The 67,399-nt window shown below is 41.5% G+C and overlaps 2 protein-coding genes, 4 long non-coding RNA genes and 1 pseudogene across 8 annotated transcripts; 5 read left to right on the top strand and 2 right to left on the bottom strand.

Annotated features, from left to right (window-relative positions):
* Positions 1 to 914: 914 nt before the first annotated feature.
* On the top strand, positions 915 to 4,322 carry LOC133962541 (uncharacterized). Its single transcript, XR_009922136.1, has 4 exons — positions 915 to 1,084; positions 1,496 to 1,620; positions 1,735 to 1,830; positions 3,587 to 4,322. It is a non-coding gene; the product is annotated as an uncharacterized LOC133962541 (long non-coding RNA).
* Positions 4,323 to 12,462: 8,140 nt separating this feature from the next.
* On the top strand, positions 12,463 to 13,760 carry LOC133962484 (uncharacterized). The gene is made up of 3 exons (XR_009922126.1): positions 12,463 to 12,648; positions 12,838 to 12,961; positions 13,051 to 13,760. It is a non-coding gene; the product is annotated as an uncharacterized LOC133962484 (long non-coding RNA).
* A 5,726-nt stretch (positions 13,761 to 19,486) lies between these two features.
* LOC133962425 (uncharacterized) lies at positions 19,487 to 27,436 on the bottom strand. The gene is made up of 2 exons (XR_009922120.1): positions 26,712 to 27,436; positions 19,487 to 20,594 (listed from the first exon to the last, which is right to left on the bottom strand). It is a non-coding gene; the product is annotated as an uncharacterized LOC133962425 (long non-coding RNA).
* Positions 27,437 to 34,264: 6,828 nt separating this feature from the next.
* LOC133961518 (GTPase IMAP family member 2-like) lies at positions 34,265 to 45,398 on the top strand (annotated as a pseudogene).
* On the bottom strand, positions 42,067 to 43,858 carry LOC133962225 (uncharacterized). Its single transcript, XR_009922092.1, has 3 exons — positions 43,178 to 43,858; positions 42,386 to 42,533; positions 42,067 to 42,150 (listed from the first exon to the last, which is right to left on the bottom strand). It is a non-coding gene; the product is annotated as an uncharacterized LOC133962225 (long non-coding RNA).
* Positions 45,399 to 47,192: 1,794 nt separating the features above from the next.
* LOC133961517 (GTPase IMAP family member 9-like) lies at positions 47,193 to 48,360 on the top strand. Its single transcript, XM_062396644.1, is given in 2 exon segments — positions 47,193 to 47,211; positions 47,834 to 48,360. Coding segments are annotated over 2 exon segments (546 nt in total).
* Positions 48,361 to 49,967: 1,607 nt separating this feature from the next.
* Positions 49,968 to 66,990, top strand: galcb (galactosylceramidase b). Of its 3 annotated transcripts, none has more exons than XM_062397071.1 (17): positions 49,971 to 50,155; positions 50,254 to 50,322; positions 50,400 to 50,463; positions 53,959 to 54,072; positions 54,793 to 54,932; positions 55,838 to 55,876; positions 57,907 to 58,037; positions 61,011 to 61,166; positions 61,435 to 61,559; positions 61,776 to 61,903; positions 62,863 to 62,952; positions 63,041 to 63,130; positions 63,241 to 63,385; positions 63,621 to 63,801; positions 64,663 to 64,823; positions 64,993 to 65,069; positions 66,765 to 66,990. In XM_062397071.1, the coding sequence occupies exons 1-17, from the start codon at positions 50,015 to 50,017 to the stop codon at positions 66,906 to 66,908; spliced, it is 1,995 nt and encodes a 664-aa protein (XP_062253055.1). In that variant the 5' UTR covers positions 49,971 to 50,014; the 3' UTR covers positions 66,909 to 66,990. The 3 variants fall into 3 exon arrangements, with proteins under 3 accessions (XP_062253057.1, XP_062253055.1, XP_062253056.1); XM_062397072.1 differs by lacking the exon at positions 57,907 to 58,037 and adding an exon at positions 56,019 to 56,146; XM_062397073.1 differs by lacking the exons at positions 64,663 to 64,823; positions 64,993 to 65,069 and having other exon boundaries at positions 49,968 to 50,155.
* The last annotated feature ends 409 nt before the right edge of the window (positions 66,991 to 67,399 follow it).

The following is a 67,399-nucleotide window of genomic DNA, read 5'->3' as shown; positions in this document are numbered from 1 at the left end:
AAGCATGATCAGTTTGAACCAGATATAAGGCCTTTATTCAAATGATTTATAAATAACCCTTGCTGCATATTGTTAATAATGAATCTTATAATTGTTCTGAATTCTAACTTTTGGTATTAAACCATTATTCCCTTAGACTCATCCAAATATATTTCAAGCAGCTGTCTGATAAAGTTCTGGAGGTCGGACAGTGTGACTTTGTTGACATTGTTTTGTCTCGTTGTTTTGGTTTCGAGGATCCTAATGTTTACCTCAACAGGACATTGTTTGAATATAGCAGGAACATCATATTCCTTTCTCCAATGGCCCACATGGCATCAGCTGTGTCAAGGCCTTTCATGAAGAGAACATTTTGCTTAGCAACTATCAGAGTAGTAGACGCGTCATAGAGAGCGGCTTCTTGTCACTTCCTGGATTTCTGTGCCAAGAGGCGTGGACATGCCTGTGCACCAACAAGGGAGAACCAAATTGATTTGCGGTGACTCCCCTTCAATCTTTCATAACCAATCATATTATATCTACTGTTATAACTATATCAAACCCCTTTTGTTCGGGGCCATTATTAACTACCTATTGCTAACTTAATTAGCCTAGGGTGTGATGATTGTCCATAGCTATGTTGTTCAACTTTCATTGCATCTCAATAAATATTTAAATTGGAGCAGTCCAGCTCTTCTCATATTTAGGATAAACCAACACGTCTGACACTACCGTCCCAAAAACTCTGGAAAAAAACAACTCCCGTGATTTGTTGTGGTTCCTCTATTTCAGAAACTATGTGCTAGAGTGCGTCCAATGGAATTACGACCAAAATAGTTGTCATAGTCGCAACATGCCCATTTAGTACATTCCCCCATAGCCAATGACATTTTGGGTGGAGGCTAGTGCCGTTAGCATGTTGTGCCGTGTGTGTGAGGGGGTGGGGGGCTAGTATGTAGTGGTGGGGGATAGGGAGAGACTTTACAGGAGTTTTCATGTTCGACTATTAATAACGTTATTGAACAATTATTCAAGGACGGCTGGCGAGTCTTAGCGAGAAGACGGCGTCCGAGTCAATGGTGAACGGTGTTCGCACGGCAGGCTCGTGAGTGTTGTGCTCTTCCCCCTCCGCTCGCGCTGCAGCTGAAAGTTAGGTACAGCACCCATTGCAGCTACAGCTAACTTCCAGCTACAGCGCTCGTAGCTCCCTTCCAGCTACAGCGCCCGTAGCTACCTTCCAGCTACAGTGCCCGTAGCTACCTTCCAGCTACGGCGCCCATAGCTACCTTCCAGCTACAGTGCTCGTAGCTACCTTTCAGCTACAGCTGCTGCTTCGGGGATTTAGCCCCCAGTTACAGTCATCTATTCTAGGAAGTCATGCGGAAGATGTTGTTAGTATAGCATAATGTGCAGGACTAGAACGATTATTCATTACCAGCCCTAGTTGGGGTAAATGTTTCCTTGTATGCATGACAGTAGTACAAACATGAATAACATTTCTGCTTTTGGTGTTCAGGCAAGCACATCTGTTCACGGTGCTAGGCTACATCACGTAGCATGCCAGACGGACCCATCACAGATGCGCACACATGGCACGCAGCTTTCTATGAAAACACTGCGACCTCACTACAAAAAGTACAGGTTTGTTTACCCTCAGTTACTTCGTCATGTCATTGATTGTGTCTCCGTGTTAAAGTTGTAACAGCATCTCATTTGTTGTGACTCCATGGATACTGAATGTCTGTTTTATCATAGGCACACAGAAAACTGTGCTGCACTGATGTCGGTGTTGGGACCTCAGCTGTAAGAGGCCTCGCTTGGAGGAGGGAGAGGACAACCCAAGTTGTTCAAGTATGGACTTCGGAGAGCCACAGAATTCAAGATTCAAGATTTTTATTTGTCAAACGCACAACAATAACATTAAGCAGTCGCTGGCAGTGAAATGCTTGAGTCTCAGGCTCTCTTCTAACAATGCTCAAGTAATTACACACTATACAACAAAATAAGATAGAAATAGTATAAAATAGAATATCAAAATAGGCTGGTGGTGCGAGCCCGGATTCTGAAGTACCGTCGGCCAGATGGCAGCAGGCAAAAATGTTTATGGCTGGGGTGAAAGGGGTCTTTAATAATCCGGCTGCTCTTCTTTCTGCACCGCTGGGTGTAGAGGTCATCTATGGATGGTAGCGCTGTCCTGGTGATGTGCTGGGCAGACTTCACCACCCTCTGTAAAGCCTTACGGTTCAGGGCGGTGCAGCTGCCATTACAGGCGGTGACGCAGCCAGTCAGGATGCTCTCTATTGTGCACCTGTAGAAGTTGCAGAGAATCCTGGAGTCCATGTGGAGCTTCCGCAGCCTGCGGAGGAAGAAGAGCCGCTGTCTGGCCGTCTTCCTGATGGAGTCTGTGTGATGGGTCCAGGTCAGGTCATCAGTGATGAGGACCCCGAGGAACTTGAAGCTCCTGACTCGCTCCACCGTGGTCTTGTTGATGTAGAGGGGGGCATGTTCTTCTCCTTGTCTCTTCCTGTAGTCCACGATCAGCTCCTTTGTTTTGCTGACGTTGAGATGGAGGTTGTTGTCCTGGCACCAAGATGTCAGGGCTCTGACCTCCGCCTTCTCATCGTCGCCGGTGATCAGGCCTATGACAGTCGTGTCATCAGCAAACTTAACAATGGTGTTGGAGCTGTGGTTGGCCACGCAGTCATGCGTGAACAGGGAGTACAGGAGAGGACTAAGAACGCAGCCCTGGGGGGCACCGGTGTTGAGAGTCAGGGTGGAGGATGTGGTGCTGCTGATCCGCACCGCCTGTGGTCTGCCCGTCAGGAAGTTCAGGATCCACTCACGGAGGGCGATGTTGAGCCCAAGGTCTCTGAGCTTGGTGACAAGCTTCAGGGGCTCGATGGTGTTGAATGCTGAACTGTAGTCGATGAACAGCATTCTCACATAGGTGTCCCTCTGGTCCAGGTGGGAGAGGGTCGTGTGGAGGGGGAGGGAGATGACATCTGCAGTCTATTTGACCTGTAGGCAAACTGAAGAGGGTCCTAGGATGCTACCTATGATCCTGATGACTCGATCACAGTCTTGACTGAGTCAGCAGATGTGACGTGAGAGACTCAATATTTAATCTAAACATTTCAATAATCAGATGGATTGCCATCCTACACTTTTTTAACTGTTGCAGCCTTTTGGTGAAATCTTTGGCGTTCTAATACAATGGAATCTTCCAACCCTGTTCATAAGACACCCACATATATTGTCTATGAAAACTGCCCCCTGGAGCTGTTTGAGGTGTGTCCTGTGTGTCGGCGGGGGACAGATGTAATATATAAGAAGGGCGAGTGCACAGCAAAGCCGGTGAAAGCAGATGCAACCTTCCGTGATTCTCAAAGGCTCTATTTAAAAGCCAAACAATGTACAAACAGTATGTGAAACATAAATATCATATCAATTAACTGCAATCTCTAAATGGTCTTCACGATTTAAAGACCATTTATTTATCGTCTTCACGATAAAATAGAATAAAATAATTAAAAACTAATTATAAAAAGAAAATAATAAATACAAAAAGTGCAAAATGTCCAACTTTTTTCCCCAATTTGTATTACAGATTACGTGGATAACCTGTTGGACCTCATCTTTCACGAGGTTACTCAGGACCCGGCCCCATATGTGAATGAGGTGCTGAAGATCTCAAAACCTGAGGATCTCTCTGCCAAGTATGAGAAACCTGACTAGCAGGAAGTTATAGCCAGCTATGTGAGCATCAGGGAACACTCTGCGTACCTGGAGCACCACGCAGGAGGGCATGACCACCCTGATTCTCTGGCCCAGATGGCCTCAACACCAGCTAACAAAGCTTCTGTACGCCAAATAACTGTAACGGCTGAGCAAAGTTTACATTGTATTGTAGCATATTCAGCTCTAACATGGTTATATATGTTCTATATTCAGCTCTAACATGATTATATACAATGATGGCATGTTACTGTTGTAAATTCAGCTAATGGAACTTTCTAACATGTGTATATACAATGATGACATGCTACCCTCCTAAGTTTTGAGTTTGAGTTTTTCGTCCCGCTCTTTGGAATGATCTATGACCTATCGTACAGTATCTGACCTGCTTAGGGAGGAGCAAAGATTTAGCGGTTGACTTCAACTTGAAGTTCCTAAAAACATGTCCAAATTTAGGCATAGACCCTATGTGCTACGTCATTTTATCTATAGTTCTTTGTTCTTTCTTTGTTTACCTCTGTCCCAGCCAGTACATTTAATAACTGTTTAAAGAGGTCTGTGGCATTCTTTCTAGCAATCTTTCTGGCAATAAAAGTTTATAGAAACAGTTGTGTGCTTTTAGTGTTTGATATGTACATGTCAACATTGGAAACTTGTAAGATAAGCAGATAGCAAAGTAATACAGAAGGAAGAGTAATTTATGTATTTTACTCCTCAGTCATATTTGTATTGCAGAAATGACTGATATCTGCCCTATAGATGTTGAATGCATTCTGTAGTGAGAACACATTCAAACACACAGGCTAATCTGTTAAGGTGGAAGTCAGGTTCGGGCCCCGAAGCAGACACAGACGGGTAAATAGTTGAATGAAGAACAAAGTTTATTCATGTGAACGCAGGAGCAGGTTGGAGCGGCCGGTGGCTGGCTGGCTGGATGATCCGGGATGAAACCAAGAGGTGTTTGTAGAGTGGAGAGTCACCAGGAGATTCTGAGTAGGAGTGAAACACAGGTTAGAGGATATCCAGAGGCAGTGAAGGTTAGAGTCTCTGCAGCGCACACGATACCGTTGAGTAGTGAATAATCCGGCACTGAAGTGGTGGAAAGACCAGGCCTTTATGGGGTGGATGATGAGTAGGGATTGATTGCAGGTGTGTCTCGTCTGTAGCACCCAGAGCCAGCCACGCCCCCTGCCACAACCAACCTGCACAGGGAGGAGACGGGAAAGAGGAGACAACAACAAAACTACTACAATACACACAGTCCTCACAGTACCCCCCCCTCAAGGGACGCCACCTGGCGGCCGGCCCGGTCTATCCGGAAACAGGGTATAAAAGTCATGGAGAAGAGAGGGATCCAGGATGAGTGAACGGGACACCCATTGACGTTCCTCAGGCCCATATCCCTACCAATCCACTAAGTATTGAAAACCCCGACCTCGCCGACGAACGTCCAAAACCCTGTTAATCGTGTATGCAGGGTGGTCGTCAATGTTCAGGGTGGGTGGAGGAGGCTCGGCAGGAGGACTTAGGGGACTGGAGGCCACTGGCTTGAGGAGAGAAACGTGGAACGTCGGATGGATCCTGAGAGACACGGGAAGTTTAAGCCTTACTGACACAGGGTTTATGATCCGCTCGACCCTCTGTCTCGGCTGGTAGTTCGGGGCCGGCATGCGGTGGCGGTCAGCCACTCGCTGGTTGCGAGCAGCAGTCCGGACGAGAGCTGCCCGAGCCTCGCGCCAAACCCGACGAACCCGAAGAAGGTGCTCTCGAACGGATGGCACTGCCACGTCAGTCTCCTGGGAAGGGAAAAGCGGAGGTTGGAACCCATTAGAAGCCAAGAAGGGGGACATACCTGTGGCGGAGCAGACCAGGGAGTTGTGAGCGTATTCAATCCAGGGAAGGTGTGTGTCCCAGGAAGCCGGATGTTGTGCAGAAACACATCGCAGAGCCGCCCCTAAATCCTGATTTGCCCGTTATGTCTGGCTGTTGGTCTGAGGATGGTAGCCGGAGGATAGGCTGGCCGTTGCCCCCAACGCCTGGCAGAACGCTTTCCACGTTCTAGCGGAGAACTGCGGGCCCCTGTCCGAAACGATGTCCACAGGAATGCCGTGAAGGCGGAAAACGTGTGTGACCAACAGGTTGGCGGTCTGCAGGGCGGTAGGCAGCTTGGGAAGTGGGATGAAGTGAGCTGACTTGGAGAAACGGTCAACCACGGTAAGTACGACAGTGCAGCCTTCAGAAGGTGGGAGACCAGTGATGAAGTCCACCGCCACATGCGACCAAGGGCGGTGAGGGATGGGTAAGGGCCGCAGTAGACCAACAGGAGCTTGATGAGATGCCTTGCTTCGGGCGCAGACAGAACAGGCAGCGACGAACTCTCTGGTATCGATGGCCATTGAAGGCCACCAGAACCGTTGCTGAATGAGGGCCAGGGTCCGCCGGGAACCAGGATGGCAAGCAACCCGGGAGGAGTGTCCCCACTGCAGAACTGGAGACCTAACTGCAGAGGGAACAAACAGCTTGCCTGCAGGACAGCCTTGCGGAGACGGTTGGTCCCTAAGGGCCCCCTGGACCACACCCTCGATCTCCCAGCCCGCTGCTCCGACCACACAGGAGGATGGCAAAATGGTGCCCGCCGCCGTGTCCTCCGCAGGGGGGGAAAACTGACGTGACAGCGCGTCCGGCTTGACGTTCTTAGATCCCGGTCTGTAGGTCAGAGTAAACTGAAAACGCCCCAGGAACAATGCCCACCGAGCCTGGCGAGAATTGAGCCGACGGGCAGAACGGAGGTAGGAAAGGTTTTTATGGTCCGACCAGACAATGAACGGATGATTAGCCCCCTCGAGCCAGTGCCTCCACTCCTGTAGTGCCAGAATGACCGCCAACAGCTCCCGGTTCCCCACGTCATAGTTTCTCTCCGCCGGAGAGAGCTGGCGGGAGAAAAAGGCACAGGGATGCTGTTTCTGGTCCAAAGAGGAGCGTTGTGAGAGCACGGCCCCCACCCCAGAGTCCGAGGCATCCACCTCCACAATGAACTGTAATGAGGGGTCAGGATGAATCAAAACAGGAGCAGATGAAAACAAACATTTCAGTTTTGCAAAAGCACACTCCGCTGCCGGCGACCACACAAAAGGCACTTTAACTGAAGTCAATTTGGTAAGATATGTAGCAACCCGACTATAGTCCTGGATAAACCTGCGGTAAAAATTTGCAAACCCGAGAAACCGCTGGAGTTGCTTCCTTGATGTAGGAGTAGGCCATTCGGCCACTGCCTTAATCTTGGCAGGGTCGGGCTTGAGCTGGCCCTTCTCCACGACAAAACCCAAAAAGCTAACAGAGGAAACATGAAACTCGCATTTTTTAGCTTTAACATAGAGTATATTCTCCAGGAGTCGTTTTAAAACAAACTTAACATGCTGAATGTGCTCCTGGAGATTTCGGGAGAAAATCTAAATGTCGTCAAGGTAGACAAACACAAAACAATTTAACATGTCCCTTAAAACATCATTGATCAGAGTTTGGAACACCGCAGGGGCGTTCGTGAGCCCAAACGGCATAACCAAATATTCAAAATGTCCAAGGGGAGTGTTAAACCCCGTCTTCCACTCATCCCCCTCCCTAATTCTCACCAAATGGTAAGCGTTCCGGAGATCCAATTTTGTAAAAATAGTAGCCTCGTGCAAGGGTCCGAACGCGGAGTCGATGAGAGGGAGGGGGTACTTGTTCCTCACAGTAATGTTATTTAGACCCCTGAAGTCAATACACGGGCGAAGGGACTTGTCCTTCTCTACAAAAAAAAATCCTGCCTCCAGTGGCGAAGACGAAGGACGACTAAGTCCTGTGGCTAAAGAGTCTGTGATATATGACTCCATGGCCTCTCGCTCAGGTTTAGATAAGTTATAAAGTTTGCTCGAAGGGTAAGGAGCGTCAGGGAGCAGATCAATCCCGCAGTCGTATGGTCTGTGGGGTGGGAGAGACAGCGCCCGGTCTTTACTGAAAACCTCCTTGAGGTGATGATATACTGAGGGCACAGAGCTAACGTCCACAGGTTTGGGAAGAGAAGGTGAGGAAGACAATGTGGACGGAACGGCGGAATGTAAACAATGTGAGTGACAAAATAAACTCCAATTAAGAATCGAAACAGATGACCAGTCAATCTGAGGATTATGAAGTTTTAACCAAGGCAACCCTAAAACTACAGGGGAAGCCGGAGAAGGAATCAAAAAAAAGGAAATAGCTTCGTGATGATTACCCGATAATTTTAAACTAACGGGGACAGTGCGGTGGGTAACCTGAGCGAGAAGCCTGCCATCTAAAGCAAAAACCCTCTTCGGATGAGGAAGGGACTGACAGGGAATGTGCACCTGAGCAGCAAAACTAGAGTCCATAAGTTATCATCCGCCCCCGAATCCACCAGGACGGACAGGGGACGGGAGGTCTGCTCCCACGAAACAGTACCTTTCAACATCAGCCGAGGAGGAGACGAACAGAGAGAGGACTGGCTCACCAACGCTCCTCCGGTGAATGGTGAGCCCCCCCTTTTGGCAGCGACGGGTAGTGCACCAGAAGATGTCCCTCCTGCCCGCAGTAACCACACAGTCCTTGAAGCCGGCGACGTTGACGCTCCCGAGGAGTAAGTTTCATCCTCCCCAGCTGCATGGGCTCCTCGGCGCCGTGAGGAGAAGCTGCCGCCCGAAGAGGAACAAGGTTGGGACATGACGGAGGTAGTGAAGAGGGTGTAAGCCCCCGCTGAAGGGAACTCCGTGTCAGAGTCCCGGAAGAGGTGTGACTGGCCTGCCAGGATCTCTCCCTGCGCCGCTCGTATAAACGAGAATCTAACCGGATTGATAGAGAGATTAGTTCATCTAAAGAGGACGTCTCATCCCTAGAGGCTAACCCGTCTCTAAGCTCATCTCGGAGACTCCGGAGAAACACCCCCTGAAGCGATCGCTCGTCCCACCCGCTCTCGAGTGCCAGGACGCGGAAATTGACGGAGTGTTTAGCAACGGAATTATCTCCCTGCCGGAGCGACATGAGCCGGCTACGGAAAATGAGGAGCAAACCGGTGAGTTGCTAAACGACAAAGCTACAGCCCAAGCCGCGGCTTTCTCCGAGAGGAGACTCATGGCAAACGCAATCCGCGACTTGTCTGTAGCGTACGTGAAAGGTTGCTGATTGAAAACAAGACTAAACTGAAAAATAAACTCCCTACTAGATCCTGACAGACCAGAAAACCTGGCGGGCGTGGGGATGAAGGGTTCCCGAGGCTGACTGGGAAGAACGCCTGGCGAAACCGCAGGAGGTGGTGGAGGAGTTGGATCCGGAGCTGGAGCAGGAGACGGAGCCATCAACTTGGTAAGGTGAGTAGCCAGCTGCTCCATCCTGCTGCTTGTTTGCGCAAGGCTTGTGGTCAGTGTGTTGAGAGTCGCCATCACCTCGTGTAGAGCCTGTTCGTGTCCCACACGACTCTCCTGGGACGACAAAGCCAACCGGAATTTCTCCGTGTCTGCGGGGTCCATGTTTTGGCCGGATTATTCTGTTAAGGTGGAAGTCAGGTTCGGACCCCGAAGCAGACACAGACGGGTAAATAGTTGAATGAAGAACAAAGTTTATTCATGTGAACGCAGGAGCAGGATGGAGCGGCCGGTGGCTGGCTGGCTGGATGATCCGGGATGAAACCAAGAAGTGTTTGTAGAGTGGAGAGTCACCATGAGATTCTGAGTAGGAGTGAAACACAGGTTAGAGGATATCCAGAGGCAGTGAAGGTTAGAGTCTCTGCAGCGCACACGATACCGTTGAGTAGTGAATAATCCGGCACTGAAGTGGTGGAAAGACCAGGCCTTTATGGGGTGGATGATGAGTAGGGATTGATTGCAGGTGTGTCTCGTCTGTAGCACCCAGAGCCAGCCAAGCCCCCTGCCACAACCAACCTGCACAGGGAGGAGACGGGAAAGAGGAGACAACAACAAAACTACTACAATACACACAGTCCTCACATAATCAATGGAGGTAAAAACGTTATGTCCTACACCTCCATGAGAGGGGGGAGGGGGGAGGGGGGAGAAGGGGAAGGGATGAGAGGGGTGAAAGGGGGTTGGGTAAGATGGGGCGGGCTGAGAGGGGGGTGGGGCCCTCAAAACAGGTCGATCTGAGGAGGTCTGTTTTAGACAGAGTAAAAAGGGTGCTGTTTTAAATTATCCTTGTGGTAAAAAATGTTACAGATATTTCATTAAGACCCCAAGGAACCATATCAACTGTGGTGAAATGGGCATAATATGTCCCCTTTAAGAAACGGGTGAAATTCGCCTAAAACGCCTGTTTGAGGACATCCAAATTAAATGAAAGCTGTTCTTGAACCATTTGGAGTACATGCATGATCTTGGTCTCTTTTGAAAGGTAACATTCTGAACTCCCCCCCCCCCCCCCCTTTACTAGCCCAAGTTCAAATTTGACCACAATACCTGCAGAAAATGAATACCTGGATCATTGCCGGGTTGTGCTGCCGCTGTTGGCAGAGGGTTGCGTTTGTCTTCACTCTGTGAGGATTCCCAGTCTTATGTTCAGACCGAACTAAACAGATTCTGTGAAAATGGCTTTTGAAATATTTAACCTTTATTAGCATTGTCAAACTTGTTAATTTGCACTCGGACGTCCCTGATGCATCTTAAGCGTTATAAACTATTTGTTAAACGCTTTTTTTTTTAATCTTGCCATTGAAATAGACCGTCACATCTCATAAATCCATTGCACTAAGGAGTGGTTTTGGTGAAAAACTAATGCTTGCAATCAACTCAGAATCATGAAAAAACCCTAGTTTGACCCCTCACAAGTTACTTAAAGCCAAATTTAACAAATATCGGTTACAGGTACCCCAACTTTGATCAATTTTTTAGGAGGTTTCCCACGGGAGTTGAATTTCAACTTTTTAAGACATGATATTACACACCTTCCTAAACACAATTGTGAAGACATTTCTTGGTAAGGATTTAGTTCCCAGATTGGTCAATAGCTGCTAAAATGCCCTTACTATTTGTCCTGTATTGTTAAATGTTAGAATTTTTTTCAGGGTCCTGAAAGGGTTCCGTTTCACCACCTTCCACACTAGAGGTCTAGATTCTTAGATGCATCACGATCTGGACTCTGCATCGATGAAGATACTGGACTCAGTGAAGATACATTGACACTTAAATCCCGCTCTGTAAGCCAGATCAGCGGCGGCTTTGCGCATGCACGATTCATTTGCCGTCTGGAGGACGCGGAGCGTGGGTCTCCTCCCTGCTCTGACTGCAGCTGGGACTGCTGCGCAAGGCTACTGGGAGACTGACCGCCTGTGAGTGCGCTTGGACGGCGAAGGGTTTCAGGGCAGCACCTGCTGCACGTTGAGGATTAAGATTAAGATACATTTATTTGTCCCAAACACATGCACAGACATGCACAGGCACACTCATGCAATGTAGGGAAATGTAACTTCTGCTTTTAACCCATATGGTGCAGGACACACAGAGCAGTGAGCAGCCATGTACGGCGCACAGGGAGAAGATGTTGGGGGAGTAAGGTGCCTTGCTCAGAGGCACTAGACAGTGTAGGGAGAATCCTCTTGGATTTTTGGACAGATCAATCCAGGTTCATCTTTTTTTGTACCAGAGACGAACCAGAGACCTTTTCTGGCCATAGTCCAAGTTTCTGCCACTAGTCCACCGGCTCTCCCCATTGTCAGTCACTGCAGAACGATACGTGCTTTCACGTCAGTCTCCAAAACACCAGAAAGTCTCCAATATCACCAGAAAATGTAGCTTTTGACAGATCAGAAATTTGATAAATATATGTAATGATTTTAAATGGTTCAGAGATGACAGTTAATGTCAATTTGGTTCAACACGCATCCAGAATAAGACAGGAAGGGAGGCTGAGATATCCGAAAAAAATACAATTTATTTAATAGATGGAAATGATTTAGAACAGACTGCTCAAACAGTAAAGTGACATGTGCAAAGGTTGGAAAGGCTGGCCTGGCCTGAACCCATATAAATGACAGCTTAAAAAAGAGAGAAATTAGAGGCTCCAGACCCAATTGTAGAACGCTAAAATATCATCACAATAGTGTTCATGGTTTCAATTTTTCTTCATTTTAACGGCATTAATTGAGGCAACATGGATGCCACGCTAACTGCTCAGGACAACCAGGTGGTTCCAGGAAGCCTGCTAACCTCCAGCTCCTCTTACTATGAGATGCAGTCTTTTCTCGGACAGGGCACATTCGGAAAAGTTGTTACAACAAGACTGTGGCCATCAAAATGATTAAACTGCGGGCCTGTAATGTAAAAGTTGCAAATCATGAGGTAAGAAACAAATCAGTACGCTGATCCCAGTGTGAATTATACCATCTAAAATCCATATGTTCACATACTTCCTTGTTTAAGTTAACATTAAGCTGATATACAATGTCCCTGTGGCCTGCCATGTATCTCCAGGTGGCTGCTCTGAAGAAATTTAGATCGTTGGAGTCGTTCTACCTTGTCCAGTGGTACCAGTCATTCTTTGACCGAGGACACCTTTGCCTGGAGTTTGAACACCTGGACAAAAGTCTCCTTGATTTCATGAGGCAACGATATTTCAGACCTCTCTCCTTGATAGAGATTAGACCAATTGTCCAGCAGGTCTGTCCTCCTGTGTTCCTTTGTGCACTAACAAACAGTATGGAAATATATGCGGGTGGAACATTGTTGACATTTTTATGAAATTAAATTTTCAGATTGCCCATGCGCTCAACCACCTGAAGGCTGCAGGGATTCTCCACGCAGACCTCAAGTTGGACAACGTCATGTTGGTCGATCAGCTACGGGAGGCCTTCATGGTCAAGGTGATCGACTTCGGACTGGCGTTTGACGTGTCAGCTGCCAAGTTGGGTTCCCATATTCAGACCCTTCCATACCGGTGAGCATCTGGAACCATGACGGATCTTAGTGGCGTATTATTAACAAAAAAACATTTTAACTGAGTATAAAAACATCAAGTCTTTATCCATTCACACAAATATAGCAGTAAGAGTTATTAAGGAGTCCTTCAAAACAACTCACATATTTTGCATGGTTTATGTGATCGTGGTTGTTACTCCTCTGTCAGATCCCCAGAGATCATGCTGGGGCATCCCTTCACAGAGGCCATAGACATGTGGTCGCTAGGCTGCATTGCTGCTGCGATGTAACTCGGGTCCATGCTCTACCCTGGATTGGGTGAATATGAAATGGTACATATACATATGTGCATAATATTAAGATAAATAAATAGTACTTCACCTGGACTGTGGTAGAATTTTAAGCTGTGTTGTATTTTCAGATCAGATACATCATGGAGACTCAGGGTCAGCTACCCGACACCATGCTCAACCATGGATGTAAAACTCCACAATTCTTCAAGAGAAACGTAGACTCAACCACCTCTGTCTGGAAACTCAAGGTGCCGACATGAAACCGCTTGTTATATTCAAATGTCTCTATCTCCATCTCGTGTCTGCCTTGCTGTAACATATTTGGTTCCCTCTACACGCTTGTGCGAGTCTGATGCACTCTGCTAACCCCACAACTTTCTGAACAGACACCAGAGGAGTACCACAAAGAGACAGGGTAGCAACCAATGGAGAACAGATTTTGGAAGTTCACCTCCCTGGACGGCCTCTTGCATGTTTGTCTTCTTTAAGAACATTCAACATGAGCTTGTTCCTTTAGGAAGAAAAACACTCGGAATGTCCTAGAGAGGTTTTTATTCAGTACCGGAGCTAACCGAGGACAAGTTTGTGTTTTAGACCCGACCCATCAGCAATGGCAACTCTGCAGATAAAGTTGCAGAGATGGCTGACGCCCACATGTTTGTGGACTTGCTGAAGGCGATTGTAGTATATTCAGCTCCAACATGGTTATATATGTTGTTTATTCAGCTCTAACATGGTTATATACAATGATGGCATGTTACTGTTGTAAATTCAGCTAATGATTTTAGCTGAAGATTTTCACTATCTGGCCTTTGTGATTTCTCTGGGCATACCATGGAGCCCGTCTGACCTGTGAAACTTCTGTGTAATAAATTCTGTTATGCTGCAAGTTCTGGGTCCGCGTCTCCTCTCTTCAAACACCGACTTCGACAAGACACTGCTGCTTGAAATACGACAAATTGGCGTCACGAACGGAGACGATTTGTGACTGCTGCATCTTCAGACGACTTTAACCAGGGTGAGCATTTCTCACTTAGCTGTTCTGTGTCTGCTACGGGGTCACGCCGTTAAAGAACCTGTTTTTGGGGATGTGTCTTGTTGTGTTGATGTGTGGGGAGAGGCTCCGTGCTAAATTTGACTTTATTTGCGAAGTACACGTCGCAAATAAAGGGGGGGAAAAGGTAACATTAATTAACGAATGAAATAGGGTAAAGATAGTGGTAAATAAATAATGAAATAAGGAATGAAATAAGGTAAAAATAGGACATAGTGTAGAATAGCTTAGATTGTAAAGATGAGGTGGTAAATCTGTGCAGGATTAAGAAAAATGGTACCTCAATTTCTTAACTGTAAGTCATGGTAAAACCATTGTGTTACAATCTGCTAAGGAATAGACAGGAATTGAGTTATAGAGAAAAATTGGGACAACCTGGGCCCAGGTCAATTTGAATAAATTACTAAATGTAAAGTGATGAGAGAAAGAGTAAAAGAGAAAAATAAGGTTAAGGAAATGATCAATGAGCCGCTGAATTTGAATAGTGAAATCCCTCAGTGAAGGAGCGTTAGTATGGGCCGTAAAAACCTCACCAGGTCAGTTTTTAATAACTGGAGATGGTAAAAATAAAAATTCAATTGACTGTTACCACTCTGACATTTGTTGACGAACATTGTCTGATGCAGCTCATTGGATGATTTACATCTCAAAAGGTAGCAAAAATTAAGATAATGGAAATAAGGAAAAGCGGCAAAAAGCATGCTCGTGGTTTGGATGAGCTCTTGAGCTGTTGGATGAGAATGTGTGTGCGTCTGTTTGCAGGGAGCTACCTCCCAGATGTGTGTGTATAACAGGAATGTCCCCATCTCAAACAGTGGTCTGTGTGTGTGTGTATGTGTATGAAGAATGGTATCATTACAGTGTTTGAGCTGTGTGAGAAAGGAAAGAAAAAATTGTGAAGGGAATATGCAGTGTTTTTTGGATGTGTGTGTTTATTTTGTTGTCTCCTGGTCGGGATTTAGATCAATATGAATGAATAAACATATGAACATGAATCTTGTAGTTACACAATGAGCTCCTATTACAGTAAGGTGACTTTTGAACTAGTGGTTTAATGACACCATGAGCTGCCCTTATAAGCAGACGTAATAAAATAATGAGCCTCATTAGGAGGACTTAAATTAATAAAACACACCTTTCATATCTCGGTTGGTCTGCAGTTTTTTTCCATGTGCTGTGTGCGTTGGTATGGGGGAGTAGGACCTCAGTGTTGAGGTGTGTGATATATGTGGACATTGCTCTGTTCTAGCTGTGTTTGAAAAATGCAGCAGGCGATAGTTTTTGTGATCTAAAGCTAATAACAAATGGTTCTATGATTGACTAAATATATATATGTTACGGTTACAAATGGGAAATCTGATAACAAATGGCGTCACTTTGACAAATAATCAGAACTACATTTATGCACTTTGCAAACGACATCTAAATAGACTCTCAAAACAGAGGAGAGAGAGCTGTTTAAAGTGATTAGGCAACTTTAAAATTTGTTTAAGTATCAAAGGAACTTTGACTATTGAACAAGTCAGGGTTTAAATTAGGAGGTTAATGATTTTTGCTTAAATTAAACAACAACCACTGAAAGGGAACAAAAATGAAATTAAGTTTTTCTTCAGACCTCTTCTTGGCCACTCTAAGAGAAAACATCTGTTCAGAGAAGGGGTGCAAGGGGAACATAAATCCTCTAAAAGCTTTAGCATAGCGACATGAGGGGTATTTTTAAGGTATTATCTTTGTAATTTACAACCCCCCCTGTGAGAGACATGGGCCGGGTGACTGAGAGTTTAAAACAAAAAGTCTTTATGGTGTTTGGTTTAAGAATTAAAATTGCTTGTTGGATTCTACATACATATACAAACTGTCCAAATAGTTTATGACTTGGACTGTTTTAATGATCTCAGCTGTGTATGACCTGAAAGCTGTCAGACTATTTTGAATTGCTTATTTCCTAGATAACGGGTGCAAATGTTTGCAAATCATACTGAATCGCTTGTGTTGTTGTTAAAAGGACGTAAAGATACTAAATCATTGTCTGTTTCTTTTCCCTTACGATGAGTGGGATTTGAGGTGGAGAGACGAGAATGCAACTGCCCGGTGCATCACGGACTGAGGCTTGCTGACATCTGCATGTACAGCCCCTGTCTTCAGTCTGATCAAGGCCGGTACAGTTTTATCCACAAACTCTTTAGCAAAAATCTGCATTTTACATATTTGTATGTGTTCTCATCTATAGTTATTATTGCTGATAACCATTTCAACCTGCTTTCATTTGTGAGCTATTATAGGAGATTGATAGAGCACATTTATCTGCTTACATATACATGAAAAACTATATGCTGTAGTCAGTTAAAACAAGATATGAGGATTGGCAAAAGGTAGCCGCTAGTAAGGGGAAGAAGGACACCAAAAGTCCAAAAGTAATTACTCCTGTTGATGTAGTACAGAAAAATAATCCATTAGTTAAAGGCATTGCAAAAATATCGGAAAAATGGAATAAACGCTGGTCTCAAATTGACAGACCATGGCCGGTAGAGGGGACTATGAACCCAGATGTAAGTAGAATAATGTGAGTACTTGTGTCCACATACAAGGCAGCGCAAAAGAGAGGTAAGAAGGGACAGGCCCGTAAAGCAAAGCGACAAATAGAACTTGACATTCTCCAGTTGTTTGAAAATGAGGGACAGCAACTGATTAAAGCTGCAAACGATAAGAGAGAGGAGGACATAGAAAAAACAAGACAAACAGAAAGACAAATAACACTGGAAAACCAGGTAGAGGAGTTGCAGACACAGAGGGAAGTGCTGCAGAAAAAACGCTTCCAATTATTGTGCATGGAAAATACTTTGCGCTCAAGAAAACAGTCTGCACCCAAGAAGATGCTTCCAGTTGTCGTCCGAGGGCAGAATTTGGAGTATAAGCCTTGGCAGACTACAGATATGTCAAGCATAGTTGAGAAGTTACCGATTCTTCAAGATGGAGCCCATTCTTGGATTTCAAAGTTGGAAGAGATCATGGTGGGAGAGCAACTTGCCATGGGAGATATTAAGAGACTATTGGCTAATCTCCTTGGAGTTCATGCTATGGGAGATATTCTAGAGAAAGCTGGACTTGATCAATATGTGGGAACTGCTGTGAATGATTCAGAGCTGTTTTGTGCAAATAGAGGTCGAGTGTGTAGAGCGCTGAAAGAGACCTTTCCGACAAATTTACATCCTGACAACATTCTTATGGAACCACTGGGACAGGAAGAAAACCCAAGAGCCTATGTTTCAAGAGCTCATCAAGTGTGGAGAAATGTCACAGGAAATGACCCGGATTTGAATCAAATGGAGCAGTCAATTTTGAGAGCCAAAATACAGAAGGGGTTGCCCCTAACAGTGAGGAGCAAACTTGCAGAGGTTGTTGGTCTGGGAAGCATGGAAAAAGGTGTTTATACAGATCATATAGCCCATCAGGTGGTGCTGTACAGGACAAAGGAACATGACCAGAGACAACAAGACCAAGAGGTCGTCAGAAAACTCCATCAAATACAACTGGTGGATAATAAGAAAATTAAGAAGCAAGCTCTGGTTATACAGAATCAGGCTCCACTAGATCAATCACTACTACATTTCACAGCTGAACCAGGGTCAGCTCCAATCGTTCCAGCCATCATCAGTGGTTCCAGTCATCTCCTACCAAGAGTCAGCTTTTGATCAAGCGCAGAACTGGAGAGGAAGGTTTGATCCAAATTTTGAACAGCATTCAGAAGAATGTTATAATTGTGGACAGTTTGCCTGTGAATGCAACAGCTGGATAGAATATGGAGGAGGAGAATATTGAAGATTTTCTGAGAGTTCAATATGTATTTGCTTAAAGTAATTACCTTGCACAATTTGCTAGAATTCTTCATTTCAGTGGTGTAGGAGTACTATGTATGGTTGCCGGGGCAGAGGGACCGTGAGAGAATTTTCCTGTCTAAATTGTTTGATGGATATTTCAGGAAAGATGGCTGCCTGACAGGTTTTTCACTCTCACTCCTACACACAGTTGCTTTATTATTGGAATTATACACCTGTATGGTTACGAGACTTTGTTAAGCCTCGTAGGGGGGAAATATGTAGTATATTCAGCTCCAACATGGTTATATATGTTGTTTATTCAGCTCTAACATGGTTATATACAATGATGGCATGTTACTGTTGTAAATTCAGCTAATGGAACTTTCTAACATGTGTATATACAATGATGGCATGCTACCCTCTTAAGTTTTGAGTTTGAGTTATTCGTCCCCCTCCTTGGAATGATCTTTGACCTATCGTACAGTATGTGACCTGCTAAGGGAGGAGCAAAGATTTAGCGGTTGACTTCAACTTGAAGTTCCTAAAAACATGTCCAAATTTAGGCATAGACCCTATGTGCTACGTCATTTTATCTATAGTTCTGTTGTAAACAACTCCTCTTTAAAAAGTCTTGCCTGGCGGAGGCGAGCCAGATTTTCACTATCTGACCTTTGTGATTTCTCCGGGCATACCATGGAGCCCGTCTGACCTGTGAAACTTCTGTGTAATAAATTCTGTTATGCTGCAAGTTCTGGGTCCGCGTCTCCTCTCTTCAAACACCGACTTCGACAAGACACTGCTGCTTGAAATACGACACGATGCTTCAGCTTGATTCCGACAGAAGGATCACACCCCGTCAGGTGCTGGAGCACAAATTCATCAGCATGCGCCACATCGCCAACATGGACCATAAAAGCCTCTAGTAAGTCAACAATGTGATCTTGTTAAATGTTTTTGAATGTACAATTCGTCTTTTGCTATATATATTCCACTCGTAACTTTGTTACGGCGGATACAGTTCATGTACAGGTCCTTACAATACGTCTTATACATGAAAGGATGATCTAATGAAGGGATTCCTTTTCTTGCAGTGTCAGCTTCTGTTTTAAAATGATGCAAATGTGTCAGAAGAGAATCCCGACTTCTGGCAGTGGCCCAGCTGTGTGTGGGCCACTTGAGATGAGTGATGGATAAATTATCTTTTTCCCCAAGAAAGGAAAACCAAACTGCATATTTAACACAAGTTTATGCTTCATAATTCATCAATAAACTGTGCTCCAATGTAAATAATTATGATACAACAATCCTAGTTTTAAGTCGAGTTTCAACCATAACTTTTGTCCAAAGTGTGTGTCTCTGGAAATTCAAAAATAGCTTTAGAACGCAGCAAATACCCATTTCTTGATATAGTTACATTAGTTAAAGAGTGCACCTCTGCACCAGTGTCCTGAAAGCATGTTGCAATTTTTCCATTGTTTCTAAAATGTAACAAGCAGCATTACATTACATGTCCTTTGGTGGATGCTTTTGTCTAAAGCAACTTACAATTAGTGCATTTATCATTTATGAGATGATACTCTTCGGAGTGCAGATGGGGAAGACTGAGGATTGACCAGTCGACCGTCTGTTTGGAGGACGATGTGATGGCAATTTTATGTCGTCGTCAGGAATAAAGAGTGAATCAAACAAACAGTTTGTTTGTCTTTTATTACGAAGCTTCGGACACAAGTCAAACACAGAGCAAGGCTGTGTACTTGAGAGTGCAAAGAGCATGTCAGAACTGGCAGTTTAAGAAGCCCCTCCGAGTTCCGCAAAACAGTAGCAGGAACTTTCAAAAACACAAGTACTGCACACATGGAGCAGGCAGATCATCTGATCAACACAATAACAGTGTATAAAAAACAGAGGTTCAACCTTTAAGAAACAGCATTGAAACAGGAACTTTGTCTAGACAAAGTCTGGCACAGTGTCCAACAATAGATTTTTAGAGAAAGTTTCAGAACACACACACATTCAATGACTCATCTGAAACTACTGGTGACAAACATTGTTTCAAACAATGTTTTAATGTTAGCCTGGTCACTGATGCAGATGTATCAGATTACAAATTATGATTAGGTAAATTTGGACCTGTGATGTGTTTACAAGTACTACAGGAACAGTAGAATTTTCTATTACATTTCCTCCCTTTTGATCATACTTTAGTATTGATCAACACCCGAAAATTGGTTACGCACATTGATACATACTGTAGGCTTGAGGAGAAAACATCCGCAACATTACTCCAAAAAGGTTTAAAATGCCGTTTCATAAACATCGAGGTAGAAATGATTCTAGAATTCTGAGTTTGATGATCCCTGGGCATCTGGGACAGGGGATCGTAGTTGGTTAACATGAGTCGTGGCGTGGATGATGGTCATGGTCAGCATGAGTAGTAGCATGTTGAGGCAGTTGGCGGTGGTTCTGAAACGGTTGGCTATGTTGGGAATCAGGGAGAGGTTACTAGCACTTCACCTGATTGTTTGTTTTAGGGGCTATCGTGTTGTTGTTGGGGGTCCGGTATTGAGGAGATGACTGGAGGGACGACGTCAGGTGAGGGAACTCTCCTGCAGTGGCTGGCGTGTATAAAGGTGGGACGTTCGGCGACCTTTACTGCTGTGTGGGTGACCAGTTGGATCTGGAAGGGTCCTATCCAGCGTTTATCCATCCACCTTTTCCGTCTGGTGTTCCGAACTAGGATGTGTGTCCCAGGGGTCAGGTCGTGTAGTGGTGTTGGGGCAGCGCTGCCTGTACTCGTGCTCTGGTGGAGGACAAAACTCGTGACAGATTAATGCAGTAAGACACAAGGGCGTTATCATGCAGGCATGTTTGCAGGTCAGTAACGGCGTGGGGCTCCAACCCTGTTCTGGGTGGGACCAAGAAGAATCTCGTAGGGGGACAGGTTGTTTTTTGGTCGGGTTCGGAAACGTATTTGCATCAATACCAGTGGTAAACATTTTATCCAGTTTAGGCCGGTCTCTGCCATGCACTTAGTGAGTTTTGTTTTTAGAGTGCCATTCTCTCGCTCTACAGCGCCCCCTGATTGTGGGTGATAATTGCAATGTTTTCGTAAGTCAATGTCCAGTCTTTTGCTTAGTTCTCTGATAACTTAATTTGCAAATTGAGAGCCGTTGTCTGAGGACAGACGTTCAGGCACGCCCCAGCGGGGAACAATTTCTGTCAACAGGGCTTTCGCGACAGCATTCGCAGAGGCGTGTTTGGTGGGGAATGCTTCGACCCATTTAGAGAACATGTCCACCACTATCAGGCAATATTTCTTCCCCTCGCAGGGTGTTAGTTCAATGAAGTCCATCATGAGATGTTCTAAGGGACAAGAGGCTGGAGGGTGTGCAGCAGGTTGTGTCAGTGGTTTTGAGCGCCCTGGATTGTTTTGGAGGCAGATTAGACAACGTTCGCAAAATTTAGATGCGAATGAGCTGAAACCTTTAGTGAACCACTGTGACGTGACCTTTGTGCACATCCCCCCTTTTGACACATGGTCCAGCCCATGAGTCAATTTAGCATAAGTTGGAAAGAGAGCGCGGGGAAGACAAGGGAGACCTACAGAGGAGAAGTCGGAGGAGGGGCCATACCACACCCGGTTTAGGCAGGAGGAACCAGAGGCCCTCCAGAGACGGATATCAGCAGGGGTGTAGAGGGAAGAGAGGTCGGTGAGAGAGGCGACTGGGGAAGTGGGGGAAGAGAGTAGAGAGAAAGAAGGAGCTTCACGGGCAGCCCGTGTTGCGTGGAGATTGTGTCTGTCAGGGTCGTATGAGCGGCACATTTGCAGACAGAAATAGAGGAAGGAAGAAGGATGGCTTCTAGGAGAGAGGCCACAAGAGGACCGTGGGAGATTGGAGACCCATCGGATTTGAGAAAACCTCTGTGCCGCCATAGGCACCCAAAGTCATGGACGACGGCAAACGCATAGCGAGAGTCCGTATGGATGGTGACAGAACGTGAGGCGGCAAGACGGCTGGCCTCCGTAAGGGCGACGAGTTCAGCTGCCTGTGCAGAGAGGTGGCCAGGAAGGGAACCCATCTGTAGAACAGAATCATCAGAAACGACAGCAAAGCCGGCAAGTGCTCGTCCAGTATGTCGAACCATCGACATACAGGACAAGGTCGGAATTAGGTAAGGGAGTAGACAAGAGGTCTGGTCGTGGCGTTAAGACCTGTTGGAGGGCCGCCACACAAGAGTGGGGCTCACCATCAGAGGGAAGAGGAAAAAGAGTGGCTGGGTTAAGTGTAGAACAACGACGGATAGTAACATCTGGGAGTCCTAAAAGTGTGGTGTTGTATTTGGTCCAGCGGGCAGCTGACATGTGGGAGGTTCGCTGATCATGTAGGATGGAAGCAACACAATGTGGTACATGAACAGTAAGAGGCGCGAAACCTGTGAGTTCTCGAACAGCGTCGATGGCCTGTTCACATGCAGCCAAAGCACGCAGGCAGGGCGGGAAACCTTTGGCGACAGGATCAAGAACACGAGAGAAATACCCGCAGGGACGGGAGCGGCTGCCGTGAGGTCGAGTGAGAACGGAAGTCATACACCCGTAACGGGTTCATCTACGTAGAGGTCAAAAGGGCGTGTTGGATCGGGAATGCCCAGTGTGGGGGCCTGTTGGAGCTCGAGCTTCAGTGACATGAAAGCCTCAGAGGAGTCGGGGGTCCACGTGAGTGTGGATGCATGAGGAGAGGATTTGAGGATGGCCCTCAGAGGGGCTTCCATACAAGATAAGTCAGGGATGAACTGGCAGCAGTAGGAGCACATGCCTAGAAATGACATTTGTTTGCGAGTCAATGGTTTTGGGATATCTGAAATGGCCGCGACCCATGTGGGTGTAAGCGTGGACCGTTGGCAGAGATGAAATGGCCAATGAATGTGACCTGTTTCTTTACCCACTGGATTTTAGAGAGGGAGACTTTATGCCCTGTGTTCGCTAAGTGGCGTAGGAGGGCGAGAGTCGCTGTTTTACAGAGAGACTGCGATGGTGCTGTTACCAAGAGGTCATCAACATATTGGAGTAAGGCACACCCAGAAGGTAAAACAAGGGAGGACAGGCTGTCTGCCAGGCCTCTGCAGAAGAGGTGAGGACTACAGGTGAGACCCTGTGGCAGCCGTGTCCAGGTGTATTGGTGGCCTTCGAACGAGAAAGCAAACCAAAACTGAGACTCTGGAGCTACAGGGACACTGAAAAAAGTATTAGAGAGGTCAACAACAGAGAACCAAGTGGAAGTGGATGTAATCTGGGACAGGATTGTGTGAGGGTTAGGGACTGTGGGGGCTGGTGGTATGATGGCAGAGTTGACGGCCTGTAGGTCTTGTACAAACCGCCATTCGGTTGGCTGGCCTGGAGGGCGGATCTTTTTTACCGGGAAAATCGGAGTCTGAACGGGAGAGTCTCTACAAGGCACTATCATGCCTGCTTCGAGAAGTGAGGTGAAAAATGGACGAATGCCATCGATAGCCTCTGGACGGAGGGGATATTGTTGGCGATGTGGCCGGTGAGCGGATTTAGGAGTGAGCGTGATGGGAACGCAGCCTTTGATGAGACCTACGTCATATTTGTGAGTTGCCCACAGCTCAGCGGGTAGCTGTCGTAATGGTGGGGGCAAGTCTGTGGAATTTGGCGGTGTCGAAAGTGCTGTGGGAGAGGAGTGTGAAGAACAAATGACGAAGAGCTAGGGGACGTTTGGTAACACAAGTTCAACGAGCACGCAGTGAGCACAGACCGAAGGTGAATATTCGACATGGGAATCTGATGTTGGTTTCCCATCGTCGGCCATGTCGCATTCTTTAACAAAGATTCCGAGGTCCTGCCATTGCAGAGACGCATGTTTAGCAATGGAGATATGTGGGGCCGAGTTAGGAACATCAAAATACGTTAGGCTGTTGGGAAAAAGGTTAACAGACATTGCAACTTGACATTTATCAAAAAGAACATGTACAGAGAGCATGACATCCTGCTTTTCTTTAAGAAAGGTTTGGTGGTAGGAGGACGCTGGTCCCTCGGACACATGTGCTGTGCAGTGGAGGTTATTAGTTTTCATGGTTTGTAGGCCCTTGGGAATATAGCCTTGGACCGCCTGCAGTGTTGATAGCGCAGCTTCCTGGTCCAGGTGCCAATTGTAGACATATATGTGTGGAAGACGATGCCTTATACAGTCGCAGCTGGGAGGGATCTACAGGGGCGTGAGAGATCGTAATGCCCTTGTCAGAGCATGTAAAGACCGCACCCATCCCGATTAGCAGGTCTCGTCCCAACAAATTTACTGGACATGAATCAGAAAGCAGGAAATGGTGGTCAAATTGCAGGCCGCTAATAGGCCAGCTGCACTGGACAGGTTTTGAGAAGAATTCTGTTACTGAACCTCCATTTGCACAGATTGATGTGGTACTACGATCCCTGCGCGGTAGAGTGCACTCAGATGTCCTAATGACGGAATTTGTGGCGCCAGTGTCCACCAAAAACTGCACCGTCTCACCCTACACTATTAAGTCTGTGGTTGGGAGTTTCTCGCAATGTGGTGTACGGAGACAATGTAAGTTAACTTGCTTATTGGTTTGGCTTGGAGGGGAAGGGTAGAAAGAAAATCAGTAATGCCCTCGCCATACTGTGGGTGTTGTGTGTGTGTATGTGTCTGCGTCATATCGCCCGGTCCAAGAGGTCAATCTGCCTGGGAGAAATGTCCATGGGATCGACCACCTCGTCCTCCTCGCATTCCTCGGCCACCTCTCCCTGTAGTGGACATTCTTGAGACCAATGTTCTTGTGATCCACAGACGAAACACCCATCATCACGTCCATTGTAGTCACGTTGGTGATCATAGCGGGTTGGTCCTTCACGGCGATAGTTGTTGCCTGCCACGTGTCTCTGTTTGGGACGTCCACGATCAAAGCGGCCTCTGCCTCCCTCTTAGAACATTGTCAAAGCCGTGGTAGAGGCGGCGAGGGCTTTCATCATGGTCCCGTGATCTTCGTTGGATTGTTTGTCTTTCTTTGAATTCTCAGTGTGTTCCGCGTGCCTTGCATGGAGGATTATCTCTGGCAGGTGACACTCGGTCCATCCTCTGATGAGGGTCTTGTCGACGTTGGACCTGATAATTGGTTTCATGCTTCAGCGATGGACTGGGCATTGGGGCGGGTGTGGTTATGGCGGGCGTCAGAAGAAGTGATTCATCTTTGTCATCTTCTTCAGAGTCAGGTGCGTTGGGGTTGAGGGCGTATTGGTCATGCTGAGCTGGATGGACTTGTTGTTGGAGGTGGACCGGGGGCAGCTGGTGTGGACGCGGCGGTGGACACCCATCCTCCCCCTTAGAATTTGCATTTGCTCCGGGGTGTGGCAGAGCAGGGTAAAGTTTAGAAACAACAACAGGTGGGTTAGTTTCAGTATCATACGGTGGAGGTGAAGTGGGTGATGATAGAGATGGAACAAATGGATTATGTGCTGACAACACATAGTGAGCTGTAGGAGTAGAGACGGATTCGTTTTTGACGACTTTACCCTGTTTGCTGCGTTCTTCTCGCAGCCTAGACTCTTTTTCCCATTGTGCTAAACATTTCTCATGTTTTGCACATTTTCCCAAATGGCTTGTCTTTACTCTCTTTTGACTTATCATTTTATCTTTCTCAAGACTCAGTCTCGCACGTAAGTTTGACAACTAATTTCCACTCAGACTTCCTTTTGATGGGAAACCCAGTTGTCTCACCCATACTTCTAAACATTCACAACATTCATCTCCATATTTTCCCTTTATATCCCTTATAATGGGAGAATGCCATTGTACTGGGTCTGGTTTTGAATCTGTGTTTCCCATGTCTGTGTTCCTATTTCTTTGTCTTTGTGTGTGTGTGTGTCTCTGTGTTTCTGGGAAATTTCAGGAAATGCAGATGTGTGTGTGTGTAAGTGTATGTTTCGAAAAAATGCCAATAAGTTTGTGCGCTACTTCAATGTTCATTTTGAGGAAGTGTCAATCTAAGGTCAAGTTCGTGCGCTGGTTATTTATTTGTATGAGGAAGTGTCACTCTGAGGTCAAGTTTGTGCGCTATTGCAAACTAGAGTTTCTGAGTGTGTGTGTGTGTGTCCAGTCTGCTGTGTACGTGATGGGGAAGTCAGACTTCGGTTATGACTGTACTGGTGTGTGTGTGTGTGTGTGTGTGAGTATCTGCATTCAGCGACTTCTGAACACAATCCTATTATATTTGTAGACTTTTCTGTCTTTTATCAGGTTATTTAAAAATAATAATTTCATCTGTTTCCAACAGATTTTTATCTCAAACTAAACCAATTATTTATTTTACAATATTTCGCAGACGATGTCAGACGTGAAAAACAAGATAAAGTTTCTATTGAACACCGATATTATAGAGGACTTCTCAAGGTGCATAAACACAACTTTAAAAAAGAAAACGTTGTTTAATATAAAATGTTTGACTCAGGTTGATAAAATCAACCCTACCTTTAAAAAGACATGTATTGAATTAAAATGTTTGACTCAGGTTGATACAATCAACCTTACCTCTAAACAGATATCTATTAATTAAAAATGTTTGACTCAGGTTGATACAACGACAACCCTACCTTTAAAAAGATATTTATTTATTTGTTAAATATCTTTCAGACTGGCGCGACGACCGTCCTACATTCAGACAGGTTCTGTGTCTTTCCTCGGGTCAATGCGACGAAAGCCCGGCAAAACTCGGATATTATTTTTGTATCCTACACTCAGATTAGCGCGACGACGATCCTACACTCGGATTATATGATCCTCCTAATTTGATCAGTATATCCTACAACTCGGATTATATGGCCAGAATATCCTACAATTTTCAGTATTATTCAATTATTCCTTTCAAAAAATGACGACTTTCTTACCCCAATTAAATTGTGGACGTTCAAAGGTTCGTCTCTTGGAATTTAGCAGGGATGATCGGTTGGTCCGGAGATGGAGCGTCCTCCGTCCGTGTCTGTCGGGTACGAGGCGGGCTCGGTATTCGACCCCGTTAGCCAAGCTGTCCAACTCCGGCTCCGATGTTCACCTGTGCATCCCACTTCTGACACCAAACTGTGATGACAATTTTATGTCGTTGTCAGGAATAAAGAGTGAATCAAACAAACAGTTTGTTTGTCTTTTATTACGAAGCTTCGGACACAAGTCAAACACAGAGCAAGGCTGTGTGCTTGAGAGTGCAAAGAGCATCTCAGAACTGGCAGTTTAAGAAGCCCCTCCGAGTTCCGCAAAACAGTAGCTGGAACTTTCAAAAACACAACTACTGCACACATGGAGCAGGCAGATCATCTGATCAACACAATAACAGTATATAAAAAACAGAGGTTCAACCTTTAAGAAACAGCATTGAAACAGGAACTTTGTCTAGACACAGTCTGGCACAGTGTCCAACAATAGATTTTTAGAGAAAGTTTCAGAACACACACACATTCAATGACTCATCTGAAACTACTGGTGACAAACATTGTTTCAAACAATGTTTTAATGTTAGCCTGGTCACTGATGCAGATGTATCAGATTACAAATTATGATTAGGTAAATTTGGACCTGTGTTGTGTTTACAAGCACTACAGGAACAGTAGAATTTTCTATTACAACGGCCAAGTTTGGAAAGAATCACTGTCATTCTTCGCATCATCTATTTTGAAATCGTTCCCTTCATGCATGTCTATAAATTAAATTCATTATTTATTAAGCACTAAACCACAGCGTATATTATCTCAATGTATATGCATGATCTACATATTTCGGATTTCTGTTATGCTTGCTCATGTATCTGATGATAGGTGATTTCGACCAAATCGTAATTTGTTAAATAGTAATAACAGTAAACAAGAGAAAATACTTTAGAACACTTAGATTTTCTAATTCACATCTATTTACTATAAGTTAATATAATTATCATATTTATCATCTTTTTTTTTTTTTAATTTCTTATCCTCAGGAAGGTAAACAAGTGCAATAAAATACAACAGTGTGCACTTGCATAGATGCCTTCCTTATTAGTACCACTTTGATCCACTGGATGGTAGGCTTTTGCAGCATTTATGCAGTGCTCTTCTCTTCCATGAAGCGAAAACAACAATTCACAAAAGAGGATTTTTGACGATGTGCAGGAAGAAACTCAGGACATTTTATTTTAAAGCACCATACAACTGTTTTTGAAATATAAATCTCAATGTAAAGTTTGATTAAAAGTCTGTATTCAACCTAGACGAGTTAAACAAATACATTATTTCTGTTATTTTAGTACATCATGTTTAAAACAAAATGTAAGACATAATACTTTGATAGAGCATTCAATGAAAATTAACACATCTACACTTTACAGCATCGATAAGATGATACAATATGCTTATCAGTTGACTCATGTCGTACAGCAGCATGGATAATATACATATATATACAGACATGGACAAAATTGTTGGTACTATCGTATATTTGATGCAGCCGAGAGGTTGATGATGTTGTAGAAGTTGTTGATGATGAAGGAAGGATTCCGAGGACCCAGTAGTTTCAGTGTAACAGAGTTTATTACAAGAAATTACAGGTCGGGACGGGCATCTAGATACCCGGAGACACACAGCCAATAGTGAAATCTGACGTGCGGGGGTCTAACACACAGTTATATAGGGAGTTTGGTTCCACCCATGACTTCAGGTAAAACACATCCCACATGGGATTTCTGACTAAATAAGGGCACGTTTTTGTGTCCGAACATGAAGACACACTGGTCAAGAACATTCCTTCTGAACCCATCCATTAGCTGGTCAGAGACGATTCCCTAGGTCAAAAGTCATCTCCAAAAGGTAAAGAGTAAATAAGACAAACATCTGGTGGACTCTCTGAGAATGTCTGAGTGTCCAGAGGGCAAGCACCATAAGTGTAAGCCTATCATTATGTTTTAAGCATATGTCAACATGTTTTACTCTAACGAATACACGACAGTACCCTTCCAAAGAAAACCCCACAATGGTCACTGAAATAACTTGAAACTGACAAAAGTAATAATAAATAAAAATGGACTGAAAATAACTAAAGAAAATCAGACATTGCTATTGAATTGTGGTTCAAAAGAATTATTTAGAAAAACAAACTAATGAAAATGGCCTGGACAAAAATGATGGTACCCTTATCTTAATATTTTGTTGCACAACCTTTGAGGCAGTCAATGCAATCAAGCGATTTCTGTAACTCTCAATGAGACTTCTGCAACTGTCAACAGGTATTCTGGCCCACTCCTTGTGAGTAAACTGCTCCAGCTGTCTCAGGTTTGAAGGTTGTCTTCTCCAGACTGCATGTTTCAGCTCCTTTCACAGATGTTCAATAGGATTTGGATCAGGGCTTATAGATGGACACATCAGAATAGTCCAATGTTTTGCTCTAAATCATTCTTGGGTGTTTTTAGCTGTGTGCTTTGGGTCTTTATCCTGTTGGAGGACCCATGACATGCAACTGAGACCAAGCTTTCTGACACTGGGCAGTACATTTTACTCCATAATGCCTTGATACACCCTAAAAAATGTGACCAATGGTTACTCAAAAAAATTGTGGCAACAAAGTGACAAGTGATATAATTGAGTAGATTTTAATTACTACAACTTTGATTAAAAAGTATTGAATAATTTAACTACATTTAAACATAAAAAATGATTTATATTTACTGAACTTCCAGTGGAAATGTATTTATATTAACTGAAAATTTGCTGTAAATTGATTTATATTTACTGAAAATCTGCTGTAAAATGTTTTACATTTACTGAATATTCGGTGGAAATTGATACATTCTTACTGATAATCTGCTGTAAATTTATTTATATTTACTTAAAATCTTCTGTAAGTTGATTAATATTTACTGAAAATCTGTTGGAAATTGATCAACATTTACTGAATATTCGGTGGAAATTGATTCATTTTTACTGAAAATCTGGTGTAAATGTATTTATATTAACTTAAAATCTGCTGTAAATTGATTAATATTTACTGAAAATCTGGTGTAAATGTATTTATATTTACTGAATAAACTGTGAAAATTTATTAATTTTTACTGAAAATCTGGTGTAAATTTATTTATATTTACTGAATATTTCGTGAATTTTTATTTATATTTACTGAATAAAATTTGTATAACCTTACTAAATATCGGGATATAAATGATTTGGATTCACTTAATATAAACTATATCAACTAATTTTAGCATATTGTTCAACACAATTACACTGGTATTCTTATTTATATCTACGTAAATTTAATTCAAGTATTAAATTGCTTCACAATACTTTAAATCAATATATTCAATAATATTGGATGTCACTTTGTTGCCATAATTTGTCTATGTCTAATCCATTCAATACCATTACTTATGATGGCACAATTTACTTCAGTAGGATCAACAGATCACCATGCATAACAAGAACAGCAGATAAAAAACATTTATTTGTGCAACTTTGCTTAAACATGTTCATTCAACATTTTTTAAGTGCAAATGCAAAAATACAATAAAATCTAGAGAAAAACATTATGCAAAACATGTATATGTACAATAGGGATACAATTTATACCGCTAATCTGGGATAAGGTCTTGGATACTTTTTCACTGCAAAAATTGGACTCACTTAAAATTTCTCAGTAAAAAAATTCTAATTTGTATCCCTAGTGTTCACAGTGGACAAAGTTTAAGAACAGTTGCATGGTAAAAAACATAATGCCCCTCCCCTCAAATGAGTATGGTTGGGTAAGGACAATCTCTCAACACAGAAACTGTGGGATTTAACAAAGCCTTGAAGCAAAACATAACAAGTAACGTTAAACTTGAATAGGGACCCATTCAAATGAAAGGAGATTTGTTTTGTCAATGTCTAAACTGTTGATGTTTTGCCATTGACCTAAAAAACTTCCCTCCATTTTGAAATGGTCCCTTTTCTTCAAGTTTCTCTAGGATAAGGTCTTGGATACTTTTTTCACTGCTGAAATTGGACTCACTTAAAATTTCTCAGTAAAAATTTAAAATTTGCATCCCTAGTGTGCACAGTGGACAAAGTTTAAGAACAGTTGCATGGTAAAAAAACATAATGCCCTCCCCTCAAATGAATATGGTTGGGTAAGGACAATCCCTCAACACAGAAACTGTGGGATTTAACAAAGCCTTGAAGCAAAACATAACAAGTAACGTTAAACTTGAATAGGGACCCTTTCAAATGAAAGGAGATTTGTTTTGTCAATGTCAAAACTTTTGCTGTTTTGCCATTGACCTAACAAACTTCCCTTCATTTTGAAAGGGTCCCTCTTCTTCAAGTTTCTCTAGGATAAGGTCTTGGATACTTTTTCACTGGTAAAATTTCTCAGTAAAAAATTTCAAATTTGCATCCCTAGTGTGCACAGTGGACAAAGTTTAAGAACCGTTGCATCGTAAAAAACATAATGCCCCTCCCCTCAAATGAATATGGTTGAGTAAGGACAATCTCTCAACACAGAAACTGTAAGATTTAACAAAGCTTTGAAGCAAAACATAAAAAGAAGTTAAAAAACATTAAACTTGAAGAGGGACCCTTTCAAATGAAAGGAGAAACTGTTGATGTTTTGCCATTGACCTAACAAACTTCCCTTCATTTTTTATCTAGTAGCTTGTTCTTGAGGCTGTTCACTTTTGGGGACAGCTTTGAACAATCCAGTTCCAGGAAGAGTTTCTGGAAGGCTTCGAAACTGTACCTGAGCTCCTTAGGATAGGCAAGATTCACTGCATATGTCAGTCCAACGAGCATGGAGCAAGCCCTTGGAAAATTTGTCAGTCCAATCAGAACTGTTACGCTTTCCACCACAATTCCAACATTTTCGACACCCTCTGACGTTTTAATCTTGAAGATCTTCATCTTTTGGTCAGCAAGATCCTGCGACACACTGTCTTCATCAGCATCCTGAAAGAGCAAAAATATTGTTTCTCAGACTATACAGCCAAATGTGAATGTCCTAATTGAACATTTCCCCAAGTGCATCAAACCCTTTGGACAATAAAATCTATTGAAATGGGCTGTCAAAGCCTATTTAACCATTTATAAAAAAAAAATCTGAGATCATGTTATTGCAAAAGTATATTGCCATCCCAGATAACTTTAAAAGGATTAAACCAGCTGACCAACAAATTATACAAATTCAATGACACCAGAGATGATGATCTGAACTGTAGATATTTGTAAATTCAATTCTAAAATGAAATCAATGGATACGCATGTTTTGATATTTATCTTATTTTACATTGACTTACAAAGGTTGGTCACATGTCAACCAATCTTTATAAAGCACTGTTAGCTCATTATTGATTCTTGAAGTCGACCACAGCAACTGAATCAACCCTGCTCCTTCTGTATCTCTATAAAGGTCTCTCTCAACTGCTTTGTGAATAGTTCTTAGGAAGAAACTCCTAGCTAGGAACGTTTAGGGCTACATTATAAAGACAATAAGTTACTGATAACTTTTGAATTCTGCCAGCTGGTGAAACAGATGGATGGGGAGGATTTAGTACTTTAAAATTCCCTAATGGAAAACAAATGTACAATGCACAATGATTACCTGCATGACTTCACAAACCTTAGTAGCTTGCAAAGAATTACTGGGAGTTACTTGTGATTGTATTTTGACCTTCCCAAGACATACAAAGGGGGAGAGATGAAATAAATAGTGATCACCATCTTTATATTTGATGTGTTCTTCAACTTACATCATACTCTTTTAAGATTTGATCTGTTGATTCCCCGAGGTAAACAATCAAACAACGAATGACAACATCTCTGGATACGTTGATGCTAGGATTGCTTGGAGCCTGAAATGACAAAAATAAACACTATTCAAGTTCATGGTTTAAGAATCATAGTCAACATTTTAGAGCTTGCTTTTTTTATGGATTAAACAAACATGACATAAAATGTTATTCAGTGAGCTTTAGATATGTTGGCAGGCAAATTGTGTCACCTTTGGACAGAGCCAGACTGTTTCCCCCCCTTTTCTGGTTTAAGCTGGTGTTGTGAACCAGATAAGATACAGGAGGGACATACAGTCTAGATGTAAACACACATATGTAGCACCTTATTTGTGAATGATCACAGCAGACCGTCTTTTCCTGACCCCCACATGAATCTAAATGGACTACAAAGAATTAGAAACAACTTTTAGATCAATGCAGCTCAATAGAGCACCACACACCTCTGACCTAATTAATCAACATATAATTGAATGTACATTTTTCCAACAATGTCAACAACAACTGATTATAAACTTGAAAAATTCAGTATCTAATAAAGTTGCCGTTGATTGTATACTTCAAAAGGTATGCAGTTATTTAATATTCTTATTGTAGAGAATCCCAGACAAACATTTCCTCCTGTAGATTTAAGTAATAAGCAAATGAAACCAGCAGTTTAATCTCAAAATGCCTAAAATAAAATATCAGCAAATATTATACTAATTGAAGGATACCTTGAGTAGAATAGCCTGCAACCTCAACCCCATGGTTCCTCCCTTTGACTGGAAGAGGTTCAGAAGCTTGGGAGTATATTCATCCAGCTTGGACATGAACTTTGATTCCAGGTGCACCCTTGTGATTCTTTGAAACTCGTCCTCAATCTAGAAGACAAATTATGAAACCAGCTTTAAAGCCTAAAATATTACAAGTGTACATATTATTCTTCAACATTTTTAAAAGCAAGAAGCCACCTAACACAAAACATACATTTTGTATGTAAGAGCTAAATATGCAAAACCAACAGACCTTGGGGCTAGCTTGCTTTCCTCAGCACGGCGCTGAAACTTGGCATGCATCTGGGGGAGTAACGTGTATTCAACGGGACAGGCTCCCTCTCTCTCGCACGCCCACTCACACAGCAGAAACCTCCGGTGAAGGGAGCTACGTGGCTAATGAAATGTGTGCGTTAGCTTAGCTTCCCGGCCAACTATTTCTCAAACTCCGCAGAAACTAAATAAAATTCACCAAGCCCGCCTGTACTGTTTCATTAACCACCCACACTGACGTCGGGTATTGTTGAACCCTTAGTTCGCCGACTTAGATGCGAAAATAGTCCTTGGTTTTTCACACTGGCCTGCTCTACCGAGGCGAGCTAATGCTAATTAGCATCAGCTAGCTTCTCACTCATTCATTTAAATGCCAATATATAATGACAAGAATACCACTGGGATCAAATATAACTAGCAGAAAACACAAGGCAAGCCAGCAACAGTATTTACACATTAAGCAGCAGCAGGTAACAGCAGCTAACTTATCATGTTACACTATTTTAATTTTAAACTTAAATTATGAGTCTGAAGTATATAAGTTAGCATGCTGGCTAAACCTCCATATAGAGTGATACATCACTTACCTCAGATGCAGATGAAAGAGGCTGAGCTGAGTTGAAGCCAAGTGGTCAAAATGCCAGCAGCCAATCAGAGTTCTCCTGTCGAAGGTGTCGAATCAGATCCATCAGACCAGGTGCTCCAACACACACTGAATCATGTGCTCACCTCTCTCTCTCTCTCATGCTCCTCTGATGTTTTTAATCACTCAAACTTAGAACTGATCTCAAACAAAGAAAGTAAACATCAGTCCTGTTCTTTTCCTAATAAATTGTGATAAGTGATGGTGTATATTGTACAAGTATGAAGTAAGCGCAGGTGAGAGGGGGAGTGAGGAGGGAACACACTCCGACAGAGACTCTGACGCAGACAGAAGTGGCATCGATGCAGAGTCGTCCACGAAATTCACACAATGACAAGTACGCCTGCATAGGTCACGTGTCCCCAGCCTCATGACTCTTGAAATGTGTACATAACTTTTCATAAGAAATCTTACGAACCGTTTCATTAGACCATGTTGCACCTCTACATGTTTGATAACTCAATACCGCAAAACAATTTTTAACTGCTGCAGCAACTTGGTTACACATCACAAATAATTGAAAAGAAAACGGCAGTCCCTGTAATATGCGGCAGATCACAACTGATGTGGCTCAAAATGCCTTTGGCGGAAGTGTAACATTATTAAAACCTAAGGCCTTACAATGAGTAAAATTGATCAAATATCTGGAACTTTTGACTTTCCTAAAAATTACAATTAAATTCTACTAAGCAATTCAGAGCTGATTTTACTCTGTCACAAATGAGTAAAATTCAATTAATAAAAAAATCTTATTTGTTGAATTCAGCTCACTTTGATTCAAAACTGCACAAAGTCATTTTTATTATATAAAGGTTACTATTATTTATTTATTAAATATTAATTAACCCCAGTCCCACTTTTTAGAGTGTAGTCTTGATATTTCATTGTACCCTGCACATATTCAAGACACCCTGTGCCAGATATACCCGAGCCTCCTCCATGTTTCACAGTAGGTACAGTGTTCTTTTCTTTGAATGCTTAATTTTTGCGTCTGTAAACATGTAGCTGATTTGACTTGCCAAAAAGCTCCAGTTTTGCCCAAAGGACATTCTCCCCGAAGCTTTCTGGCTTGTCAATATGCATTTTGGCAAATTCCAGTCTCGTCTTTTAATATTTGCTTTCAACAGTGGTGTCCTCCACGGTTGTCTCTCATGAAGTCCACTGTGCCTCAAATAGCGACGGATGGTGCGATCTGAGACTGATGGACCTTGACCTTGGAGTTCACCTCTAATCTCTTTGGAAGTTGTTCTGGACTCTTTGGTTACCATTCATATTATCCGTCTCTTCATTTAGTCATCAATTTTCCTGATGCATCCACGTCCAGGGAGGTTGGCTACACTCCCGTGGGTCTTAACTGAGGTTACCTTCCCCCTGATGGTCGGGATATGCATTAAAATGTTTCCTAAAAAAAATTATTCTAAATACATAGTCTAAATGTATTGGTTTTATTTGCTTTATTGTTTGACTGTGGCATTTGACGATATGGATTGTCTGGAGTTAAACATTTATATTTAAAGATCCTTTCGTGGTGTTACGGTTTGAGGGAGGAGATGGACCCAGGATGCAGAGGTTGCAAACAAAAAGGTATTTAACATAAAAAAGGCTTTAAACAAGACAAAAACAAAACAGGAACACTAACACAAGTAACACTGGCGACAAAGCGCATGGAGAACAAGGAACAAGGAAGCAGTAGAAGCTGGTCGGGACAGCAGGAACAGACAAACCAAATCTCACGACGTGTTGAGAATCAACTAACAACCCGACACCAGACAAAGAGAAACAGAGGCTTAAATACACAGAAGGAAGGCAGGAGCAATTACACACAGGTGAAACACATGAGGATTAAAGTTGACAATCAAAGACAGGAAGTGAGACACCGAGAAGCTGGAAGAAGACACAGTGAAAGCGAGGCTACAAAATAAAACAGGAAAAAGAAAACAGAACGAGACAGAAAACCATAAACATAAATGATTGAGTCACACCTGGCTTTCTTAGTCTTCGATGGCAGTAGATTAGAACTTTAGTATCTTTCAATTTTGGCTATGACAACAACATAACAATATTAGTTATAATTTTCATTATTTTCTCCATAATTATTCCATAATTTTAAGATCAAATTTAGTCAGGTTTGAAATTATGATCATTCAATCAGTTAATTTCCTTATTATTTATTTATAAGATAAAGCTACTGTCATCCTACCCATCCAAGGATCCAATCAGTATTCACTTGGCCCCACCTCTGGTCCCAACTCTCACTTGAGGTTGAGTTTATCCTTGATTCTTGAGAATTGAGAGAAAAATCTTAACAAAAGGTCCTAAATCAATCTTGAGTTACTACTATTTAGTTTTATTGATGTAGTGTGTTATGGACTAAATAAATTTTAATTTTTCAAAACGATTTTCCACGAAAACTTAATATAAAATTATTTCTTTCTTCATCGGAGTTGCTTGGACACATACACTCTAACCATAAGCCTCAATGTGCTAACATGTTCTGACAAGACCAAGGAGGTACGTAATATTGACACGCCGGGACTATTTTACTATAATTTTACCAAAGAGGAAGTATTGAAAAGGATCAAGATGTGAATTTCATTGTCTGCTCATGCTTTTCTTGTGGTTCTTCAGCTTGGATGATTTACCCAGGAGGACCAAGACACAATTAAGATGAAAAACCACTTTTGGTGAAGATGTTGCCAAATACACTATGGTGTTGTTCACTCATGGAGACCAGCTAAGGAAGCAAACCATAGAGGGCTATATTCCAGAGAGTACCGACCTGCAAATACTCATCCGGAATTGTTACGGTCAATACCATGTCTTTAACAACGAAATCAAAAACCCTGTACAAACCAATATACTCCTGGACAAAATTGAGAAGATGACAATGGCTCACAGTTGAAAATACTACACCAATGAAATGTTCATGAGAGCAGAGGAAGCCATCGAGAAGGAGAAAGAAGGACTCCTAAAGGAAATGGAAGCACAAAAGCAGAAAGAGTTGGATGAACTGAGAGGGCCTACCAAAGGGCAACCCAGTCTCATCAGAAAACGTTCAGTGGCAACGTTGGTCCACTTGGAACGACATTACCATCTCACAATCTGGCCTCTCAGAGTGTGAGATGGTAACATTTTGTCAGCCCATTGTTTTGCATTGGCGTGTTCTCACGTCACATGACTCACAAGCGCCCGTCTGCGGAGAGGAAAACATGGTGGATATTCCTTGTTTTCTCAGATAAAAATATAGTTTTGTAACTTAGTTTGGGCATAAAAATACATTCTGACACCATTTCTAGCGAGAAATGTGTTCTTTGCTTCCACAGTCTTCAGTCAGTTCGTGCTTATGATAAATATTTTAATAGTTATCACGAATGTTTTTATCGTTGCTATGAGGGTTGCTATGACGCAGCCATGCCAGCACGGCGCAGCGTGCTGTTAAAATCACCGTCCCTGCGTGGTGTCCTTCAGTGATCGTGAATGTTATTCACGTTATATAATATTAATATTTGAGGCTAGATTACACCTCTAATGCGAAGGATCCTGCGAGACCGTTCATCCCGAAGGGGGACCGACTGCGCCACGGACGGACTGGGTGAGCGGAACTGACGTGTGGCTTTTAGTAAACAGCCAGACCTTTAACTCTGGGCTGCGTAATAGCCACCGAGCGCTTGGAAGACAAACAATGTCATCTTCCTTCTGTCAGGTGAGTAGTTTATTGTTTTTAAAGATCGTTACGATCTAGGTTTACAGTCCGAGTGCTGAGACAGCAGATGCGGAGTCCGTTGATACACACAATGCTAATCTTCAGCTAATACGCCATTGTTAGCCACATGCTACAGCCCACCGTAGCCTGTGCTACCTGGGAGGTGAATACATGGTTGTTGAAACCAGTTCAAGACGCTTAGCTCATCATTGAGGGACGCTACAATATAAATATAAACATGAATTTGATTTATGAATGCTTTAGATTAATAAGGAGTGTATTTCTCTACCATTACTCCAAAATATCAGATCAATTTGGTTTAATGTATAGTATGCAATATGACAATAATGTTTCCATGTTATGGAGTTGCAATTCATTTAATAAAACAATTCCTATGTTCTGTTTTTTAATCAATGAGGATCCAAGTGAAGGTACAGGAGTTTCATTAACGTCAAGAGCAGGAAGGGCAGCCTGGAGAGAAAGAGAAGCCGGGTTGAGCCCACTACCATCATCCACGTACCACGAGGAAGGTGAGGGAGAGAAATGATCCTACCATTAAAGAGGTACTTTTAAGTTACATACCAGAAACACCATTTTATATAATATGCCAAATATACATTTTTATAAAATCCCCAAAGTACGCTTGCTGACATACAAGTTAATATCACACTGAAAGAATTTTGATCAATCATGCTTCCCTGCTGTGATTGTTCAACTGGGAAAACAACTTTTTCCACAGGAAGGCAAGTCAATTTAAGGAATACATGTTCAAAGTTTTCCTCTGTTATGTATAATGATGACCCCCATCAAACATAATGTTAGCAATCTTTACACCTTTTAATTTATTCTGATTATTTCTGTCTACATGTGTGAATTTGCCTTCATTAGTTTCAGAAAAGAGCGATGATGTATCGGTCACGGGGCGGCAGCACGAGACTCCGCAAACTAGTCTGTAAGCAAAGTAGACGAAGGCATCAAGGTTGAGGCCTGCCATCATTGTTATTTTGCTTAAGGGACTGAATATGTATCATGTAGAAATATTAGCATTTCCCTTATATCTACCAAAACTGCTTGTTTCACAGACTGCAGTTTTGTTTTGGTCCGATGTGGTGTGCAAATACAACCGTATCGGCAATGGGTTGTGGGGCATTAACATTTGTAACTCTAATTTTGTTTTGACAGACTGTGAAAAGAACGTTGAGAACATCACCATTCTACAGGAAGACACAGTCCAGTAATGGGTGTCAGAAGTTCAGTAGTGAACGACAGGTACTGTGGAAAAATGTGTGTCATTGTTGTACAATGTCCTTTGACTCTGTTTACACAAGGTTAACACAAAAAGGTTTGATTGTAAACTGATATTGGTATGAATTCATGTTATTCTCCTCTTCACAAGAAACAAACAATCCAAATTACCTGCAGAACGCCCTTGATGGACGCTTCAGATGCATCGTCAGACTGGCGAGACAGCAAGATGCCAACTTTAATGGCAATTTATTTGTGTAACATTCTGTGACCAAATGTATAGATAACTTTTTGTAGATTGTAAAAAAAGATAACCCATTTATTAAAAAAAAACTACACTAGAATTACCGCACTGCGTTGTATGACTCCGCTAACCAGCGCAGTGTCCGTCTACATATTTCTACATATTTTCTCTCGTATAAATGACACTGTGTCTCTTGACAACTGAAACCATAAGATGAGGTCAGTGTGGCCTTGACCTTTTGACTTTAACACAAATACACAGTTAGACAATCCGAAAACATACAGTTATGCCAAAATATCTTTGGTTTCACATACTAGATGGCATAAGCAGAGACATCAACTCAGGAAAAATATTTCTGTAGAAAAGAAAGCCCTGTACACAAACGCACTATTGAGACGTTTTGTTTTTTATCATATATTCTCAGGAAGGACTGATGCATGTATTGAGACGGGACGTGAGGGCCTACTCTGCGTGCTCATAGTTCAAGCCCAGCAGGCTGCAGCGGGCCTGACATATTCCGGAACAGCAGCACAGTCTTTGGATGACTCCTCTGAAGATGAAAACATGGCGAGGTACTTCTCCACTGATGAAGAACTGTGAGGGCTGTGATTAGCTACACTCTCTTGCTACAATGCTACTCTTGCTACTCCCTGGCAGCCTTAGGAAGGCATTAGCTTGCTGTTGGGTAGCTGTTAGCTTCAGCATTTTTAGATTTTAGCGGCCTGTCTGACGTTTATGTTTAAAAAAAAAAATCTGAGGGAACCATCTTCATAATTTAACACTATGGTTTGTTTGTGTGTCCTTCAGTTCTTCTCAAGAGAAGCAGTACAGGTGTGCCTCAGCTCCATGGTCCCTCCTGCAGCCTCCGCTCCGCCATGTCTCCATCACACCAAGCAGCAGACCTGGAGTGACAGACCTTTCTCCAGAGCTGCCCCCTCCCTCTGAAACCCTCCTCTCCAAAACACTATTCGTGGCGTTTTTAAAGTCTTATTTGCATGAGAATTGTTGATCATAACATTTCCAGCAGATGCCTTAATGTAATGTTTGTGAACAATAAATGACATTGATCATAACATATTGGTATTTCCTTGCACTTCTACACCATGATATTTTCAGATAAGATGCTGATTACATTAAAGCAGTGAATGCTCTGCTTTAAGCAACATAAACACACAATGATTCAATGGATCTGAAGTAGAATGGGCACATTACATTCTGTAGAGAATGCCTCAGTTATTGAAGTCAGAAAATACATTTCTTTATCTGAGGTTCCAGTCATTTATAGTCACAGGAAAGCACACAGGTCTGGTTGTCTAGGGACAACCATATCATATTGTTTAAGATGTGTAACATCAAGTTTGTGTATCAGTGCAAAATACATACCGTCATTAGTCAAGAGTTCACTCTTGTTTACACTAAATTTAGGTGACCCAGATGTTTCACAATGCAATCTGATAAGGTCTTATGAGAAACATTCTTAACATTAAAGAAATGAACACAGAGGATAACAATAGATGTTTGACTCAAATCAGTAGCTGGTAATCAGCAGCCTGACTTATTCAAACACATTAATACTACAATGAATGAGGCAGGGGTTATCTATCAGAAATCATTTCTGGGACATTAATTTAAAAGATCTCCAGTATAAGCAAATGTGTTCTAAAATTGGTTTACATTCAAGTGTGAGGCTGTCCCATCACATGGATTTATGACATATATATTGTTTGTATGACCTGTCCCTCAGTGAAGTACTTGCACTTCTTGAAAAGCTCTATATAAATAAGATGTATTATTGTTTATACATTGCTTTATACATGTTTTCCTAAAAGTCACTGTAGATACAGAAACAACAGTATGGTTCAGGTGACAGTGAGTTGAATGTGAAGGTCATTTCAATGAGCTCAAGAGAAACCTAATGTGACGATATAGTTGATTTCTGATAGATAACCCCTGCCTCATTCATTGTAGTATTAATGTGTTTGAATAAGTCAGGCTGCTGATCATTTCTTTAATGTTAAGAATGTTTCTCATAAGACCTTATCAGATTGCATTGTGAAACATCTGGGTCACCTAAATTTAGTGTAAACAAGAGTGAACTCTTGACTAATGACGGTATGTATTTTGCACTGATACACAAACTTGATGTTACACATCTTAAACAATATGATATGGTTGTCCCTAGACAACCAGACCTGTGTGCTTTCCTGTGACTATAAATGACTGGAACCTCAGATAAAGAAATGTATTTTCTGACTTCAATAACTGAGGCATTCTCTACAGAATGTAATGTGCCCATTCTACTTCAGATCCATTGAATCATTGTGTGTTTATGTTGCTTAAAGCAGAGCATTCACTGCTTTAATGTAATCAGCATCTTATCTGAAAATATCATGGTGTAGAAGTGCAAGGAAATACCAATATGTTATGATCAATGTCATTTATTGTTCACAAACATTACATTAAGGCATCTGCTGGAAATGTTATGATCAACAATTCTCATGCAAATAAGACTTTAAAAACGCCACGAATAGTGTTTTGGAGAGGAGGGTTTCAGAGGGAGGGGGCAGCTCTGGAGAAAGGTCTGTCACTCCAGGTCTGCTGCTTGGTGTGATGGAGACATGGCGGAGCGGAGGCTGCAGGAGGGACCATGGAGCTGAGGCACACCTGTACTGCTTCTCTTGAGAAGAACTGAAGGACACACAAACAAACCATAGTGTTAAATTATGAAGATGGTTCCCTCAGATTTTTTTTTTTAAACATAAACGTCAGACAGGCCGCTAAAATCTAAAAATGCTGAAGCTAACAGCTACCCAACAGCAAGCTAATGCCTTCCTAAGGCTGCCAGGGAGTAGCAAGAGTAGCATTGTAGCAAGAGAGTGTAGCTAATCACAGCCCTCACAGTTCTTCATCAGTGGAGAAGTACCTCGCCATGTTTTCATCTTCAGAGGAGTCATCCAAAGACTGTGCTGCTGTTCCGGAATATGTCAGGCCCGCTGCAGCCTGCTGGGCTTGAACTCTGAGCACGCAGAGTAGGCCCTCACGTCCCGTCTCAGTACATGCATCAGTCCTTCCTGAGAATATATGATAAAAAACAAAACGTCTCAATAGTGCGTTTGTGTACAGGGCTTTCTTTTCTACAGAAATATTTTTCCTGAGTTGATGTCTCTGCTTATGCCATCTAGTATGTGAAACCAAAGATATTTTGGCATAACTGTATGTTTTCGGATTGTCTAACTGTGTATTTGTGTTAAAGTCAAAAGGTCAAGGCCACACTGACCTCATCTTATGGTTTCAGTTGTCAAGCGACACAGTGTCATTTATACGAGAGAAAATATGTAGAAATATGTAGACGGACACTGCGCTGGTTAGCGGAGTCATACAACGCAGTGCGGTAATTCTAGTGTAGTTTTTTTTTAATAAATGGGTTATCTTTTTTTACAATCTACAAAAAGTTATCTATACATTTGGTCACAGAATGTTACACAAATAAATTGCCATTAAAGTTGGCATCTTGCTGTCTCGCCAGTCTGACGATGCATCTGAAGCGTCCATCAAGGGCGTTCTGCAGGTAATTTGGATTGTTTATTTCTTGTGAAGAGGAGAATAACATGAATTCATACCAATATCAGTTTACAATCAAACCTTTTTGTGTTAACCTTGTGTAAACAGAGTCAAAGGACATTGTACAACAATGACACACATTTTTCCACAGTACCTGTCGTTCACTACTGAACTTCTGACACCCATTACTGGACTGTGTCTTCCTGTAGAATGGTGATGTTCTCAACGTTCTTTTCACAGTCTGTCAAAACAAAATTAGAGTTACAAATGTTAATGCCCCACAACCCATTGCCGATACGGTTGTATTTGCACACCACATCGGACCAAAACAAAACTGCAGTCTGTGAAACAAGCAGTTTTGGTAGATATAAGGGAAATGCTAATATTTCTACATGATACATATTCAGTCCCTTAAGCAAAATAACAATGATGGCAGGCCTCAACCTTGATGCCTTCGTCTACTTTGCTTACAGACTAGTTTGCGGAGTCTCGTGCTGCCGCCCCGTGACCGATACATCATCGCTCTTTTCTGAAACTAATGAAGGCAAATTCACACATGTAGACAGAAATAATCAGAATAAATTAAAAGGTGTAAAGATTGCTAACATTATGTTTGATGGGGGTCATCATTATACATAACAGAGGAAAACTTTGAACATGTATTCCTTAAATTGACTTGCCTTCCTGTGGAAAAAGTTGTTTTCCCAGTTGAACAATCACAGCAGGGAAGCATGATTGATCAAAATTCTTTCAGTGTGATATTAACTTGTATGTCAGCAAGCGTACTTTGGGGATTTTATAAAAATGTATATTTGGCATATTATATAAAATGGTGTTTCTGGTATGTAACTTAAAAGTACCTATTTAATGCTAGGATCATTTCTCTCCCTCACCTTCCTCGTGGTACGTGGATGATGGTAGTGGGCTCAACCCGGCTTCTCTTTCTCTCCAGGCTGCCCTTCCTGCTCTTCATCAAGCAAAACAAAGTGTTCGGTCCAAGTTATTGACGTTAATGAAACTCCTGTACCTTCACTTGGATCCTCATTGATTAAAAAACAGAACATAGGAATTGTTTTATAAAATGAATTGCAACTCCATAACATGGAAACATTATTGTCATATTGCATACTATACATTAAACCAAATTGATCTGATATTTTGGAGTAATGGTAGAGAAATACACTCCTTATTAATCTAAAGCATTCATAAATCAAATTCATGTTTATATTTATATTGTAGCGTCCCTCAATGATGAGCTAAGCGTCTTGAACTGGTTTCAACAACCATGTATTCACCTCCCAGGTAGCACAGGCTACGGTGGGCTGTAGCATGTGGCTAACAATGGCGTATTAGCTGAAGATTAGCATTGTGTGTATCAACGGACTCCGCATCTGCTGTCTCAGCACTCGGACTGTAAACCTAGATCGTAACGATCTTTAAAAACAATAAACTACTCACCTGACAGAAGGAAGATGACATTTGTCTTCCAAGCGCTCGGTGGCTATTACGCAGCCCAGAGTTAAAGGTCTGGTTGTTTACTAAAAGCCACACGTCAGTTCCGCTCGCCCAGTCCGTCCGTGGCGCAGTCGGTCCCCCTTCGGGATGAACGGTCTCGCAGGATCCTTCGCATTAGAGGTGTAATCTAGCCTCAAATATTAATATTATATAACGTGAATAACATTCACGATCACTGAAGGACACCACGCAGGGACGGTGATTTTAACAGCACGCTGCGCCGTGCTGGCATGGCAGCATCATAGCAACCCTCATAGCAACGATAAAAACATTCGTGATAACTATTAAAATATTCATCATAAGCACGAACTGGCTGAAGACTGTGGAAGCAAAGAACACATTTCTCGCTAGAAATGGTGTCAGAATGTATTTTTATGCCCAAACTAAGTTACAAAACTATATTTTTATCTGAGAAAACAAGGAATATCCGCCATGTTTTCCTCTCAGCAGACGGGAGCTTGTGAGTCACGTGACGTGAGAACACGCCAATGCAAAAAATGGGCTGACAAAATGTTACCATCTCACACTCTGAGAGGCCAGAATGTGAGATGGTAATGTCGTTCCAAGTGGACCAACGTTGCCACTGAACGTTTTCTGATGAGACTGGGTTGCAACGGGAGGAGAGAAGGGTGCAGATGAGATATGAGTATGCAGCCAGAGCTTGAGCTGAAAGATAAAATGAATTTATTGCGGCTAGAGTGATAATTATAGCAACAGCCTGTGGTGTTGCCGTTGGAGGTCTGCTTGGAGTCGTAGGAGGTCCAATTGGTTTGGCAATTGGAATGGCAGCGGGAGCAGCTGAATGAGCAACCAGCGGTGCTTTATCAGGGAAAGTCTCTCAACATTGCCATGTGAAATAAGGACAGTATCACACAATGTTAATGATTATTTGTCTTCTTATTAAACTCTCATAATTACTCATTTTTAATATCTGAAATAATTTATCTGAACTAGAAGAGAACTTATCAGCTTGTACTATGCTGTATCTTTAACAGTTTCTTGACTGTAGAATACTTGTGTAATTAAAATCATGCATTAACTCACCAGAATGGATTTTGATTGAATGATTTTCTTGAAATATTGAATCAATAGATTATATATTATCACCACATTCATCTGGGAGATTGACAGATTAGCTGTACGGATGTTTTTAACAGTTGTACTGCCATCCTTAAATCTGAGCTGTGGAAAAAGGCATATGTGGCAGCGTGGCAGCGTTCTGAGGGACGTGGCGGAGTTCTGAGGGACAGCTGGCAAGTCAGGGCTGAGAAGTGCAATACAGTGGGCCATAGAGTCCATTTTATTACATTACATTTCATTTAGGTGACGCCTTTATCCAAAGCGACTTACAATAAAGGCCGGCGCATGGTTCTGCAACTGTGGCTGCAACTTTTCACGCAGTTGTGTTGATGGACTCGTTTTAATTTATGGTTTTCGAAGGGTTACGCGTGTAGCAAAGCAATCCACCGCCAAAACACTAGGTGGAGTAACGTTTTTTGTCAAAGACGACCTTAGAGACGCCTTCTTTGTGAGTGGCAGTCGACATCGACTGTTTATTATTTTATTACTTTTTCTGGAGGACAAATTTGTCCCTGATCTTTCTCCACAGCTTCGTACCTTTATCGACCTGCAAACCGACGTTAGCTGAGATGTCCTGAATTGCAGGCCATATGCGTGTCCTTGTATACCGTCAATGACGGGTTATACAAGTGGTCATATTTCGGACCTCTTCTGCCAAACGTTCTTCTATTTGGTCCATATTCGTTCTTCTAAATCTTCCGTGGTTTCTGCCGTTATTGTGAGGCATGAAACCAGAAATGTGACTCCGGAAAGGATGTAGTTAACCGACCAATCACAGCCTTGCGGGCTGCGTGAGGCTTGCGTAGCTTTGTCGTATAGTTACAAAAATTGGGCAACACACGCAGGCACGGAAGGGGCACGCTAGGGGCTCTTGAGCGTACCCCTTCATGCATGTCTCTAAAAACACAGAAGCATGCGTCGGCCTTAAGTGCATCAACCCCGAGGGTACAAACACAGAACAACAAGAATCAAGAAAGTAAAACTTCTTCAAAAACAAAGCAAAACAAAGTGCTATAAGTAAGTGCCATTTAAGTGCGACTACATTGTTGCACTTAAAACTTAAAATAACAAACATTTTTTTTATATATTTTATTATATATTATATTTTAAGACATTGTTGCGGGCCAATTAAAAATGGATTGCGGGCCGCAGTTTGCCCAAGGGCCGTAGCTTGGACACCCCTGTCCTACCTGTAGGGGGCACTCTGTCTCCAGGAATGTCAGTGCATTCTTTCAAAGATATTTTGTACCTTCCTTCTGTTATGATCTATTCAGCCCCATGGCGCAACCTTGGTTCCCAAGGATACCGCAGAAGAGAAGAGGCAGCTCTGTTCTAGTAGAAATTAGTGGTGGACTTGCGTAGCTTCCTTTTGACCTTATTCTCCTTACTAAATCATAAAAAATGTCATATGTGCTACCATGTCACTTTAACATGTCAGTTAAAATGTATCAGATATGTGATTTTGCTAATTGATTTTGTTAATTGATTCACAGATATATGTTCAAAAAGAGAACATGAAATGGCTCAGTAGACAGTCTGGCAATTTTTTTTTACAATGAAATGTTATTGGACTAATGGAGAAGATAAGAACAAGTGAGTGGTAGGTGTGTGTAAGCAAGAACTGTGACCAGGAACGTTGGGAAATCTATTTTGGAGTCTTCTACTGCAGCAGATTTATTAAATTATTGATGATAAATTATGACTGCACTCTTTCTTGTTGTAAACAAATCCCCAATAGTCAAACCAGCAATGTGCTGTTACACGTCTCAACACCTCGCTTATTTAAATTGTGTCTCAATTCAGGGGTTACATTGTTTGAAGGCTGAGTTAAAAGACAAACAATAATATTTATATATATATATATTATATATGTAAATGTCCCGAGAAAGATACCAGCAATTCCAACACATGGGCTCTACTTGGTAGTCCTGATCAACGGCTTGGTTAGCATTTAGCAATTGTCTGCGAGTGAGGCATTTAGGATGGCATCTGTCAATTGGAGAAAATAACTTGGCTTACATTCTCCCCCTCTAAACTTCATGCAGATAAGAAACACACAGCAACACCCACCATCAAAAGCATATATTGCCAACTGGTTTCATGCTCCATATTTACACACTGCTCCTCCTTAGTTGTGTGTGTGCATGGTGTTTAATTTCAGGATTGAAACTGGTGAGTTCATTGTAATGAAGAAGCACGTCCCCCAGTGCAAAAGTATTGAAGAGGATCAAGACATGTATCTCTCTGTCTGCTCCAGGTCCTCATGCATTCCTGGTGGTTCTGAGACTTGGCAGGTTCACCAAGGAGGAGAAAGACACTGTCAAGATAATTCAAAGTACTTTTGGTGAGGAGTCAACTAAATATCCACTAGTATTGTTCACACATGGGGACAAACTGAAGACACAAACTATTGAAAACTTTATTTCAAAGAGTGGAGAACTCAGAGAGTTCATTGAGGTTTGCTATGGGCGATATCATGTCTTCAACAACCTTGTGAACAACCAGGAACAGATTGACCAGCTCCTGGAGAAAATTAACAGAATAACTTATGAGAATGATGGTGGGCATTACACCAAGATGTTCAAAAAAGCAATAATGGCATCAAAGGTAGAGAAGAGGAGACTTTAAAATGACCTGCAATCAATGGAGCAGAAGAGGTGGAATGCTCTGAAGGCTGAAGTAGAGAAAGAAATGAAGTTAACAGGAGAGTCAATGAAACATAATAAATGTCTTCTGCTGTAGGATATGGAGGTCTTCTGGGTATTCAGAGGCCGAGGTACTTGGCTAAGGTACTATGGTAAGTGCATGTGTATTTATGTAAAGACATCACTGAGAACAGCAACTGAAAGCGCTACCCACCTCTAGTCACATTCACCCATTCATAATGATCATATATAAATTGCTTATAAAGTGCATCCCATTCAAACACTGCCAATTTGGAAATCATAGTACATGAACCAGAAGGTTGAATCGAACCAACAACTGTTCTCACATGCACATATTCCTGTCTACATACACTCTATAGCCAAAAGAATTTTACATTAAAAAAATTACTTAGTTAAATATCTCAACAACTGATGAATAATGTTTATTCTTTTATGCATATACAGTCAGTATGTATTGTTTCCTTTTGCAGGTATAACATGTAAGGAATGAGGTAAGTCTGGATTTGGAATTTTGTTTATTTTAAAATGTTCTATTGTCTTTTATAATGTGACAATTTGTCTGATCACTCTGCACACCTAATGACCTAGTACAGTATGTGCACATTGTTATATATTGTATATGTTTTGTGTAATATATCATTTACACAGTTTCAACTCAGGGGCCACATCCTTCAAAGGCTGCAATTGAAAACTGATCGCATCACAGCAGCACAACTAGACCGAAGGGTCCTTCAAAGACGGCCAAGACATTTATCTTTCTATTTCCTGAGCAACAAGGACCCAGTGAGAGGATCCTTCTTAGGTCAAACAAATCAATGATTCATTGCACGCTGATGATGAAACTTCGTCGCTAGCTAGGAAGTTGACCAAGCTGCAGGAAGTGCTATAGGTCAAATGTAATGATGGGTGTGACAAGCTGGTGATACAAGTAGGAAATTTTCGTGAGACCAAGGCTTGTCATTTCAGTTTGGCAATCTCAACAGTGTAGAGTCCAGTAGACAGTCCAGATCCTTTATAGTCCACTGTCCACTGTAAACCGACCCTTTTACATGTACCTTAAGCCCTCATCTAACCCCTGTACCTGTATACATTCTAGCCTTTATTTGTACACCTATATTTTTCATGATGTAAGTAAATCTACTTTGTTGTTAATGCAACCTCCAGTGTGTTTGAGTCATGTACTGGTTGTATACATTCAGTCCCTTTTCTCTGAGTATAACAGTTTGCGATGCATAGGCCTGTTTACAATAAGTCAAATAAGAGGATGAAAAACAAATTTTTCGAAAAGTGTCATGTTAACACCTACATTTAAAGTGATTCCCTCTCCTACTCAGCTGTTTACATTTATATCAGCTGTTGTGTTCTTCACTGACAAAAGCAATTTATAATGAGTAGAATATAATTTACTGACATTTAGTTGCCTTTATTTTCAACAGAATCTATTTTGCTGTAATTGCTGTGAGTAACTGATGGTTAGTGTGATTTCGTTTTTAGTGGAATTTTAGACAAACTTGTGGTCTGTTCGTATCATTGTTGCTTGGTTTCGGGACGTCTTTCATCAGGGTCAAGGAACAGTGGTTATACAAACAATTACACTTGTACGCCGCCTTCTCTACGAATAGTGTCTTCACCCCGCCCCTCGCCCCACAGGGTGTCACATGTTACCGACCCGCAGCGCTGTCATGTGACACATACCGCGCGCATGTAGCCTAAAGACGGACAGCGGCAGGATGGTACATAGAGGGTCGGTTGTTGTGCTCTTCCTCACTGTGTATCTGAGTCTTTGTCTTTCTTCGCACGCTTATGTGCTAGACGATAAAGCAGGACTGGGGCGGGTGTTTGACGGAGTTGGAGGTCTGAGCGGCGGAGGGGTGAGTACAGCCTGTTTTCCATCCACTTCCTGGTTCCTCAGGAAAGTCAACAGCTTGAATGTGTATGAAGGTAACGCTGAATCTCCGGCTTCCTCCAGGCGACGTCTCGGTTACTGGTTAATTACGCAGAGCCGTACCGCAGCCAGATCCTAGACTTCTTGTTTAAAGTGAGTTCTGAATCCAGTTAGCCATAGAGCTTAACCTACGTTTAGTCTCACTCCTGCGTCGTCTTCTCTGTCTTCAGCCAAACTTTGGAGCTTCTCTGCAAATACTGAAGGTGGAGATCGGAGGAGATGCTCAGACTACTGGTTAGTGACATAATGTTTCTACCTTACTGTCAGAATTTGTTTTTATCATAAAACATTAACTTTATATATATCAATTACATGAACATTTTCCATGTAATTTTATTACAAAAGTTCGGTATAAAGGGACACACTCAATGCAATATATTTCTATCATGTTCAGTCAGTGGAAATTAAAGAACTTAAGTCAGATTTGAATAAATTAAGCTAATTTAAACTTCCACTGTGGGGGGGGGGTTCTTCCAGTGATTTACAAGCTCATCAAAATGTGGCTAGCTCAATAGTCCAGCACTGTACTCACTGAAGCATCTTGAGTGTTTGGACCTTTGGGGACAGTTGGTTGACATCAACAAGTTCATCAACAAGTTCATCAACACTTTCTGGAAGAAATCAAATGTGAATTTGAGTTCTTTTGGATAGTTCATGTGTGTAAATTAGTCCAAACAGCATGGCACAACCAAAGGAAATGCTTCTCAGGTCGCATAGCAGTTCCATCCACACCCTTAATCAACATGTCAATGTCCTCTGGCTTGTCTTCTTCCTCCTCACCTTCTTTGCGAATCATGTAAAGCCCCATGGTGGTTATGCGATCTCAATTAGCTTCCTCACCGTTGACATTCTAATGGTGAAAAATAAATTGAAAATTTTGAAATAAAGAAAGCATTGCAAGTTTAATGCTGAAAGCTTAGAGTAAAATGCCTTTACCAACCAAGTACTCCTTTATGATAGTGTTGCTGTCCTCATTGATGTAGACATACACACATTTTGCAGGACATTGTTCATAAACCTCTTCTATCATAACCACCCCAGTGGTTAATTTATTGACACTTAATGAAAAATGTATCCATCTCTGTTTGAACGATTAGATTCGATCAGAAGTTATCTTTTTTACCATAAAACAATTTCTAGGTTTTCAAATATGTAGAGTTTTACCAGTGTTTTTTAGAAAGATTTTACTTACTAAAAGACATCATTTCAGTAATGCAACAGTGTAATGAACTTTTCTTATCTGTTGGCGCCATGACGAATCATATCTTCCTTCCAGCGGGTCCTCCTCTATTGCTGAAGATCTTCAATAAGTTAGCTGTGTATTTGTCCAGTTGTGCCAGGAACTTGGCTTGAAGCGGCAGAGTTGTTTTTTACTTACTCTTGCTGAGGGTTAAGGACAGAGGATGTCTCACCATGTTAAAGCCCTATGAGACAAATTGTGATTTGTGAATATGGGCTATACAAATAAAATTTGATTGATTGTTATAAGGATAAACAGTGAGAGAAAAAAGATACACATGATAACATTCATTCCTAAGGATGACTTTTTTTTTTTTGAGTGACGATCTACAGACGAGGCACTGCTTATGACCAAGCTTGTGTCAGGCGTGTAGTCGACCTATGGAGATGGTTTTAAAACATACCTAATTTTTACCTATATCAATTCTGCGGTGTTGGATAGTCCAACACTTGTCTTTCCTGGTTTAGCACCATTGTCATTGAGCTGTTACTCCCTACTTTTACAATTCATCAATACCAAAGTCGTGCAGCTAAACAAAATCTGTGAGTGCACTCTCCCTTTATAATAATAAGTCTCTGACAAACATGTTCTCCAGAAATGCTATCCACATGAGAAACATAAGGAGAATAACAGTTTATATTTGAAAAAAATGTAAATACAGAATTGCAGGGCTCCAGACTAACTTTTCCTTGGTTGCACTGGTACATCTAACCTTTTCATCAAGTGCACCACCACATATTTTAGGTGCACCTAATATTTAATTTCTCAGCGTCACTTCCCATCTACATAGGTAAATCCATATCTTATTATGTAAATTATTTAATAGGAGTAAAGGCGTAGATTTTTTTATTTTAATCACAGAGCATTTCGATGATAAAACAAACTTAAAGTGCTGGTTGTTAAGAGCTTAATGATATTGCTTCTCTGCACTTGGACCCGGAGCAGGAGAGCTCCTCCGGCTGCTACTAGCAGGAGAGTGGCTGTTACCATCATACACCTGGGAGTATCTAAAAAGCGCAGATATTTTTAGCTGCTTCTCAGGTGGTTCATGAGCCATGTTCTCAGATGCTCTCTGTCCGCTGGTAGGAGGTTGCTCACCTCTGTGGGTGCGCACGTGTCAGTGTGTGCGCGCATCTGGATGGAACTCCGCCGTGCGCGATACAGAGAGCAGAGGAGAAATCTAAACGCGCGACCACGTAGAGAAAGACATAAACTGCCTCTGGCGATCTGGCGCTTTATTACAAAAAAATAAATAAAATAAATAATTAAGTTGATCTTCCAGGGGGGGGCGGGAGGTGCCGTTGGCGGGGCGGGGTGCCCCCCTTGTAGAAGGGTAGGGGAAACACTGATTGGGTTGATATTGTTACAATCTCCAGAATTACAATGTCTAAATTTACCTTCGTAGATCAATTCACTTAATTGTAGATTTGTTGCCATTAACGTTACCACATTTTAACATATCTTCCACCATCACCCAACCATTTCTATAAATCCAGATGTTTCATTTATTCCATGTTGCATATTCATCATCCTTGTAAATATTATCTACCTCGTCATTATTAGACAATAAATCTCTTACTTTTGTATCTATCGTTACATTATGTGTTCATTTGAGACTGACTATTATTATTTACTCCGTTAGGAGCTGGTGCCCCCTTTTTACAACGAGTACAAATTCACCTTAACGCTAAAATATCTCCCTATACTAATGCACAAATACAGTGTACATCCTTATGCATCATCCTCTGCCACTGCACTTTACTCAGGTACATCTCTTTGCAAAAATATTTTTTACTTTGAAAGATATGTATATGTATGTATTCTGTAATTCTTATTTATATTCTATTGCCTTTTTAATATTTTGTCTAGCTGGCTGTTGTAACTCTCTGCTGCGGTAACAAGTGAAATTCAATGGTGTGGGATCGTTAATGTTTTTTTATCTTGAGCTATGCAGTAGGTTGGGATGTGCGCTATATATATCGTCTACGATAATATCTTAATTGTTGTTTTAACGATGTGCGAGCTCACACTATTGAGTATTATCGATAATGATGATCCATGCAACACATATTAATGCACTGCATGTCAATATACACTCCTGATCAAAATCTTAAGACCAGTTAAAAAATTGCATGAATTTGCATTTTGCACTGTTGGATCTTAGGAAGGTTCTAAGTAGAGCTTCAAAATGCAAAAAGAAGAAATGGGAACAAGAGACCAAAAGTTGTGAGCAGGCAATTTATGAAAACAACAATTTAACTGAAGTAGGCTGTTCCTCAGCTGATCAAAAGTTTAAGACCACAGCTACAAAAAAAAAAAACATTCGCACTAGCCTTTTGGAAACACTTGCATCAAGCATGCCAAAACGAATTTTTGAAGTGATCAACAATAATGGTGGAGCTACTCATTACTGAGTCAGTTTTTGACACTTTAATTTCTGTTTTAGGAGTTGTTTTTTTTTCTTAAAGTTTTGATTTAACCATTTTCAGATGGAACAGAGCCATCCCACATGCACTATGAGAATGATGAGAACTACTTCCGAGGCTACGAGTGGTGGCTCATGAAAGAAGCCAGGAAGAGGAACCCCAAAATCACACTCATAGGTATTTTTTTTTTGCTGCTCTCTACGTCAAAAATAAACTGCAGATAGGTAAAAATCCAAAGGAAAGGTGGATCATATGATAATGTAATACTGAGAAATTGATTATATGATCGAAATATGCCTTATACTTCTCTAAATGAATATCAAGGCCATATAGGCCTGTTTGAAAAGATCTGTCAATTTAAGTTAAAAAAACCTCAGAGCTATTATTTGTTATATGACAGAACTTTCAAAACCTTGGTTTTACAACGTATGCAAGTTCCTTCCTGCAGCAGTAAGATAGTGCAACCACAACTCCACTCACTTGACAATATGCACCAATTTCTGGACTGCACTTTAGCCTAAGGTTTCACTTTTTAATTTTGTAATTCCATTTCCTCCTGCTCAATTAATAGCTAATGTGCAATCTGTTTCACTGTACATATTCTGCTTACACTGTATATATTATTTCTATTCCTTTCTTATTTTGATTTTAATATTTCCATGGATTATAAACCTTGCTTATTATATTGTTTACTTAACTTTTCTGATGTCTATTTTTGACTGTGGTCTTTGCTTCTGTAGCACTGCAAATTTCCCTCTTAACAAATTATTTTATTTACATTTTTAGCCTATCTTTTAAAACAGCTGGAGCCATTTTTTTTTTCATTATAATTTTCATTGGTGGTATACAAAGCATCCTCAACTTTGCGTGTGTGTGTATGTGTGTTTCTTGATGCAGGGTTACCCTGGGCATTTCCTGGTTGGGTTGGCCATGGCAAGGACTGGCCCTATGACTTCCCAGACATTACTGCAGCATATGTGGTGAAGTGGATCCTTGGTGCCAAGCAGTACCATGATCTGGATATTCAGTATGTTGGGGTATGTAGTAAGTTACGAGGGCATCACCCCGAGGGCGCCGTCCAGGTGCACTGTTTTACAGATCAGCGCCAAACATTGTTATTTACAGAACTGTGTCGTACAGCTAGGTACTAATGCAACATATCCTTAGAAAGCTAAGATTATTCTGATTCCACTGATGTAAACCATTTCAAGATCCGATCACAACCGGTACAATCAACGTCTCAGTCCGACCGTAAGTAGAAAAAAAGACAATAACAAAGTCGACGCGACTCACCTAAGAAGCTTCATATTAATCCACAGATCGATAACATTCCAACAAAAACGGTGTTGGTACATTGCCAAAGGTCCAGACAGTCCAGTCCAGTAACATAATCAGTCCAAAACCTATGGAAGTAAATCTGTGTCATCGGGATTTGAAACAAAAAAGACATTGAATTTCTAGCACTGAATATTTATGCATGGAAATTATGTATTTGAATGTTTTTCAACGTTTAAAATTCAACTGCAAAAAATTCAACCTCCAAAAATTCAAGGTCAAAAAATTCAACCGCAAAAAATTCAACCTCAAAAAATTCAACTGCAACATCCGGGGATCCAAGTAGGAGCAATCAAATCCAGATTCAAGATCGGGAGCCAGCGCAGCCACCTCCTCTGTATAAACTTGGATGTACTCTCACTGGTAATTTCTATTTGCGTGTAAACTGGGACCTACTCTCACTGGTAATTTCTATTTGCATGTAAACAAAGATCTCAAAATGGTGGATAGCCATATCCTATTGGTTCTTGTGAGCTGTCAATCTAAACTTAACAAATCGGAGCTGGCATAATTATTATGTTGAGTAAATATTGGGTTTCAACAGCCAGTTGTATCAGAACTTGGACAGGTTTGCAATGTAACTAAACTTTAACCTTCCTCTATTTAGATTTGGAATGAGCGAACCTACAACAGCAAGTACATCAAGGTAATACTAAACTCTTTCAATGTCCTTCCACTGATTTGATTGACAAATGTGCATTATGTGTAAACTTAGTTTCAGTGATGATGGATAAAACAGCCACCAACAGCTAGCAGGGTTCCTCTGAGAGCATGTCTTTGTTGTCAAGGTGCTCCGGAACACTCTGGATAAAGTTGGTCTAACTGGCCTTGGCATCATTGCAGCAGACGGTGATTGGACCATCGCTAAATCTATGATTGCTGATCCACCCCTCAATGATTCTATTGAGGTGATTGGGTAAGTACAGTCGACTTGAAGTCCTGTGCAGGGTGGCATGAAATTATACGCGTAAAAACCTGCTCATTAGACCCAATAGTGCAGCAATTAGAATGTAAAGTCCTCAGTGGATTGTCTCCATGTGCTGTGAGATCACTGAGGGACAGTTGGATCATGGTGGACTGTGTCTGTAGACTCCTTCCTCTGTAACTATGAGCTGGATGTTTGTGGCTGTTATTCCCGTTGGACTGAAAGATACAAGTTCAGTCATTGACTGGAGCTGTTTATGTTCATGCTACTATACAGGAAAATATTTATTTTCCTGAATAAGTAATGTAGATGATGACTCGACTCTTCCAATAATACGTGAGTATATGTGAAATATGTTGTCAACTATTTGTATTACTATTATATACGACCATTCTACAGTTTGCTGCTAATATTCCAAAGAAAACAAACAAAACTTTGGATTAGGGCTGCAACTAACGTCTATTATGATAGTTGATTAGTCATCGATTATTGAAACGATTAATCGATTATCGGATTATGAATGACACAAATTCTCAATTGCTCTTATTTAGCCAACAGCTTTTAAATTTAGCTTGAGGTTGTTCGAGGCATGTAATGACTGAAAATATAGACGATAAAGATCGAAACTACATTAAAAAAATTGTCCAGAACATCATACTAAACTACTAAGAAATCCTAGTTGAGGAAATATGTTTAATACTCATCAATCTGGGATGTGTGCCAATAAGGCCAGGCAACAATACACCCAAATGGTGCTATTTTTTTCCTGTACTCCTATCAAAATGAAACTTTTCACATTGAAAGTACCCATGAAAAGTAAAAAAAATTGTATTACAGCTTTCTTTGAAAATGAATTTTAATATGCAAATTAGCTATACATTAATCGAATATGCCCAAAATACACCCAAATAGGCTTAATGTTTTCCTTTACTCCTACCACAATAAAACTTTACATGGTAAAAGTTTACATGAAAAGTAACTTTTTTGTACTACAAGTTTCTTTTGAAACGAATTTGTATATGCACATGAGCTCCACACTTATTGAATATGTCCTAATTTGCAAAGGCAGAAACACCACTCGTATGTTTGACAAATACATCTACCAAATCTTCATCCAATCATCCTACTGCCAATGGGTGGCCTTTAACCTGAAAACTGCCTGGTTTGGTAGTACCTGCCAGGGGTAAAACCCCTGCCGGTATAGTCTTCAGGGTCACGGAGGCACACAAGCCTCCCCACCACGAAAGAATAAAGAATGACACTAGCTTTCTCGAAAAAGCTAAGGTGTCCAGCCAGTCACAGGAAAATATGGGAAAAGGCATCATCACTGCAGCAGGTGAAAAAGCTTGAGTATCACTGTATGGGTGCAAAAAAGATGAGTCACTGGATGACTTTTAAGGCAAGAAAGACACAGCAAAAGTTTGTTCAATTAAACAGTGTTTAATTAGAGGAAAAGAAAAACAAAACGTTATGTTTTCTGCTCTTTGTTTGTGCTTTACTGAAAATATGCCCAACCATGACCTAAAAAAATCAAGGAACCATGTTTTTTTTTGTACCGTTACACCCCTACCATTCAGTATTATTATTCACCGTTTATTGTAAATAATTAATATTGGACTGAACAGTCCTCAGGATATACAGGATTTACATGATAGCAACGAATATTGTAAAGTTAAACCAAGTCCATGTTGTGTAGCTCTGAATTCATATGTCTCCTGTGCTCTCCTTCTTCCTGTGACTGGCTGTACCAGCTGCTGCGATACACCCTGGATAAAAATGGCCTGGAGAGGGTCAGGATCATAGCGAGTGACAACCTGTGGGAGCCCATTGTCCTGTCACTGCTGCTTGACCCTGAGCTGAGCAAAGCTGTAGACGTGATAGGGTAGGATCCTCTGAGCATGAAGCTTGTTGTTTTCAGTCTGTTTCTAACTCTTTGATTCGTTTGGAAAATACTGTGCTAAATTAGCTTCTCTGAAAGCTTTACCTGCATGATCAACATAATATGATACTGTACACATTTGAATAGTTCTAGGCTTGATGTTTTCTATCCAGAGCAACGCTGGAAAATTTGTGAAAATGTACAAATATGCGCAACCTTAGAATCTAAAGAAACTTGACAAAAAAATGGCATTAATCCAGATCCACACAAAAATATAATTGTTTCCTGAACCCTACAACAACCTCCCTCCATGTTTAGTGGTAATTCATTAAATTGTTTTTGTGTAATGCTGTCAACTAACAGACAGAACATGACATGAAAACTAAAAAAAAAAAATCATTAGTGGTGGTAACTCTAGTTGTGACTAGTCTGATCTGTTATCAATGTTTGGTCCTGATACTGAGATAATTTAATTGGACTGACATCAAAAATGTAATGTATTTTTTAAATGACCAAAAGGTAACATTTTTGGGGTACAACGTTTTCTTATTGGCATGTTTCAAGTGTTTTTCGTTCCTTTCTTAAGTAACAGTTATTAAATAAAACTTATTTCTGATATTCTTTGTTTTTGTCCTTCCATAATAAGTAATGTATAAAGGCCATACATCACCAATCTCCTGGACACCTGGGGGCCGATTTGTGTATAAAACTTTAAATTTTTGCTCTCCCGGATGCTGGCCATCTTGGATTTTGGGGTCAACAGGATGTCTAAATGGAAAAATGATGTCAGAATCCCAATCCTTATGGTCAATTTACATCAAAAATTGTATTCAGACATGCTGGCTGCCATTTTTGATTCTGCCCTTTAGCCAAAAAGGCCTACATTTTTGCGAGGGAAATGGGGGCAACATTTTTTGTAAAAGGTGTAAAGAAGTCAAATCGGTTGTCAAAACATGTTAGCCAGAGAATGGTCACGGATTGAGGTTCCTGACCCTACTAGATGTCTGATCTACTGAGCGGGCCACATGGCTTCCATAGTACTTCCATACAAGCCAGTAGCCATTCAGATTTACCTTTAACTTCAGCTAATCCTCAAGTTCAGCCTGTATCGTTGATTACAAGGCCAAAACACTTGATGATGCTAACGTGCACAACTGATATTGTGTCCCCAACTTGGCTGATGGTCGCTAACAACTGCTAACACCTACTGTTAGTTGATAACTTAAATTGTGCAGAAGATCTTTAAATGTTAAAAGGATAATACCATCTTGTCCTATATTCTAAAATGAGCCCAATGATAATGCTTTCTGGAATGTAACTGAGTCAAAAAGTAAGCGACCAGTGGACAGGGACCTATGCTGTCCAATTTAGTAGTTCAGCTCTTAGGCCTAGTCAAATGTGGTGGTGAGAAGTCCTCGATGATACAGAGATGGCTGTCGTCATGAATTTACATGTTGAACTAATAGTTAATGTGAACTCCCTGCACATTCAGTGCTACTACTAGAGGTGTGGAAATTGCTCGATTCTTCGATGCATAGCGATGCAGATGTGATCGACTCTGCATCGATGCAAAGACAGAGAATAATTGATTCATGTTTTTTGCTACGTTCATTGTTTTAGCGATGTCCCGCCGATGCATAATTATAACCAGCGCTGCTTTAGGACCAGATGCTAATAAAAGGTCTGGTTGTCCTGTGGCAGAGTCTGCCTTATCTTCCCTCTGACGTTTACATTGTGTTTGTTTGATTAACTGTTGCGTTTATGAGACGTGTGTTTAAACACACCGTGCACACACATTCTCCTGCTTGACACAACACGAGTTATAACGTGATTCACACAGCTAGGACATCAGGGTTAAAGTGACCAGAACGATCTGGAATCAGGAACCAACATCACCGATAAGTTCCAAGTTTGAGTGATTAGATAACATCAGAGGAGCAGAGTCACTTGTTGACCTGTGGAGTAATACGCCTCAGTGCAGTGGCGTTGCTAGGGGGGCGGGGGGCAACTTGATACAGTAAAGGCTAAAATCAGAGTTTGTCCTTTTAAGCCTTAGTTGCAGAACACAAGTCTAAACGGAATGAATGTAAAATCAGTGTGGAGAGCACTGTCCACTGTCATAGCACTCATGCAGTAGTCAGATTTTTTTAATCGAAAACCTGAATTAGCAAATTACAGCAAAGTAGTGCACAGAGTGAATATGCTCGCCTCTATTGGCTACTGTAAATGCTAATCAATATTCGAGACAACCTCCTTCACTTTATGTTTTTACTTGACTCACACAAACACCTTTATTATACAAATTTGATCAATCAGCTCACTTAAAAGCTTCATTACAGTTTAATAAGTACAGAAAGTATGGATTTATATTCACCCTGATCGTTCGTCAGATATTACACTTAAATAGCTGTTGATGTTTCAATATGTTCTTGAGTCTGTTTGATTAAGATGGTTTATCCACTGTCTGATACCCCTGATGATTGTCTTTAGTAGTGTCATAAGTAGTTTGCTTGTCATTTAAACAAGATCAAATCTCAAATAAAAACTTTCAGCAATTTCAACTTAAATCCTGTGTCTGCCTTCATCTCCCAGTGGAGATGTTAATTTATGGATTTTACCTCTGGGACTATTGAGTGGTTGATTAGACATTACAATACATGTCATTTAGCTGACGCTTTTATCCAAAGCGACTTACATTTTTAGAACACTCATCATTTTTATGAGGGGCCATCTAGGGGTTCAGTATCTTGCCAAGGACACTTAGGCATGCAGATGGGATAGAGTGGGATTCGAACCAGCAACCTTCTTGTTGCAGAGCACCCGCTCTATCCCCTACGCCACGCTCTCCCCGTAGACCACATCTAATATCAACCAGTTTGTGTTCCTGAGCACAGATGTTTAATTTCCAAAATGTGAAACTCATGTATGTATACAATACATTAAATACCTTGTGTGTTGAATGTGTGTGACTTCTAGGGCTCATTACCCAGGCACCAACACAGTGACGGACGCCCTGAAGACGCAGAAGAAGCTCTGGTCATCCGAGGACTACAGCACCTTCAACGATGAGGTTGGAGGAGGCTGCTGGGCTCGCATCCTCAACCAGAATTACGTCAATGGTCACATGACGGCGTAAGAAAACCCATAAGCAACTCTATGTAATTTAACAAACGTGTGTGATTAACTCTCAAGGGGTACAAAATGAAAATTCACTCATCTACTTGCCAGTATGCCTTAATAAGTTATTCTTTCATTTTCAAAATATTAACAACATGAATTTGTGAACTTTTTGATTACAGAGAAAATATTTAATTTAAAAATCATAAGCAGACTAAGAATTACCAACTGTAGTGAGATGAGGAGTGAGCTGTCAGGTCCCTGATAGTGTATCTTCTTTCAGCACCATCTCCTGGAACCTGGTGGCAAGCTACTATCAGGAACTGCCGTTTGGCAGAGATGGGCTGATGACGGCTGAGGAGCCATGGAGTGGCAACTACGTGGTGGAATCTCCAATCTGGATCACAGGTTTGATGCAGTTTCTAAATAACTGAAATGAAGCTGATAAGAAAAGCTACTGCGGATAGGGGACAGTTACAGGACCTCTGAATGTTGTGGCACCTTAAAAAATACTTGTGGTTCTGAAAAGAATATCATCAAAATCAAGAGTTTTCTTTTAGCCCTTATTTTTCCGAAATGCTTTAATAAATACTTGATCATTTCATGCTGTTGTTTCCCTTATAGCCCACACCACACAGTTCACCCAGCCCGGGTGGACTTACCTGCAGACTGTTGGACATCTTGCACAAGGGGGAAGTTATGTTGCACTTACTGATGGAAATGGAAACCTCACTGTTGTCGTGGAAACTATGGCGAGTTAAACTTTCCTATTTAACACATTTTTTTAACTTTTATCTTTAAAATGTTTTGACATCATTGTTCTTTGATTTGAATTTATCACTTTAAAAATAAGTTTTTAAGGGTGTAGCTGTAGAGAAGGAAGTCTGCAGAGCCATAGGGTTTAAAGGAAGCTCAGCTCTCTGGTTTTTAGCTTCATACATATAATAACAAAGCAACACATCAATCCCTCCCAGAAGTCATAATGTCACAATCAAAATGATTATCCTAATTCAACTAATACCCATTAATTCTAACATCACTGCGACTTTAAAACAAATTTGGCTAATCATCATTGGTTCCAGCAATTTTCACCACCACGGCAAACCACTGAACCCCAAACACATTTACGTTCATCAGCACATGATGTTGTTTCATCAAAACTCACTTTTTTGCGACAGGAAGTCTGACAATTACCACAAAAGGTATTCTTAATACTGTGCATGGTGATTCCCTGAGGTTCTGCATCAAGATGTGGTTAAATCATTTTGTACCACACATGCAAAGGCGGAAAGATGTGGCCAACAGACAACTTTGGTTGTGTGAGACAAAAGTTAAGGAATAAAGAGTCGCAAAATGATAAAACATGGTGTGAAAGCTTTATGTGTTCATTCTCAAAGAAAACATGACAACATGCATCCACCCTTTTCAGCTGTTGCTGCACTGGCTCCTGTTAGTGACAGACAAACCTGGTTGCTGTATTGTGAGCTAGATGCACATTTAGGTACAACATTTTAATTCTGTTCAAATGGGCAAATGTCTGATGTATATTATTTCAAATAAACAAAAAAGGTCTTTGAAGTGGAAGTTTCTTTAAAAAAGCAATTGTAAAATAAAACAACAGTCAAAGTGGCATATCCAGATTTAAAATATCTATATGAGAAAAAATAATAACACTGCTCTTACTCTGCATAATTGGATTTTTCCTTCACAGACTCGGGATCATTCAGTGTGCATAAGACCTCCACTCCCTCAATTCAACGTTACCTCCCAGAATGCAACTTTCCAGCTGAAGGGAACCTTTGTATGTTTCTCTGAGTTTCTCATCAAATTGCTAAAACAGTTATTGAGTGATTATTTTTTTCTTATTCAAGGTTACTTCTTTTTCTCAGGCCTATATCAAGGAGTTGCAAGTTTGGCGGTCACAGTTTAACTTCAAGACAAAAAAGTCTGTCTTTTTTCAGAAGCTTACTCCTGTAAAGGTAAAGGCACAGTTCAGAATCATTTGAACCTGCAATTTTCTTGCCGGATATACACTGAGCTAAGAATTTAAAAAGGTCTAATTTGTCTTTTACAACTTTGACAATTTTAGTTATTAGATGGATCATTCACATTAAATGTGGCTGAAGATGAGGTCTACACACTAACTACCATTACAACCGGACGGAAAGGCAGTTACCCAAACCCACCTCCCTCAGCACGCTTCCCTAAAGTCTACAAGGATAACTTTAATGTTCGTAAGTATAATAAACAGAACCCAAATAATGATGGAACTTCTACACATTACTTAATTTGCCTCAAATAGAAGATTTTCAGACTATTTTCAGAGTCTATGCAGGTGCAGGAAATATTGAACTTAAGCGTAACAGTGGAAAATTCATTGAAAGGCATTAGGTCTGGCAATGTACCCACATCATAAACTTTATTTTGTAAACCATTGCTTTGTACTATCTTTGTATTAACATCCTGTAGGAAACCCACCATTCACTGAAGCTCCAGACTTTTCTGACCAAACAGGCGTGTTTGAATACTACATCAATCTGACTGACCCTGGACCTCACATCTTCACCTTGCGACAGGTTCTTACTGAGAGACCTGTCACATGGGCGACTGATGCTGACCAGACTGTCAGCATCATAGGAGATTATTTGTGGTGAGATGATGCTAATTTAATGTACACTAAACAGAAATATAAATGCAAAACTTTTGTTTTCATTCCCATTCTTCATGAATTGAAGTCAAATATGTAAGATTTCCTCTGCAAACAAAAGGCTGTTTTTCTCTCAAATGCTGTGGAATATTGGTCCACTCCCCCTCAATGTCGATGCAAAGTCGCTGGATATTGGCAGGGATTGGAATTCACTGTTGTATATGTCAATCCAAAGCATCAAAAACATGCTCAATATGTAACATGTCTGGTGAGTATGCAGGCCATAGAAGACCTTGGAGGTTTTCAGCTTCCAGGAATTGTGTGCAGATCCTTGCAACGTGGGGCCGTACATTATCCTGCTGCAAAATGCGGTGACGGGGCGGTTAAATGGCACTACAATGGCCTTAAGGATCTCATCACAGTATCTTGTGCATTCCCATTTCCATAAAAAGCACATGTGTTTGTTTTCCCTAGCTTATGCCTGACCATACTCTAATACACCCATTCCCTAAGCTACAGCCATGTAGTCGCCTTTTATTGGACCAGTTCAAGGCACAACTATGCAATAATCATGCTCTTTAGTCAGCATCCTGATAAACCTCAGTTGTCAGGTAGATGGATTATCATAGCAATGGTGAAGTGCTCAATAATACAGCTTACAACAAATCTGTGTGAAATAAGCCTTTAGTGTGCACAGAAGAAACTGAGATCTTTGCTTTTGACTTGTGAAAAAATGGGAGTAAAAATAAATGTCTGCCCTTACGTTTTTTTTTTTTGAGTGTACATTTCTAATACCTGTTGACCTATACAAATATGGCAACCTGACTGTGTCACATCCCAGACTTGAATCTGTTTATATTACAGGCAGAACCTGACGGTTACATGTGATGTCTTCATGGAAAGTATTACTAGTGGTGTTTTCATAGCAGCCAGAGTGGACAAAGGAGGGCAATCAGTCCGCAGCGCTAACGGAGTCTTCTTCTGGGTGTTTGCAGATGGCACCTACAAAGTTACCAACGATATTGGTCAGCAGCATAACTCTTTGCTTCATTAGACATACTCATACTAAAAAAGCAAAGCAATGTTGACAATATCTCCACATAAAAATATTAAATGGAAATTTCCAAATATATATCTATCCCCCAATTACTTGAATGTGTTTGATGGACCTACTTTGTTCACTGTTGTCAACAGCTTGTCAGACTGTACTTGCAGAGGGTCAGTCTGGTACACGAGCATATGGCTGGTACACCTTATCACTCACTGTGAAAGTAAGTGAAGATTTTACATCTTTATAAAAACCTTTATTTCACAGAGCTGATGGCTTTTTCTGTTTGATACCATAGCTTTGTATTCTGCTTTAGTACTGTCTGTCACTGATGACTTTGTGACATCCTCATGAAGGTGTGAGGCTCTGGACCTGATAGTGCTGAAAAAGATTTGAAGCCTTAGCAAGCACACCATATGTCACTGATGTCAACCAGTCATGTATCTGATGTCAACCTCGCTGAAATCACTGTCATACTCTAGGTTTACTTGCTATTATCTATAATAATTGTGTCAAGAGTTGTTGTGCTGCAGCTTGTACGGCTGCTGGAGTCATACATTATTCTGTATGGCTATCATTTTTTTCTTAGAAGTTTGAACATCAATTTGAACGTGACCTGCTAAATACAGTCTAGAGCCGCATAAGAGCTTCTGAAGTAGTAGTCCAGGCAAAGTAACTCAAAGGTGACAAGTGAACGACCTCTGCTGGATCAGGAGACAAGCAATAGTCCAGGCAAAGTAGCGTTTTACGACCGACTAATTGTAAAAAAAAAAATTTCGGCATAGATAATTTCTATGAGGTGTCCAGAACAACACACTAAAAGTCCTAAGATACCCTAGTTGAGGAAAAATGTTTAATTCTCATCAATGTCTGCCAATAAGGCCAGGCAACAATACACCCCGATGGGGCAATTTTTTTCCTTTTATTCCTATCAAAATGAAACTTTACACAATGAAAGTACCCATGAAAAGTAAAAAAATGTTTATCACAAGTTTCTTCGAACAATAATTTGAATATGCAAATTAGTTTTACCCTTATCGAATATGCCCAAAATACACCCAAATAGGCTTACATTTTTTCTTTACTCCTACCGCAATAAAACTTTACATGCTTAAAGTATGCATGAAAAGTTTATTTTAAATTAATTTGAATATGCACATGAGCTCCACACTTATTGAATGTCCTAATTTGCATAGGCAGAAACACCATTAATATGTATGACAAGTACATCGGCCCAATCTTCATCCAATCATCCTACTGCCAATGGGTGATGGCAAAGCTGCTTTTAGACTGGCCTCTAACCTGAAAACCGCCTGGCTTGATAGCACCTGCCAGGGGTATAACCCCCGGCGGTATAGTCTTCAGGGTCACGAAGGCACACAAGCCTCCCCACCACGAAAGAATAAAGAATGACACTAGCTTTCTTGAACAAGCTAAGGTGTCCAGCCAGTCACAGGAAAATGTGGGAAAAGGCATCATCATTGCAGCAGGTGAAAAAGCTCTAGTATCACTGTATAGTGGCGAAAAAGATGAATCACTGGATATGCTGAGATACAGGCGATTCAGTGATAAAGTAACTCAGAACTTATCTCCAGTGGAACCTCAAACTCTCCCTCCAACATCAACAGCTGCAAAGCTCCATAGTCTTTGGGTCTTTTACCAAATGATGGAGTAAAAAGGGGGAAGTGAATGTATGGACCCAAAAGACAGCCTCCGGGACCCTGAACACTATACTGGCAGGAGTCCCTACTGTGGAGGTATGAGTTCTGCTCTACCTATCATTTGACGGAATCAGGTCAAAATGTTTTACATTTGACAATTTCTCTCTGAGGTACTTGGCCAACTTCTCTCCTCATCCAACCTGTGTTAAATGTGTGTGTTTATTGTAACTTGTCACTGTGCTCCCTCTGTCCTGCAGGGCCAGTATGCGTCAGGGCAGCTGAATGGATACCCACTGTGGAAGAACGCTGTGGTTCTCACTCCCGACAATGGCTGGGCTGCCATTGGAACCCACTCATTTGAACTGGCTCAGTTTGATAACTTTGTTGTGGTGGCAGAATAAGGATTTTACTGTGATGTAATGATTTACTGTAAGCTTTAAATATGCTGATTCATTTATTGGCCTAATAAATGCATTGATTTGATATTTGGGCGCTAGATTTTAATATTATTTTCTCAAGAACTAAAAAAAAAAAAGAGAGCAGACAATGTAACTATGCATTACACCCTGACATACTTAAGTTGTTATTTAAGATAGTTGTTTTTGCTCTACATGGATTAAAACATTTTTTGGGGAGAGTAAACAGAAAATATGCAAACCTCACTGGAAGGAAAATAAGAGTATATAAGTAACCATTGATATAACAATGTGTTTAAAAATACATAATTTAGAGCAGTTTTGAGTGAAAAGCAATTAACCACTACACTTTACCTGTTCAGCAATGAACTGCATGGTGGCAGGATGCTAAGAAGGCCACAGACATTCAAGGGGGTCTGAGGTATCTCAGTAGCTGCTCATCAGCAAACAGCAACAATCAAGGTTTATTTCCTCTG

Source organism: Platichthys flesus, chromosome 10, assembly GCF_949316205.1.
Source record: "Platichthys flesus chromosome 10, fPlaFle2.1, whole genome shotgun sequence".
NCBI classification, from domain to species: domain Eukaryota; kingdom Metazoa; phylum Chordata; class Actinopteri; order Pleuronectiformes; family Pleuronectidae; genus Platichthys; species Platichthys flesus.
Note: the sequence above shows the minus strand (reverse complement) of the source record. Positions and strands in the feature narration are given on the sequence as shown.

Bases quoted from the DNA above. Each gene is read 5' to 3' on its own strand.
- galcb (XM_062397071.1), top strand. From the start codon at position 50,015: ATGGTACATAGAGGGTCGGTTGTTGTGCTCTTCCTCACTGTGTATCTG. The intron at 61,560-61,775 runs GTTTGATGCAGT...TTTCCCTTATAG, and splicing joins ATCTCCAATCTGGATCACAG to CCCACACCACACAGTTCACC. The intron at 63,131-63,240 runs GTAAAGGCACAG...TGACAATTTTAG, and splicing joins AGAAGCTTACTCCTGTAAAG to TTATTAGATGGATCATTCAC.